Source organism: Triticum urartu, chromosome 2A (assembly GCF_056163025.1).
Source record: "Triticum urartu cultivar PI428250 chromosome 2A, HENAU_Tu73, whole genome shotgun sequence".
Lineage (NCBI taxonomy): Eukaryota > Viridiplantae > Streptophyta > Magnoliopsida > Poales > Poaceae > Triticum > Triticum urartu.
In genome coordinates this window covers 63,777,942-63,850,030 of record NC_141874.1, presented here as the reverse complement: position 1 = coordinate 63,850,030, position 72,089 = coordinate 63,777,942, and the positions used below count along the sequence as shown (strand labels likewise).

Sequence of the window (72,089 nt, the reverse complement as noted above, 5' to 3'; positions counted from 1 at the left end):
AAACAGCCACCATACCTACCTATTATGGCATTTCCATAGCCATTCCGAGATATATTGCCATGCAACTTTCCACCGTTCCGTTATTATGACACGCTTCATCATTGTCATATTGCTTGCATTATCATGTAGTTGACATCGTATTTGTGGCAATGCCACCGTTCATAATTCTTCATACATGTCACTCATGCATCATTGCATATCCCGATACACCGCCGGAGGCATTCATATAGAGTCATATCTTGTTCTAAGTATTGAGTTGTAATTAAATATAAGTGTGATGATCAACATTATTAGAGCATTGTCCCAGTGAGGAAAGGATGATGGAGACTATGATTCCCCCACAATTTTGGATGAGACTCCGGACGAAAAAAAGAGAAAGGCCATAAAAAAGGGAGAAGGCCCAAAAAAATGAGAGAAAAAGAGAGAAGGGACAATGCTACTATCCTTTTTCCACACTTGTGCTTCAAAGTAGCACCATGCTCCATGATAGAGAGTCTCCTATGATATCACTTTTATATACTAGTGGGAATTTTTCATTATAGAACTTGGCTTGTATATTCCTATGATGGGCTTCCTCAAATTGCCCTAGGTCTTCATGAGCAAGCAAGTTGGATGCACACCCACTTAGTTCTTTTGTTGAGCTTTCATACACTTATAGCTCTAGTGCATCTGTTGCATGGCAATCCCTACTCACTCACATTGATATCTATTGATGGGCATCTCCATAGCCCGTTGATACGCCTAGTTGATGTGAGACTATCTTCTCCTTTTTGTCTTCTCCACAACCACCATCCTATTCCACATATAGTGCTATATCCATGGCTCACGCTCATATATTGCGTGAAGATTGAAAAAGTTTAAGAACACCAAATGTATGAAACAATTGCTTGGCTTGTCATCGGGGTTGTGCATGATTTAAATATTTTGTGTGGTGAAGATAGAGCATAGCCAGACTATATGATTTTGTAGGGATAGCTTTCTTCGGCCATGTTATTTTGAGAAGACATGATTGCTTTGTTAGTATGCTTGAAGTATTATTGTTTTTATGTCAATATTAAACTTTTGTCTTGAATCTTATGGATCTGAATATTCTTAGCACAATAAATAGAACTACATGGATAAATGTGTTAGGTAGCATTCCACATAAAAAATTCGGTTTTTATCATTTACTTACTCGAGGACGAGCAGGAATTAAGCTTGGGGATGCTTGATACGTCTCCAACGTATCTATAATTTTTTATTGTTCCATGCTATTATATTATCAATCTTGAATGTTTTATATGCATTTATATGTTATTTTATATTATTTTTGGGACTTACCTATTAACCTAGAGCCTAGTGCCAGTTTCTGTTTTTTCCTTGTTTTAGAGTATCGCAGAAAAGGAAAATCAAACGGAGTCCAATTGACCTGAAACTTCACGGAACTTATTTTTGGAACGGAAGCAATCCAGGAGACTTGGAGTAGACGTCAGGGAAGCTTCGAGGGAGGCACGAGGCAGGGAGGCGCGCCCCCACCCTCGTGGCCCCCTCGTGGCTCCCCTGGCCGACTTCTTTTGCCTATATATATCCATATACCCTAAAAACATCGAAGAGCAGAATAGATCGGGAGTTCCGCTGGCAGAAGCCTCCGTAGCCATCGAAAACCAATCTAGACCCGTTTCGGTACCCTGCCGGAGGGGGAAATCCCTCTCCGGTGGCCAACTTCATCATCCCGGTGCTCTCCATGACGAGGAGGGAGTAGTTCTCCCTCGGGGCTGAGGGTATGTACCAGTAGCTATGTGTTTGATCTCTCTCTCTCATGTTCTTGAGGTGATACGATCTTGATGTATCGCGAGCTTTGCTATTATAGTTGGATGTTATGATGTTTCTCCCCCTCTACTCTCTTGTGATGAATTGAGTTTTCCCTTTGAAGTTGTCTTATCGGGTTGAGTCTTTAAGGATTTGAGAACACTTGATGTATGTCTTGCACGTGCTTATCTGTGGTGATAATGGGATATCATATGATCCACTTGATGTATGTTTTGGTGATCAACTTGCGAGTTCCGTGACCACGTGAACCTATGCATAGGGGTTGGCACACGTTTTCGTCTTGACTCTCCGTTAGAAACTTTGGGGCACTCTTTGAAGTTCTTTGTGTTGGTCGAATAGATGAATCTGAGATTATGTGATGCATATCGTATAATCATACCTACGGATACTTGAGGTGACATTGAAGTGTCCAGGTGACATTAGGGTTTTGGTTGATTTGTGTCTTAAGGTGTTATTCTAGTACGAACTCTATGATAGATTGAACGGAGAGAATAGCTTCATGTTATTTTACTACGGACTCTTGAATAGATCGATTAGAAAGGATAACTTTGAGGTGGTTTCGTACCATACCATAATCTCTTCGTTTGTTCTCCGCTATTAGTGACTTTGGAGTGACTCTTTGTTGCATGTTGAGAGATGAGAAACAGACACCGACGGTCATTTTAGTCTAGGTTTAGAGTCCGCCTAGTTGAAATCTATCTAAATGTAATGAATTTGCTCCGGTTTAGATGAAAAGCATCCAGTTTTATGTAAAAATCATCCAAGTGTGAATGAATATAATTCGGTTTGTTTGAGTTTGAAATGTAATCGGACATATGCGGCTAGCTTTGGATGGTCGGCTCCCGCATCTGTGTCCATGGTATGGTCTCTCTGTCCAGGGATAGATGAGGGAGGAAATTTTTGGGTCAGCATTGGAGATGCCCTTAAGTTGATGGTAGTAAGGGCATCACCAACGGCGACACGCAAATAACCTCCCGCATCCGTCCGCGGACAGGGGGCAGTTCGTGGACACGGATGCGGGAGGAGGCCATCCAACGCCGCCCATATACATTTCAAATAACTTTTTGACTAATCGGATGAAATTCATGCAAACACGATGAATTTTCATATAAACCGGACGAGACTAATGCAAACACACCGGATTTCATATAAACAAGATGAAATTCATTACATTTCGGACATACTTCAACTTAAAGCGGAACTCGTCCGACTATAGAGGTATAATACCTAAACTAAATGATTGCCAGCGCCCGATTCCCACGTCCGGCCATGAGCCCCGAGAACTGAAGCTTCACCTTCTCCAATTCCGCCTCGGCGCTCTCCAACCTCCGCCTCCGGACCCCTGGGAACTGAAGGTGTCCGCCTCCACGTCGCCGCCAAGCGACTAATCGTCCGACGATGCTCATCCCACTAAGCTTGGCTTCAACGGGAGGGGAGGAGCGGTGGCCTTCCCGGGACCCGAGCAGCGGCGACCTACCATGCACTACTCTTCCTTGCTGCTGACGGTGCCCGCGGACGTGCCGACTTCATGGTCGTGGCGGCGGGGCGCGGCCTTGGCGATTTCTTTGTCGTCGATGATCTTGCCCCACACCTCGTACGCCGCCTCGTCGAACTCCTTGTAGGCGGCCTCCAGTGCCATCTGAAGCTGGTAGTACTGCCTGCTCCGCCACGTCCGCGTCCGGCATGATCTCCCTGACGGTGTTGAGCTGCTCCTTCACCTGCAGGTGCTCCTGGAGGAGCTGATGGTTGTAGGAGGCGTCGGCCTGCGCCTCCCAAAACTTTTCCTCCCGCACCATGTCCATGTAATGAGCACGGGCCTCGTTGATTGTCATGGTGCAATACACCGGCGAGGGTGGCGCGGACGAGGATGGTGGTGTCGGCTCGTCATCGGCCGTGTCCTCCATTGGGACATCTCGTCTTACAGTAGCAATGGCGGTCACCTCCTTCTGCTCCGGCGTCAGGCTGTCCCAGAGAGCTTTGGCGCGTGAGGAAGCCATGATGGGAGTGGCGCGGAGACGAGAAAGGGATCGGAGGCAGATGACTTCGGCAATGGTCGGGGCTGCAGTTTATATAGCAATGTTGGGCGGCGGAGAGACGGACGGGTGGCCCGGAGAAGCCGCCTCCGTAACCGCGTGTCATTAATGTGGGCGGCAGGAGGACGGACGGATGGCAATCGTGTCGTTTGAACGCGGAGCAGTCACGTGCATCGGGAAGGGACGTGGAGCTTCAATGCTTAGCCTGCAAAGCCTCACGTTTAGGTGGGGCAGGGCGGCCAGAAAAGGGTGTGGCAGCGGTTTGTATATCCGCAAAGCCTCACGTTTGTCTCCAGTTTGCAGGAAAAACACATCTAGACTACCCAACGGATTGATATAGATCCGTATTGGATGATTTGAACGGTCAGGACAACACAGTCCGAAACGTATGCGGTATGCAGGTGGTTTAAAGGTAGCCCTAAGTCTGGGTCAGGCTTAGCCTGCTGTTCTACTGCGAATTAAATTTGAGATATATTCTCAAGCTCGAATGCGGTGGCAGACTTTTACCTCACGTCAGTGTGTTGCGCCGATGGGAGGATCAGAACGGACGGACTTTCGCTGTCAGACTGGGGAAAACAAACACGGTCACTTGAATGCTAAAGCTGATTTGTTTGGCGCCAAACAGTGGTGTGACTTTCCTTTTTTCTGTTTAACCTTTTGTGTACTTTCATTTGATTGAGAACTAACGTTATTTTAAAAGCCTAAAGTAGATCATATTCCCCACGTAGTATCGGCAATACGGAGCAAACGCGGAGAAAACTAGTTGACAGGCGCTTCTTCGGAAGCCTCACAACAATCGTTTGTGATGGGCTAAGAGCGTGCCACGTGCCATGCTCTAGGCATTCCCTTCGGATTATTTATTTATTTTTTCACACACGTTTTCTGCTTTTTAATCGGGTTTTTTCTGGATTTTTTTGTTTTTTGTTTTCCACTGGTCTTCCTTAGCTTTTGAACCAAAATTTTATTTATGAAAATATTTTTTTCTTTCACGAGAGACACGGTTTTGCTTTTACGAGAAGCACGGCCATGCCACCCAAAAATGGCAAAAAATGTGTTTTTTTTCTTCCATGAGAGGCACGGTATTGCTTTCGCGGGAGGCGTGGCCGTGCCTCTCGGAAACGGAAAAAATCATGTTTTTATATATTTTTTCTTCCGCGAGAGGCACGATTTTGCTTTCGTAAGAACGGAAAAAACGTGTTTTCTATTTTTTTTCTTCCGCGAGAGGCACGGTTGTGATTTCACGAGAGGCACGAAACAGAAAAAAAAACATGTTTTCTGCTCTTTTCCTTTCGCATCGGAAAGGGAAAAAACGTGCTCCCTGTTCGGTTTTCCCATCCGGTTTTTTCGTGAAAAGAAGTTCGTCAAAACTTATTAACATGTGATCTAGTTTTGACGACCTTGACGCGAGGAATTCAATGGTGAAAATGGTTCGAGATTTGAACGTACGGTTTAAGAGATAAAACATTTTGAATAAACGGATATACAAAAAAAGGAAAACTTACAAGTTGCGACAAGTGGCGCGCATGCAGTGCGCCACTTGTCGCAAACTGAGGACATGGGAGTGATCTTTAGACCAGCCACAATGGAGAGTAACATACACATATCCCTAGACTATATTAGTACCTTTATAGTGGGTAGTAACATAAGTATGATAACATGCAAAGATTCATTTATTAGGTTATAGATTCATATTGCATTGGGACATGTGATGTTATAGTAACTATCTAAGTTACTCAAACTACCTTTCTCCTCATTAATTCATTGCCACATAAGCAAATTTGCTGAGTTGGACTCGATGTTACTGCTGAAGTTACCCCACTGTAGCTAGTCTTAAAAGGAGTACCCCTTAATTAATGATTTCGGTAAACGTGCACCCTGGCAAAGATGCTACATTTGGACCGCCCAATTCTTGGTTTCCTCACAACCGGTTTAGGGAAGGTTCTCCAGGACCCATTTTCCCTTTGCTTTTTTTCGTTTTTCTAATTCTATTTTTCATTAATGTTTTTAATATTTTTTAATTTCGTATATATTTCAAAAAATTAGAAAAAAAATTAAGGAATATTCTCAAAATTATTAATAATTTTAAGTTTGAGTGTAATTTACAAATTCTTGAATATTTTTTATTTTTGGAATAATGTTGAGATCCAGGTATATTTTTCAAAATTAGGATCATTTTTAAAATCAATTAGAATATTAAATGGTAATTTAAAAAAATTGGAACAATTTTCAATTTCATGAATAGATCTGAAAAATAATTCAAATTTGCAAAAAAATCAAGTCTAATATATATTTTAGGAATTCAGAATTTTTTTCAAAATCATGAACATTTAAAAAAATTCAAAAGATCTTTTGAAATCCCCAAAAAAATGATGGTGTGAGTTTTTTATTTGATTTTTCAGGTAATTTTGTTTAATTGAGAATTGACTTTGTTCTAAGTGGTTTTGTTCTCTTTTAGAGCATCTCTATTAGACCCTGTATAACTCTGGCGAAGTGCGTTTTTTCGGCTGTTTTACGGGATGGCCCAAAAAACGGCTCAAGCAGGTCCGCTAAAAAGGGCCCGGTCTGTAAAAAAATTACGGGCGCCCCGCAAACCGCCCACGATTTCGATATATATGCCAGATCCTGGGCGATTTAGGGTTCCCATCACGCAGATACCCCATCAGCTTCCACCACGATTACTCTCCTCCGACGAGAAATCGCGTGAACTTCGACTTCAATTTGCATCGCGTTTAACCACTGGAAGTTATCGAAGATAGCATCAGCGGGTGCCAGTCGTGGTGGCCAAGGGGGGTTCAGCGGCCGCGACGGGCTCGGCGGTGACCTGCCCCGCAAGCGGCGCAATGACGGGCGGCGGAGAAGGCGCCGTGGGATGCCAAAGAGGCCGCCGCCGCCAGAGATGAAGTCACGGTCACACGCGTCCCGGAGCTCTTCAAGGAGTACCAGCTCACGCAGACCCTCTCGAGCACGCTCATGTACAACACCCTCCACGGTAACCCCCCCCCCCCCTCCCGTGACGGCAACGACTCCGACGACAGGTAGATGTAGTATGCTAGTATGCTTTTTGTTTAATTTCGGTTTGTACATACAGTATGCAGTAGATGAACTCCCCTATGCTATGTAAAAGCCTTAAGTGATCTATCTTTAAAGCGCGAACTAGAAGTTTGAATATGCAGTATCGGTAGAAGAATCTGTTCTAGCAGCTTGTCCGGCATCCTGTAAAAATCATTTCCGGGATATCGTAAATGAGTTTTGCTGGACGGCGGGTCGCGGGATCTGCTAGAGATGCTCTTATCACAAACTTGTTAGTGGAACCTCCTATGCCAAATGTCTAACCTGCACACCAAATATGGAGGAAACGCATACCCCCCCCCTCACACACACATCAACAGACACGAAAGTGTTTGGGCCGGCCCATGTGCGGGGCGGGACGCCCCTGTTCTTTTAATATATATTTTTTGTTCAATTTTTTTCCTTTTTCCTTTTTGGTTCTCTAAATAATACGGGATTTCAAAAAAGATCCCGGTTTCAAAAAAAACTTCCTATTTTAAAAATTGAGAAATTTAAAAATAATGTTTATGAAATCAAAAAATGTTATGAAAATAATAGGATGTCGCGGAATCAAAATATGTTTGTGATTTTGAAGAAAAACTTATTCAAATAATGTTCAGATTTTGAGAAAATTATTGCATATTTAAAAATATTTGAGAAATAAAAAATTAAAAACTAATTCAAAAAAATTCAGGACTAAGAGCATAATTGGTTCGACGCCAAAAATTGGCATGCCAATATTTGACAAATGCCAAATGTTAGCTAGTGATTGGTTGACTACCAACTTTTCTTGTCAATCTCACAAAAAGTTGTAAAATTTCATAACTTTTGAGTTTGCCAAATATTGGCAATGCCAAATGTTGGCATCAAACCAATTATGCTCTAATTTTATAAGAATTAGGAACAATTCAAAAATTCTTCAGTATTTTGAAAATTGTTCCGAAATTTGAAAAAATGTCATGAATCAAAAAAGTTAAAGCATTTTAATAAATGTTTTTGTTCAAAACTAAAAATAGTTGTCAATTCCAAAAATAGTTCCCAAAACACAAAAACGTTCACCCTTTGAAAAGTAAGTTCATGAATTCAAAAAAATGTTCACTGATTCAAACAATGTTTCTAATTTATAAAAAATATTCAACATTACAAAAAATGTTCGCTAGGTTGAAAAACATTCACAATTTCAAAAGGAAATATTAGCATATTTGAAAGTTGTTTGCAAATTGGAAAAGTAAGAAAAGGAAACAAATAAAAGTTAGAAATGAAAATAAAAAACGTGGGTAAAGGAAAATTTAAAAGAAAAGGTGAAAAATTAAAACCAGAAGAAAAAACTGAGTCATAGAAAAACGATTTGTAAAACCGGTTGGAAAGACCACCCCCCCCCCCCCCCCCCCCCCCCCCGACTGGGCAGGCCTATACACTTGACGGGTGGGCGGTTGGGGTAGGCGCTAGCTCGCTATATAGCGCCCAATGCGCCAAATAGGAACAACACTTGTTAATTGCCATTCTGGGTACATCCTATTCCCCGCGCAGGGCCAGGAATACGGTTGAGCAACTAACTGGAGGTGTTAGATGTGTTTTTCGGATTTTTGGCTTTTCAGTGTTCTCCTGGTTGCTTAGGTTTTGGAGAGAGAGTAAAATCATGAAACTTGTTTTTCACATGAAAAAATTGTGCTTGCACGACAACGAAAAAATTGCTTCTCGCGAAGGCACATATTTGCTTCCACGAGACATACATATTGTGTTTCTCAGAAATGAAAAATGGGTTTCATGACCTCATTTTAACAAGGTTCTAGAACCTTCCATTACCCAGTTTGAGGTGGCAATTGACCTTTCATTCCCGCTTTCCTCACAACCGGTTTGGAGAAGGTTTTAGAACCTTCGATGACCCAGTTTTTAGAGAATTCCTTATTTGGCCCATTTTAAAAGTTTGGTTCCTTTTTTGGCCCAGAATTTTGTTTTCTCCTCTTTTTGACACCCAAATTTCATTTTGTTCCCTATGTGACACTTTCGTCAGTTTTGGCTATTAACGGTGTTAAGTCTGACCTAAAAAGACTGTTTGACTCCTAATGTAGTATGCGAACATATTATTTACATGCAACACAAAGGTAATGTGAAATATTTTGTCCTATTTGAATAAGTAAAGAAAACAAACTTATTTATATGCTAATAACAATAATAATAATAATACAATGAGTGAAACAGTGACGAACCCATTTATCCTCTGCTGTAGCATATAAATTTGTACACATTAATCTAGCGTGTGACAAGTTAATAGGTCATGTCGCATAGATGTGTTCATGCCACAAGTGCTGCACACGCACAGGCCATTGCGATACAGATCGATTGGCTCTCAGGGATCGAGCTGCAATACGTGACAGGTTGTGTTGGCCCAATACAGACTACGCGAGTAGTTCGGCGACGGCAGCGCGCGAGGATGAAGCAACAGACTTCCGACCGAGACTAGCAAAGCTAGCTACGTACGCCACACATGTACGTACACCGGCCGTAGACAGAAGCGTCTCACGCATGTATAAAACATCAGACTAGTTGATCCTTGCTTGATCGATCCGGCTAGCTGCACGCACAGGAAACGCACGCAATAGCTAGCTGGTTTGATACCCACTTTGTGTCAATTTGAGATTGCTTTTACCATAAAAATAAAAGTTAGCTGGTTTGATGGCCGCACGAACGTACACATGTACACATGTATCTAACCGGACATGACACAGGTGCACTTTGTCATATTTTTTGTTTGTTCACGCCCCTGCTCTACCCTTTTCTAATGACATACTATCACCAGGGGCAAAATTGTCTTTTCACGTGTCAGTTAACATCTCCGGATGGAAAAAAGGATGAAAGTGTCACATAAGGCACAAAATAAAATTTGAGTGTCAAATAGGGAAGAAAACGGTTTTCTGGGCCAAAAAGGGAACTAAATTTTAAGAGTGGGTCAAATAAAGAATTCTCTCCCCAGTTTTCCATCATTTTTTCAGATTTTTTGTTTTTTCAACACTATTTCCTCCCTTAGGTTATGTTCTTTTAATTTAAAATTCCACATTTAAAAAAATTGTAACATGGGAATATTTTTAAAATTTGAGAACACTGTTCAAATTCTTAAATAGTTTATGATTTGCGATCATTTTCTGAAATCCAGGAATGCTATTTAAATTCTTGAAAAAAACTAAAACTGTTAAACATTTCCTAAAAAAATCTTTTATAATTTTGGGAACATCTTTTGAAATTTAAAAACATTTACATTCAAGCACATTTTTCAAATAAAAAAATATTTTTGAAATTCGGGAAAAATCGTGATCATTTCCGGAAATATGATACTCCTACATTTTTGAACATTTTTCGGAGTTAAGAAGCAAAATAAAAAGGAAAAAATAGGGTAGCGTGGGTTGCGGGCCAATTGTGAGTGAATTGCTCGGTCACTCAATGTCGCTCGCTTGTTGGGTTGCACTAGCCAGCAAGTGCATGGTTCAGTAAAAACTGACTTCTAGATTTCATAGATAAAAAATGTCATATATTCATGAAATTTTCATTGCTTTGATAAAAAAATCTCCAATTGGAGAAAAATGTTCATATTTGCATCCGGAGCATGCAAGGGAGGCTCCATAGTTTTCAAAAGCTATGGACCCTAATGACCGACCCATTCCAAATTACTAGTCTGGGGGCGCGCCAGCGCTTTCTACACTTAAGGCACTAATTATCGCGTCAAGTGCCAAGTAGTCTCTTCGCCATTTTGAGATATCCTACTGCTCGCATAGACGAATATATCTGGTGCACTCACCCTTGTGATTCTATCGGTGCACTGAATCAGTGGCGAGGCTACACTTGAGCTGAGTAGTCAATTGGCTACCCGGCTTTTTACCAAAACGACATACATCAAGTAGAAATCATACCGAAAAATCTTAAGAATGCATATATCTGACTACACAATACTCAGTTGACCACACATAATTGACTTCTAGATTTTTCGGCTTTTCAGTGTTCTCCTGGTTGCCTAGGTTTTGGAGATAAAAAAAATCATGAAACTAGTTTTTCACACGAAAAAATTGTGCTTGCACGACAAGGACAAAATTGCTTCTCGCAGAGGCACATATTTGCTTCCACGAGACATACATATTGTGTTTCTCAGAAATGGAAAATGGGTTTCATCACCTCATTTTAACAAGGTTCTGGAACCTTCCATTACCCAGTTTTGAGGTGGCTCTTGACCTTTCATTCCTGCTTTCCTCACAGCCGGTTTGGAGAAGGTTTTAGAACCTTCCATGACCCAGTTTTCCATCATTTTTTTAGATTTTTTGTTGTTTCAACATTATTTCCTTCCTTAGGTTACGTTCTTTTAATTTAAAATTTCGAAATTGTGCCCATCACATTTTAAAATATTCGAAAAAAATTCTGAAATATTGAGCACAGTGACACAATGTCAACGTATTTGTCACAATTTTTTCAAATAAAAAATCAGATAAAAATTTGTTTGAGAAAAAAGAGACAAATTTGACTTCATTGTGATAATGGGCCAAATCTAAAGGACAGCTTACATTATTAACTAGTTAGTGTAAAATTTGTCATTTGCTCTCGAATCTATGTTTCAAACTTTGATTTAAAAATTTATGATAATACAAGTTGATGCTGTGTGAATGTGCTATTTTTTTTTACAGATTTTTCCAAATATTTCAAATGTGCTACACAAGTTTGGTGCACTGGTAACACAAGGCTTGGTGCTCCCGGAATTATCCCACGTGCATAGCACATGTTGTCTAGGACAGTGAACACACAGGGGCAATGCGCAAAAGGGTAGGCCCATTTCATGGTATTTTGCTTCTTTCGTTTGGCTGTGGTTTCGTAGATCTTTGGTTTGGACGGCTCATTTTGGTCGGGTTTTTTACATCCGTTTGCCCTGAAATCAACCATCACCGAACTTAACAAAAGTACAAAAATATTTGTGAATTTTCAATTGTTTGCAATTTTGAAAACAAAGGAACTCACAAAGTATGTTCATGAATTCAAAAAATGTTCATGAAATTAAAATAATCCCAATTTCAACATAAAACTTATCAAATTTGCTAAAATTATTCATGCATTCAAATAATATAGTACATGAATACAAAATTTTCACGCATTTCAAAAATATTTTCCAGTTTGTAAATATATTCGAGAATTCAAAAATTAGTGCATTCATAAAAATTTCATGAATTAAAAAACATTACCAAATTATTTTTTTGCAAATTTCAAAAATATACATGAGTTCGAATAATTTTCATGAATTTGTAAAAGTATTGGTGAATTTAAAAAATGGCTGAGGATTAAAAAACTGCTCGCAAATTTTCAAAAATGGGAATGAGTTTAAAAAAAAATCTGGAATTTGAATACAAGAAAAAGAAAAGAAAAAACTGGATTGAAAATGAAAATAAAAACTTGAAAGAGAACACAAAAAAATTGCTCTAGGAATGTAATAAAATCTTTCGAGAAACGGAAAGGGGACTCATGCTAGCTGCGCCGGACTATTCGTCCGTAGGGTCACGCGTTAGCTTGCAATCCATCGACCTATTATATGTGGGGAATAGGATTGCCAATGCTAGTTCGCACATCCTGCGGCGGAAATGGGGAGAGCTACGCCACTGCTATATGGGCCGGCCCATTTCTTAGTTTTTCTTAGTACCGGCTTTGCGGACATCTTGGACCAACTAGTTGACGAGCGCTCCTTCGGGAGCCTCATAATGACCAGCGCCACTTGGCATGCTTTCAGCCGCCCGCCACGTGTTGCGCTCTGGATGCTCCCCCCAGATTTTATTTTTTAATTTTTTCGCACACGTTTTCGGCTTTTCAAACATTTTTTCCACTTTGTTTCGACATTTCGGTTTTCCACCGACCTTCCTTAGCTTTTGGACAAAAAAATTCGATTTTTTCGCGAAAAAAATGTGTTTTTTTCTTTCTTTCACGAGAGTCATGGTTTTGCTTCCGCAAGAGGCACGGTTTTGCTTTTGCCAGAGTCACGGCCGTGCCTCTCAGAAACGAAAAAAAATGCATTTTCTATCTTTTTTCCTTCCGCGAGAGGCATGGTTGTGCTTTCGCGAGAGTCATGGCCGTGCCTTTCGGAAACGGGAAAAACATGTTTTCTATTGTTTCCTTGCGCGAGAGGCACGGTTGTGCTTCGCGAGAGTCACGGCCGTGCCTCTCGGAAACAAAACAAAAATGTGTTTTCTATTTCTTTTCTATGGTTGTGCTTTCGCTAGAGGCACGGTCATGCCTCTCGAAAACGGAAAAAAAACCCACATTTTCTATTTTTTTCTTCTGCGGGGGGTACGGTTTTGCTTCCGCAAGAGTCACGATTGTGATTTCATGAGAGGCACGGCGTGTGCCTCTTTCAAAAAGAAAAAAAAAACATGCTCCCAATTTGGTTTTTCGTCCGGTTTTTTTTGTGAAAAAAATTCGTCAAAATCTATCAACATGGGATCTAGTTTTGAAGATCTCGACACGAGGAATCCAGCGGTGACAATGGTTCGAGATTTGGACGCACGGTTTAAGAGATAAAACATTTTGAATAAACGGATCTACGAAAAAAGGGAAAACTCCAAGGTTGTGACCTGGGAAGGTGGGAGTGATCTTTGTAATGAGTACTCATCAATTAGTGATTTCGCATCTTCTCTGCTGTCATTTTCCCCTTTTCTGCTTCTGTTTACTTTTTACTTTTTTGCTTCTTATTTCATTTTTCCATTTACTTTCTAATTTTCCTTTTTTGACTCTTTCATTTTAAAAAGCATGAATTTTATTCAAATGCATGAACACCTTTTGAAATTCGAGAACAAACTCAAAATTAATGCAGTTTTTTCATATTAAAAAAAATGAAATATGAAAGCATTATTTCAAATCATGCACATTTTTAGAATTTATAAACATTTTTTAAATTTTGGAAATATTTCCCAATCCATGACTTTTATAAAAAATCAATATTGTAGTTTTATGTTTTGAAATTTGGAACATTATTTTTATTTGAAACAGTTTTAAAGTTCATGCACATTTTTGAAAAAAAAATCATTTATGAAATCATGAATATTGTTTTGAAATTTGAAACATTTTTTATGTACTTGAATATTGATTTAAATTTAGAATATATTTTCAATTTGTAACATTTTATGAAATGCCAAATGAAAAGGAGGCTTGTGCATGCCATAAAGCCTATCAGCAACACCTATTTTGTGCTCACTAGCAAGATGCCCGTGCATTGCACGGAGCGTCAAGATGCATTTTTTTTTATAAAACACATGTTGTGATTGACCCATGCGGGAGTAATCCCATGTGTAAAAACTAATGATATCTCGAGAAAGAGAAAAGATAGGGTGAGGAGGAGTGTAAAAACCTATGCGGCCACCATGCCAGATTGTTCCAGAGGTTTCCTTTTTTAATTGCTCAACAATGAGGTTGTGGGAGATAAGGATGAACAAGGGAAGGCCTTATCTGCAAATGTGGAGAGAGGTGATCTTTTTGCAAAATTGTCATAGTTTGCTTTCTATCCGTCAGATATAGATCAAACGGTCTATCTTGCAAGATGACAGGCACACCATTATCACCAACTCGGTTTTTTTATAAGAGTAGAGATAAGACCATGTACAACGTGGCGCTAAGAATCATAATCCCAACCATTTTGGTTGAGGGTAGAAAAATTCATGGCTTCTCGCATCCTGCGATGCTAGATTTGATAGTCGGCGCTCTAGTTGAAGAGCAGCAGGTTTGACGTGAGATAATTAGCGCGCCTCAAAGCGTCCCGGTCTTGGAGATTGAGGCTCTTATACAAACTCTAGGCATTTATTTATTTATAACCTATGCAATGGAGATGGCCTAAATACTATCTCTCGTTTACTTTTGAGTGTATGGCAGGGGCTTGCCTCGCGGGGTGGGCCCTGCAGCGGGGCAATACTTTTTCTTCGGTTTTTGTGGTTTGACATGGTTTTTTTCTTCTATTTTCTTTTTGGTTTTTTGCAAAAATAATTGCACAGTGTTGAAACGTTTGAGCACGAAAATACAGTAAATAATGAGTGTGAATAGGTCTATTTATACTCTAGAAGTTTCTATTAATATGGTTCCCTAATCATAAACTAGAAATCATTGTTAAGATATTTATTTGATTGTATGTTTTAGAGATCTCCACAATGCTAATTTTTGAGAAACTCTACCATGTTATTTAAGATTACTAAAATAGACATGAGAGGTCGTGCGCGCGCACATACAGACAAGCAATCCACACTACATAGCTTACGCTATTTCTTTTTAAATGGTTTAATGCGGACTTAGATTCCAAGATACAGTTTAGATCTAGCACAATATGAGTCTACTGTGTAATGATGTACATTACAATTGTATAAAAAAGAACAACGTAACTAATAATTAGCATCATCATTGTGTTTTTGGGGGGAAACCAAAGTTACATGGTTAAATATGTTTGCTATTTGAGAAATCAATGTTATGTGATACGTTCATTTTGCATCATGTTTTCTACTGTTATTTATAATGTTTTTATCCATAATAATGCTTTTTGCAGTAATTTTAATGCCTTTTCTCTCATAATTTGCAAGGAACACACCAAGAGCGAGAATTCGGGCAGGTGGAAATCTGGACCTGAAAAAGCTACGTCAGGCCACCTATTCCGCACAACTCCAAATAAGCTAGAACTTCACGGAGATTTTTTATGGATTACTCCCTCTGTAAACTAATATAAGAGCGTTTAGATCACTAAAGTAGTGATCTAAACGCTCTTATATTAGTTTGCGGAGGGAGTATTTAACAAATACTGGAGCCAATAAATAACAGAGGGGGGCCACCAGGTGGGCACAACCCACCTGGGCGCGTCAGGCCCCCCAGGCGTGCCCTGGTGGGTTGTGGCCTCCTCAGCCCACCTCCGGTGCCCATTTTTTGATATATAAGTCATTTTGACCTAGAAAAAATAAGGAGAATACTTTCGGGATGGAGCGCCGCCGTCTTGAGGCGGAACTTGGGCAGGAGCACTTTTGCCCTCCGGCGGAGCGATTCCGCCGGGGGAACTTCCCTCCCAGATGGGGAAATCATCGTCATCATCATCACCAACAACTCTCCCATCTTGAGGAGGGCAATATCCATCAACATCTTCAACAGCACCATCTCTCAAACCCTAGTTCATCTCTTGTATTCAATCTTGTTACCGGAACTATAGATTGGTGCTTGTGGGTGACTAGTAGTGTTGATTACATCTTATAGTTGATTACTATATGGTTTATTTGGTGGAAGATTATATATTCAGATCCAATATGATATTTAATACTCCTTTGATCATGAACATATTTATCATTTGTGAGTAGGTACTTTTGTTCTTGAGGTCACAGGAGAAACCATGTTGCAAGTAATCATGTGAATTTGATGTGTGTTCGATATTTTGATAGTATATATGTTGTGATTCCTTTAGTGGTGTCATGTGAACGTCGACTACATGACACTTCACACCATATTTGGGCCTAAGGAAATGCATTGTGGAGTAGCAATTAGATGGTGGGTTGCGAGAGTGACAGAAGATTAAACCCAGTTTATGCGCTATTTCGTAAGGGACCGATTTGATCCAAAAGTTTAATGCTATGGTTAGAATTTATTATTAATACTTTTCTCATAGTTACGGATGCTTGCGGGAGGGTTAATCATAAGTAGGAGATTTGTTCAAGTAAGAACAGCACCTAAGCACCGGTCCACCCACATATCAAATCTATACCAATATAAAAAGACCCAGTGAGACAGATGCAACAAATCTTGACCATCCATTAGCGTAATCCAACAGTCATTATTGTCCCAATGGTGAGTAACTAAACATGTTTAGCGTTAAACAAATCTATCTCCTCCTGATTCCTTTCCCGCGAAAGAAAAGTATGTCCCGCACACGATAGGAAACTAACTGCCGCACGCACGCACCATCAGGGACGTCGCCTCGCTCCGCCCAAATCGCCTCCGCCCACCGGACCTTAACGCCGTCGCCTCCCATCACACCGAGCCGCAGCACCTTCCATACGCCGCCCCCGTCACATCGAGCCGCCACACCTTGAAGGACATCGCTTCGCCTCGACCGCCTCGGGCGTCGGCCGTCGTGGACGGCGCCTCCTCCTACGCCACCTGAGCGGCTGGCGGGACCCCGCCTTCTAATACACTTCCTGGCCGGCCGGCCGGGACAGCGCCTCCTTCTACATCGCCTGGATTGCCGGTGGGGACGCCGCCTACACCGACTCGCTGCCGTCGGTTCACATATCCCTGCTCGCACAGTCAGGGGACGCGTCGCCTTCAAACAGGCCGTCGTGCCCCAGGTCTTTCATCTCTATTGCTTAATTTTTTCAGCGTACTGCTACTTCACATTTGATATTTCCAGTGTACTGCCTGATTCATGTTTCATATTTTCAGAGTACTGCTGCTTCACTTTTTTCGGTGTAAAGTGAAGCCAGCCAAAAAAAGCTTGTTATTTCAATGCACACATTCAACACTTAAGCTTCGTTACCAATCTGATTCATATTATACTGATTTTGTGCACACCTCAGTCAGATGGAAAATAGTGATTCATGATCAGCAAATCGCTCCCGTTCCCAGTTTGGGGACCTTACAAAAAGAAATCCAACCGGGAATAAAAATCACCCGGATGAGAATCTGCATGATATAAAACGGCAGCCGCGGGGCAAACAAGGATGTTATGCACGAATGTCTGATGTCTGATGATAAGAAGGCAAAGCGCCGTCAGGCACGCGCTGAAAAGAAGGCTGCAACTCTTATTACCGCCAAGTGTCAGCAAGTATCTCAAGACCATCCTTCTTCACTTTTGTCTCTGCAACGTGAACTTTGAGCAATATAACCAACACACACAAAAATGGTACATTCCTAAACACAAGAACTTTACTTCATTGGTTCATGGATGCTCTACTCATGATTGTTCTGTTTCGTTTCCTGATCATGAATCACACTATTTTCCATCTGACTAAGGTGTGCACAAAATCAGTATAATAACATAGATACTAAGTACAGCTTCAAGCTCTCGGAATACTGCTCATCAACCTGCAGAGAGCAATGTTCAATGCAAAAAACAGAGTAGGCAGGGTGGTATGCCCATTTGTCCCAAGACAAGAAAGCAGAACACCTGCAGAAGCTACAACAAAAATTGATAGTCTTGATGTACCTCAATCCCCTGCTCCTTGGGTTTCCACAGGTAATATCACCTATCTGCTAGATTCATTGCCTTCAGGTTATGCCGTCACGAGTCATGACAGTCGAAACTACGTGTTGTCTTGTTTGTTTAGAACCAGTCATTTGAATGCTTCTGAATTTCTCTTGCGTTGCCAGGTCCTCACTCTAATGGCCTTTCAAACAGGCTCAGCAAGATCCTTGAGCGTGTCGAGGAGTACACAACGTTGATCATGGAGGAGCTCGGCCCCGACTAGCTCGGCTACATCGAGGTCCATCCTTTTTCACCCTTTATCTCTTTCCGTTGAATATTTTGCATTATGCATGACTACTCTACAAGCTTATTTGGGTAGTATATTTATTTGATTGACTGGATGTGATCTGGAGGTGTGCTTAGTTTTTATTTTAGCATGTTTAGAGTTGATCTGAATCGTATTTTGTGCAACATTAGCCTAATTAGTTGGATGTGGAAGGGGACGACGGCTGTGGAATTAGTGGCATCTCCTGGATGATGCGCTATGAAACAACTATGTTGTAAAGTGATATGGAACGTTTGGTAGCAGCTGGGTGCTACCTCTTGAGCACTGCGTTGGTTTTCCCTTGAAGAGGAAAGGGTGATACAGCAAAGTAGCGTAAGTATTTCCCTCGGTTTTTGAGAACCAAGGTATCAATCCAGTAGGAGATCACGCTCGAGTCCCACGCACCTACACAAACAAATAAGAACCTCGCAACCAACGCGATAAAGGGGTTGTCAATCCCTTCACGGTCACTTACGAGAGTGAGATCTGATAGATATGATAAGATAATATTTTTGGTATTTTTATGATAAAGAGAAATAAAGATGCAAAGTAAAATAAACGGCAAAGGAAATAACTAAGTGTTGGAAGATTAATATGATGGAAGATAGACCCGGTGCCATAGCTTTCACTAGTGGCTTCTCTCAAGAGCATAAGTATTACGGTGGGTAACGAATTACTGTCGAGCAATTGATAGAATTGAGCATAGTTATGAGAATATCTACGTATGATCATGTATATAGGTATCACGTCCGCGACAAGTAGTCCGAAACGATTCTGCATCTACTACTATTACTCCACACATCGACCGCTATCCAGCATGCATCTAGAGTATTAAGTTCATAAGAACAGAGTAACGTCTTAAGCAAGATGACATGATGTAGAGGGATAAATTCATGCAATATGATATGAACCCCATCTTTTTATCCTTGATGGCAACAATACAATACGTGTCGGTTCCCTTTCTATCACTGGGATCGAGCACTGCAAGATTGAACACAAAGCTAAGCACTTCTCCCATTGCAAGAAAGATCAATCTAGTAGGCCAAACCAAACTGATAATTCGAAGAGACTTGCAAAGATAAACCAATCATACATAAAAGAATTCAGAGGAGAATCAAATATTGTTCATAGATAAACTGGATCATAAACCCACAATTCATCGGATCTCGACAAACACACCGCAAAATAAGATTACATCGAATAGATCTCCAAGAAGATCGAGGAGAACTTTTTATTGAGATCCAAAGAGAGAGAAGAAGCCATCTAGCTAGTAACTGATCCGTAGGTCTGAAGTAAACTACTCACACATCACCGTAGAGGCCATGGAGTTGATGTAGAGGCCCTCCGTGATCAATGCCCCCTCCAGCGGAGCTCCGGAAAAGGCCCCGAGATGGGATCTCTCGGGTATAGAAGGTTGCGGCGGTGGAATTAGGTTTTCGTGGTGCTCCTGGACGTTTGGGGGGTATGTGGATATATATAGGAGGAAGAAGTACGTTGGTGGAGCAATGAGGGGCCCACAAGGGTGGAGGGCGCGCCCAGGGGGTAGGCGCACCCCCTGCCTCGTGACTTCCTTGGTTGTTTCTTGATGCCCACTCCAAGTCTCCTGGATCACGTTTGTTGAGAAAACCACGTTCCCGAAGGTTTCATTCCGTTTGGACTCTGTTTGATATTCTTTTTCTTCAAAACCCTAAAATAGGCAAAAAAAACAGCAATTTGGGCTGGGCCTCCGGTTAGTAGGTTAGTCCCAAAAATGATATAAAAGTGTAATATAAAGCCCATTAACATCAAAATAGATAATATAATAGCATGGAGCAATCAAAAATTATAGATACGTTGGAGACGTATCAAGCATCCCCAGGCTTAATTCCTGCTTGTCCTCGAGTAGGTAAATGATAAAAGAAGAAATTTTTGATGTGGAATGCTATCTAACATATTTCTCAATGTAATGTTTCATTCTTGTGGCATGAATGTTCAGATACGAAAGATTCAAGATAAAAGTTTAATATTGACATAGAAATAATAATACTTCAAGCATACTAACTAAGCAATCATGTCTTCTCAAAATAACATGGCCAAAGAAAGTTATCCCTACAAAATCATATAGTCTGGCTATGCTCTATCTTCACCACACAAAATATTTAAATCATGCACAACCCCGATGACAAGCCAAGCAATTGTTTCATACTTTTAATGTTCTCAAACTTTTTCAATCTTCATGCAATATATGAGCATGAGCCATGGATATATCACTATATGTGGAATAGAATGGTGGTTGTGGAGAAGACAAAAAGGAGAAGATAGTCTCACATCAACTAGGCGTGTCAACGGGCTATGGAGATGCCCATCAATAGATATCAATGTGAGTGAGTAGGGATTGTCATGCAACGGACGCACTAGAGATATAAGTATATGAAAGCTCAACAAAAGAAACTAAGTGGGTGTGTATCCAACTCGCTTGCTCATGAAGACCTAGGGCATTTCGAGGAAGCCCATCATTGGAATATACAAGCCAAGTTCTATAATGAAAAATTCCCACTAGTATATGAAAGTGATATCATAGGAGACTCTCTATCATGACGATCATGGTGCTACTTTGAAGCACAAGTGTGGAAAAAGGATAGTAACATTGTCCCTTCTCTCTTTTTCTCTCATTTTTTTATTTGGGCATTCTTTTTTTGGCCTCTTTTTTTTCTTTCTCTTTTTTTTATTTTTCGTCCGTAGTCTCATCCCGACTTGTGGGGGAATCATAGTCTCCATCATCCTTTCCTCACTTGGGACAATGCTCTAATAATGATGATCATCACACTTTAATTTCTTACAACTCAAGAATTACAACTCAATACTTAGAACAAAATATGACTCTATGTGAATGCCTCCGGCGGTGTACCGGGATGTGCAATGATGCATGAGTGACATGTATGAAGAATTATGAACGGTGGCTTTGCCACAAATACGATGTCAACTACATGATCATGCAAGCAATATGACAATGATGAAGCGTGTCATAATAACGGAACGGTGGAAAGTTGCATGGCAATATATCTCGGAATGGCTATGGAAATGCCATAATAGGTAGGTATGGTGGCTATTTTGAGGAAGGTATATGGTGGGTTTAAGGTACCGGCGAAAGTTGCGCGATACTAGAGAGGCTAGCAATGGTGGAAGGGTGTGAGTGCGTATAATCCATGGACTCAACATTAGTCATAAAGAACTCACATACTTATTGCAAAAATCTATTGATTATTGAAACAAAGTATTACGCGCATGCTCCTAGGGGGATAGATTGGTAGGAAAAGACCATCGCTCATCCCCGACCGCCACTCATAAGGAAGACAATCAATAAATAAATCATGCTCCGACTTCATCACATAACGGTTCACCATACGTGCATGCTACGGGAATCACAAACTTCAACACAAGTATTTCTCAAATTCACAACTACTCAATTAGCATGACTCTAATATCACCATCTCCATATCTCAAAACAATTATCAAGTATCAAACTTCTCATAGTATTCAATGCACTTCTTATGAACGTTTTTTATATTAAAGCAAGTTTCCATGTTGTTCTAAAGGACTCTCAAAATAATATAAGTGAATCATGAGAGATCAATTATTTCTATAAAATAAAGCCACCGCCGTGCTCTAAAAGTATAAGTGAAGCACTAGAGCAAAAACTATATAGCTCAAAATATATAAGTGAAGCACATAGAGTATTCTAATAAATTTCAAATCATGTGAGTCTCTCTCAAAAGGTGTGTACAGCAAGGATGATTGTGGTAAACTAAACATCAAAGACTCAAATCATACAAGATGCTCCAAGCAAAACACATATCATGTGGTGAATAATAATATAGCTCCAAGTAAAGTTACCGATAGACGAAGACGAAAGAGGGGATGCCTTCCGGGGCATCCCCAAGCTTAGGATTTTTGGTGTCCTTGAATTTTACCTTGGGGTGCCATGGGCATCCCCAAGCTTAGGCTCTTGCCACTCCTTGTTCCATAATCCATCAAATCTTTACCCAAAACTTGAAAACTTGACAACACAAAACTTAAATAGAAAATCTTGTGAGCTCCGTTAGCGAAAGAAAACAAAACACCACTTCAAGGTACTGTAATGAACTAATTATTTATTTATATTGGTGTTAAACTACTGTATTCCAAATTCTCTATGGTTTATAAACTCTTTTACTAGCCATAGATTCATCAAAATAAGCAAACAACACACGAAAAATAGAATCTGTCAAAAACAGAACAGTCTGTAGTAATCTGTAGCTAACACAACTTCTGGAACCCCAAAAATTCTAAAATAAATTGCTCGACTTGAGGAATTTATCTATTAATCATCTGCAAAAATAATTAACAAAATATAACTTTACAAATAAAAATGGCAGCAATTCTCGTGAGCGCTAAAGTTTCTGTTTTTTACAGCAAGATCAAAAAGACTTTCCCCAAGTCTTCCCAATGGTTCTACTTGGCACAAACACTAATTAAACAAAAAAGACACAACCAAAGCAGAGGCTAGATAAATTATTTATTACTAAATAGGAGCAAAAAGCAAGAAATAAAAATAAATTTGGGTTGTCTCCCAACAAGCACTATCGTTTAATGCCCCTAGCTAGGCATAAAAGCGAAGATAGATCTACTCCCTCCGTCACGGTTTAGAAGGCGCGCTTGGAAATTCTCTGGAACCTAGGTGGTTATCTATTGGTTGTGAGATGGGCTAAAAAATCGCATTCACACTACGCATGCATATAGAAATATTATATCGGAGTACTAATTAGCTACTAGAAATAAATGCAATGCGCCCTAAACCTTGTCTATTGTGGAAACACACGCAAATTTAACTGTGCCTTCTAAACTATGACGGAGGGAGTACTACTCCCTCCGTCACGGTTTAGAAGGCGCACTTGAAAATTCTCTGGGACCTAGATGGTTATCTATTGGTTGTGAGATGGGCTAAAAAATAACATTCACACTACACATGCATATAGAAATAGTATATCGGAGTACTAATTAGCTACTAGAAATAAATGCAATGCGCCCTAAACCTTGTCTATTGTGAAAACGCACGCAAATTTAACTGTGCCTTCTAAACTGTGACGGAGGGAGTAGGTATTGCTATCTTTGGTAGGCAATCCATAAGTGGCTCTCATAATAGATTCATATGGTAATTTAATTTTCTTTCTAGGAAAGTGTTCCATGCCTTTATTTAATGGAAATTGGAATTTAATATCCCCTTCCTTCATATCAATAATTGCACCAATCGTTCTAAGAAAAGGTCTACCAAGAATAATAGGACATGAAGGATTGCAATCTATGTCAAGAACAATGAAATCTACGAGCACATAGTTCCTATTTGCAGCAATAAGAACATCATTAATTCTGCCCATAGGTTTCTTAATAGTGGAATCCGCAAGGTGCAAGTTTAAAGAACAATAATCAAAATCACGGAAACCTAGCAAATCACACAAAGTTTTTGGAATCGTGGAAACACTAGCACCCAAATCACACAAAGCATAACACGCATGATCTTTAATTTTAATTTTTATTGTAGGTTCCCACTCATCATAAAGTTTTCTAGGGTAGAAACTTCCAACTCAAGTTTTTCTTCATAATATTGCATCAAAGCATCAATGATATGTTTAGTAAAAGCTTTATTTTGACTATAAGAATGAGGAGAATTTAGCACGGATTGCAACAAGGAAATACAATCTATCAAAGAGCAATTATCATAATTAAATTCCTTGAAATCCAAAATAGTGGGTTCATTGCTATTTAAAGTTTTAACCTCTTCAATCCCACTTTTAACAATTTTTGCATCAAGATATAAAAACTCTGAATTTTTGGAACGCCTTCTAGGTAAAGGTGGCTCATCTTCAGTCCCATCATTATCAACATTCATATTGCAAAACAAAGATTTAATAGGGGACACCTCAATAACTTTTAGATCTTCATCTTTATTATCATGAAAACTAGAAGAACACGCCTTCACAAAGCAATCTTTCTTAGCACGCATCCTAGTGGTTCTTTCTTTGCACTCATCAATGGAAATTATCATGGCTTTGAGAGACTCATTGATATCATGCTTAGGTGGAATAGATCTAAGTTTTAAAGAATCAACATCAAGAGAAATTCTATCAACATTCCTAGCCAACTCATCAATCTTAAGCAATTTTTCTTCAATCAAAGCATTGAAACTCTTTTGCGAAGTAATAAATTCTTTAATATTAGATTCAAAATCAGAGGGCATCTTATTATAATTTCCATAATAATTGTTGTAGGAATTACCATAATTATTAGAGGAATTACTAGGAAACGGCCTAGGATTAAAATTACCTCTATACACGTTATTACCAAAATTGTTCCTACCAAAAAAATTCACATCCATAGATTCATTATTATTCTCAATCAAAGTAGACAAAGGTATATCATTAGGATTAGTAGGAGCACTCTTATTAGCAAACAATTTCATAAGTTCATCCATCTTTCCACTCAAAACATTAATTTCTTCTATCGCATACACTTTTTTATTAGTAGATCTTTCGGTGTGCCATTGAGAATAATTAACCATAATATTGTCTAGGAGTTTAGTAGCTTCTCCTAAAGTGATTTCCATAAAAGTGCCTCCCGCGGCCGAATCTAAAAGATTTCTAGAAGCAAAATTCAATCCGGCATAAAATTTTTGTATAATCATCCAAAGATTCAAACCATGTGTAGGGCAATTACGTATCATTAATTTCATCCTCTCCCAAGATTGTGCAACATGTTCATGATCAAGTTGCTTAAAATTCATAATATCGTTTCTGAGAGAGATGATTTTAGCGGGAGGAAAATACTTAGAGATAAAAGCATCTTTGCACTTATTCCATGAATCAATACTATTTTAGGCAAAGACGAAAACAAAGCTTTAGCACGATCTCTAAGGGAAAAAGGAAATAGCTTCAATTTAACAACATCATTGTCCACATCTTTCTTATTTTGCATATCACACAAATCAAGAAAGCTATTTCGATGGGTAGCGGCATCTTCACTAGGAAGGCCGGCAAATTGATCTTTCATGACAATATTCAACAAAGCTGCATTAATTTCACAAGATTCAGCATCGGTAAGAGGAGCAATCGGAGTACTAAGAAAATCATTGTTGTTGGTATTGGTAAAGTCACACAATTTAGTATTATCTTGAGCCATTGTGACAAGCAAGCAATCCAACACACAAGCAAACAAAGAAACAGGCAAAAAGGCAAATAGAACAAGAGAAGGGGAATGGAAAAAGAGAGGGCAAATAGAACGGCAAGGGTGAAGTGGGGGAGAGGAAAACGAGAGGTAAATGGCAAATAATGTAATGCGAGGGATAAGAGTTTGTGATGGGTACTTGGTATGTCTTGACTTGTGCATAGACTCTGGCAACGGTGCCAGGAATGGCTCGTTGTCAGGAGTCAAATGTTGACTTGACTTGGCGCGCATCTCCCCGGCAACGGTGCCAGAAATCCTTCTTGCTACCTCTTGAGCACTGCATTGGTTTTCCCTTGAAGAGGAAAGGGTGATGCAACAAAGTAGCGTAAGTATTTCCCTCGGTTTTTGAGAACCAAGGTATCAATCCAGTAGGAGATCACGCTCGAGTCCCACGCACCTACACAAAAAAATAAGAACCTCGCAACCAACGCGATAAAGGGGTTGTCAATCCCTTCACGGTCACTTACGAGAGTGAGATCTGATAGATATGATAAGATAATATTTTTAGTATTTTTATGATAAAGAGAAATAAAGATGCAAAGTAAAATAAACGGCAAAGGAAATAACTAAGTGTTGGAAGATTAATATGATGGAAGATAGACCCGGTGCCATAGCTTTCACTAGTGGCTTCTCTCAAGAGCATAAGTATTACGGTGGGTAACGAATTACTGTCGAGCAATTGATAGAATTGAGCATAGTTATGAGAATATCTAGGTATGATCATGTATATAGGCATCATGTCCGCGACAAGTAGACCGAAACGATTCTGCATCTACTACTATTACTCCACACATCGACCGCTATCCAGCATGCATCTAGAGTATTAAGTTCATAAGAACAAAGTAACGCCTTAAGCAAGATGACATGATGTAGAGGGATAAATTCATGCAATATTATATAAACCCCATCTTTTTATCCTCGGTGGCAACAATACAATACGTGTCGGTTCCCTTTCTGTCACTGGGATCGAGCACCGCAAGATTGAACACAAAGCTAAGCACTTCTCCCATTGCAAGAAAGATCAATCTAATAGGCCAAACCAAACTGATAATTCGAAGAGACTTGCAAAGATAAACCAATCATACATAAAAGAATTCAGAGAAGAATCAAATATTGTTCATAGATAAACTGGATCATAAACCCACAATTCATCGGATCTCGACAAACACACCGCAAAAGAAGATTACATCGAATAGATCTCCAAGAAGATCGAGGAGAACTTTGTATTGATATCCAAAGAGAGAGAAGAAGCCATCTAGCTAATAACTATGGACCCGTAGGTCTGAAGTAAACTACTCACACATCACCGGAGAGGCCATGGAGTTGATGTAGAGGCCCTCCATCAATGCCCCCTTCGGCAGAGCTCCAGAAAAGGCCCCGAGATGGGATCTCTCGGGTAGAGAAGGTTGCGGCGGTGGAATTAGGTTTTCGTGGTGCTCCTGGATGTTTGGGGGGTACGTGGATATATATAGGAGGAAGAAGTACGTCGGTGGAGCAACAAGGGGCCCACGAGGTTGGAGGGCGCACCCAGGGGGTAGGCGTGCCCCTGCCTCGTGGGTTCCTTGGTTGTTTCTTGACGCTCACTCCAAGTCTCCTGGATCACGTTTGTTGAGAAAATCATGTTCCCGAAGGTTTCATTCCGTTTGGACTCCATTTGATATTCCTTTTCTTCGAAACCCTAAAATAGGCAAAAAGACAGCAATTTGGGATGGGCCTCCGGTTAGTAGGTTAGTCCCAAAAATGATATAAAAGTGTAATATAAAGCCCATTAACATCAAAATAGATAATATAATAGCATGGAGCAATCAAAAATTATAGATACGTTGGAGACGTATCACTTGGTAGTCGATCGGTTGAGCTAATTTGAATGGATTGTGTTTAGATTTTTGGATTTGTCTTTTAGCGGCTTGAGGACAAGGTATGTGCCCCCTCCCCTGGTTACTTGCATGTACCATTAACTACATCGGATTTAGTACAATTAGTAATCCATTTGTAGGAAGAGATGGACCTACCGCTGGTGGTGTTAGCCATACAATTTCTTTTCGTGCTACTTTTCTAAAGAAAATTCAGGTATATCTTCAAGCTGGATTAAGATTATACGTGCGTTGCACGTGCGCATTTACTATTATCAAAGTAGCGAACACAAATCGAACCAACATGATGAAAGTGACTAGATGAAATTCCCGTGTACACTCAAGAACACTTTGCTTATTATAAGAGACCCTTTTGGCCTGTCCTTTGCCTCAAAAGGATTGGGATACCTTGCTGCATACTTGTTACTATTATCGTTACTTGCTCGTTAAAATTATCTTGCTATCAAACTACTCGCTACTTACAATTTCAGCACTTGCAGACAATACCTTACTAAAAACCACCTGTCATTTCCTTCTGCTCCTCGTTGGGTTCGACCCTCTTACTTATCGAAAAGAGCTACAATTGATCCCCTATACTTATGGGTCATCATTATGTGGTTAACTTTTCTAACTACATAAGACCCAATTACAATGAACAAGTTAAGATCGTAGAATGATAAAAATAACTTGTATAAAAATACAAAGTTTAGCATAAATTAAATTTAATGTAATTGCTCCTAGACCCAAAGTTCACTTGGAATGATTGATGCAACATCATTGATTAGTTGAAAACAACCAACATGCAAATTGATCCCTCGTGAATCACTCGGCTAACTCCTAGGGCAATCAATATAGTAAACAATAGCAACGGTATAATTTTGTTGCCCATATTACTATATTCTATCAATAAGTATTGCTTTCATCAATCTTTCTAGATCCATAGCGTATCACTATATCTATGTACGAAATATTTATTGGAGTTTTTTTTGAACTCATAATGTACCTCAAATAACAGGCTCACATGAGCTCGGAGACAAAAGAAAATATCCATTCCTTCTATTATCCCCATTTACTTTCTTCCTTGGGTCTATACTCCATCCATAGCAATCACAAGAAGTGAAGGTCTGAAGGCTTCTTTAGATCATAGGAATTACAGGACAAAGAAAACACATGATCAAAATATTTTGTACTTTGGATATCTATAAGATCTCTCAAATACATTTTTTATGTCTGATGTTCGATGCTTCGAGAAAATGAACATATGAATTTCAGAGGAATAAATGTTGAGAAATAAGAGGGTGAAAACAGTGCACAAATATCCCTTGACATGCAGTGAAGCTTGAGCATAGCTTCAACTAGCAAGTAGCATCAGAATAAACCCAAACAATATGCATAAGTGGCACCAAGATTTAATGTGGAAAAACCTCCTCAACTTGATGAGTAAAAACCATGATTGTAGAAAACCGGTCCACGTAAGTTCACTATGATAATGATGGATACAAAATCTTCCCTACAACATATAGACATTTAGAACACATTCACCACCTAGTCGGCCGGAATTCTCAACAACAACCATAGAGGCAAGATAATAAGACAACATAATTACACAATTTTCGTCCCTTCAGCAATCCGTCAACTCTTAATTGTTGAATCAAATTGCACAAATTTTTTTAGAAAAGTAGACACACGAGTTCCGAAGATACTGATCAAATGTTAGGTCAAACATACGCTATTTGCCAACCCAATGTGTTCTCCCAAAACTAATTTTTGTAGAGGCGTAGCAATCCAAACTGACAAAATCACTCCAAAATATGATGATGCTGTTGGGGAACGTAGTATTTCAAACATTTGCCTACGATCACGCAAGATCTATCTAGGAGAAGCATAGCAACGAGCAGGGAGAGTGTGTCCACATACCCTCGTAGGCCAAAAGCGGAAGCGTTAAGTAACGCGGTTGATGTAGTCGAACGTATTCGCACCTCCGCGATCTGCACATGTTCAGCTCGGTGACGTCCCTCGAACTCTAGATCCAGTTGAGGCCGAGGGAGAGTTTCGTCAGCACGGCGGCATGGTGACGGTGATGATGAAGTTACCGACGCAGGGCTTCGCCTAAGCACTATGACAATGTGACCGAGGTGGAAATCTGTGGAGGGGGGGCACCGCACATGGCTAAGAGATCAACTTGTGTGTCTATGGGGTGCCTCCTCCCCCGTATATAAAGGAGTGGAGGAGGGGACCGTCCTGCCTCATAGGGCACGCCCCAAGGGGGGGAATCCTACTCCTACTAGGAGTAGGTTCCCCCCTTTCCTAGTCCAACTAGGAGGGGAAGGAAAGGGAAGAGGGGAAGAAGGAAAGGGGGGCCGGCCCTCTTCTCCAATTCGGATTGGGTTGGGGGGTGTGCCCCTCCTCTTGGTTGCCTCCTCCTCTCTTCCACTAAAGCCCATGAAGGCCCATTAACCCCCCTCGGGGTTCTGGTACCCCCCCCCCGGTACTCCGGAAAATGCCCGAATCTATCTGAAACCTTTCCAGTGTCCAAACCTAACCTTTCAATATATCAATCTTTATGTCTCGACCATTTCGAGACCCCTCGTCATGTCTGTGATCACATCCGCGGCTCCGACCAACCTTCGGTACATCAAATCGCATAACTCACAATACATATCGTCATCGAATGTTAAGCGTGCGGACCCTACGGGTTTGAGAACTATGTAGACATGACCGATACTCATCTCCGGTCAATAACCAATAGCGGAACCTGGATGCTCATATTGGTTCCTACAAATTCTACGAAGATTTTTATCGGTCAAACTGCATAACAACATACGTTGTTCCCTTTGTCATCGATATGTTACTTGCCCGAGATTCGATCGTCGGTATCATCATACCTAGTTCAATCTCGTTACCGGAAAGTATCTTTACTCATTATGTAATGCAACATCCCGCAACTAACTCATTAGTCACATTGCTTGCAAGGCTTATAGTGATGTGCATTACCCAGAGGGCCCAGAGATACCTCTCCGACAATCAGAGTGACAAATCCTAATCTCGATCTATGCCAACTCGACAAATACCATCGGAGACAACTGTAGAGCATCTTTATAATCATCCAGTTACGTTGTGATGTTTGATAGCACACAAAGTGTTCCTCCGGTATTCGGGAGTTACATAATCTCATAGTCATAGGAACATGTATAAGTTAGGAAGAAAGCAATAGCAATAAACTAAACGATCATAGTGCTAAGCTAACGGATGGGTCATGTCAATCACATCATTCTCTAATGATGTGATACCGTTTATCAAATGACAACTCATGTCTATGGTTAGGAAACTTAACCATCTTTGATTAATGTGCTAGTCAAGTAGAGGCATACTAGTGACACTCTGTTTGTCTATTTATTCACACATGTACTAAGTTTCCGGTTAATACAATTCTAGCATGAATAATAAACATTTATCATGATATAAGGAAATATAAATAACAACTTTATTATTGCATCTAGGGCATATTTCCTTCAGTCTCCCACTTGCACTAGAGTCAATAATCTAGATTACATTGTAATGATTCTAACACCCATGGAGTCTTGGTGCTGATCATGTTTTGCTTGTGAGAGAGGCTTAGTGAACGGGTCTGCAACATTCAGATCCATATGTATCTTGCAAATCTCTATGTCTCCCTCCTTGACTTGATCGCGGATGGAATTGAAGTGTCTCTTGATGTGCTTGGTTCTCTTGTGAAATCTGGATTCCTTCGCCAAGGCAATTGCACCAGTATTGTCACAAAAGATTTTCATTGGACCCGATGCACTAGGTATGACACCTAGATCGGATATGAACTCCTTCATCCAGACTCCTTCATTTGCTGCTTCCGAAGCAGCTATGTACTCCGCTTCGCACGTAGATCCCGCCACGACGCTCTGCTTGGAACTGCACCAACTTACAGCTCCTCCATTTAATAAAAATATGTATCTGGTCTGTGACTTATAGTCATCTGGATCAGTGTCAAAACTTGCATCGACGTAACCATTTACGACGAGCTCTTTGTCACCTCCATAAACGAGAAACATATCCTTAGTCCTTTTCAGGTATTTCAGGATGTTCTTGACTGCTGTCCAGTGATCCACTCCTGGATTACTTTGGTACCTCCCTACTAAACTAATAGCAAGGCACACATCAGGTCTGGTACACAACATTGCATACATGATAGAACCTATGGACGAAGCATACGGAATGACTTTCATTTTCTCTCTATCTTCTGCAGTGGTCGGGCATTGAGTCTGACACAACTTCACACCTTGTAACACAGGCAAGAACCCTTTCTTTGCTTGATCCATTTTGAACTTCTTTAAAACTTTATCAAGGTATGTGCTTTGTGAAAGTCCAATTAAGCGTCTTGATCTATCTCTATAGATCTTGATGCCCAATATATAAGCAGCTTCACCGAGGTCTTTCATTGAAAAATTCTTATTCAAGTATCCCTTTATGCTATTCAGAAATTCAGTATCATTTCCAATCAACAATATGTCATCTACATATAATATCAGAAATGCTACAGAGCTCCCACTCACTTTCTTGTAAATATATACAGGCTTCTCCAAAAGTCTGTATAAAACCATATGCTTTGATCACACTATCAAATCGTATATTCCAACTCTGAGATGATTGCACCAGTCCATAAATGGATCGTTGGATCTTGCACACTTTTTTAGCACCTTTTGGATCGACAAAACCTTGTGGTTGCATCATATACAACTCTTCTTTAAGATATCCATTAAGGAATGCGGTTTTGACATCCATTTGCCAAATTTCATAATCATAAAATGCGGCAATTGCTAACATGATTCGGATAGACTTAAGCATCGCTACGGGTGAGAAGGTCTCATCGTAGTCAACTCCTTGAACTTGTCGAAAACCTCTCGCAACAAGTCGATCTTTGTAGACAGTAACATTACCGTTAGCGTCAGTCTTCTTCTTGAAGATCCATTTATTATCTATGGCTTGCCGATCATTGGGCAAGTCAACCAAAGTCCACACTTTGTTCTCATACATGGACCCCATCTCAGATTTCATGGCCTCAAGCCATTTCGCGGAATCTGGGCTCATCATCGCTTCCTCATAGTTTGTAGGTTCATCATGGTCAAGTAACATGACCTCCAGAACAGGATTACCGTACCACTCTGGTGCGGATCTTACTCTGGTTGACCTACGAGGTTCGGTAGTAACTTGATCAGAAGTTTCATGATCATCATCATTAGCTTCCTCATTAATTAGTGTAGGAATCACTCGAACTGATTTCTGTGATGAACTACTTTCCAATAAGGGAGCAGGTACAATTACTTCATCAAGTTCTACTTTCCTCCCACTCACTTCTTTAGAGAGTAACTCCTTCTCTAGAAAGGATCCATTCTTAGCAACAAATATCTTGCCTTCGTATCTGTGATAGAAGGTGTACCTAACAGTCTCCTTTGGGTATCCTATGAAGACACATTTCTCCGATTTGGGTTCGAGCTTACCGGGTTGAAGCTTTTTCACATAAGCATCGCAGCCCCAAACTTTAAGAAACGATAACTTGGGTTTCTTGCCAAACCACAGTTCATATGGTTTCATCTCAACGGATTTAGATGGTGCCCTATTTAACGTGAATGCAGCCATCCCTAAAGCATAACCCCAAAACGATAGCGGTAAATCAGTAAGAGACATCATAGATCGCACCATATCTAATAAAGTACGAATACGACATTCGGACACACCATTACACTGTGGTGTTCCGGGTGGCGTGAGTTGCGAAACTATTCCACATTGTTTCAAATGAAGACCAAACTCGTAACTCAAATATTCTCCTCCACGATCAGATCATAGAAACTTTATTTTCTTGTTACGATGATTTTTCACTTCTCTCTGAAATTCTTTGAACTTTTCAAATGTTTCATACTTATGTTTCATCAAGTAGATATATCCATATCTTCTCAAATCATTTGTGAAGGTCAGAAAATAACGATACCCGCCGCGAGCATCAACACTCATCGGACCGCATACATTAGTATGTATTATTTCCAACAAGTCTGTTGCTCGCTCCATTTTTCCGGAGAATGAAGTCTTAGTCATCTTGCCCATGAGGCATGGTTTGCAAGCATCAAGTGATTCATAATCAAGTGATTCCAAAAGCCCATCAACATGGAGTTTCTTCATGCGCTTTACACCAATATGACCTAAACGACAGTGCCACAAATAAGTTGTACTATCATTATTAAACTTATATCTTTTGGCTTCAATACTATGAATATGTGTATCACTACTATCAAGATTTAGTAAAAATAGACCACTAATCAAGGGTGCATGACCATAAAAGATATTACTCATATAAATAGAACTACGATTGTTCTCTGATTTAAATGAATAACCGTCTCGCATCAAACAAGATCCAGATATAATGTTCATGCTTAACGCTGGCACCAAATAACAATTATTCAGGTCTAAAACTAATCCCGAAGGTAGATGTAGAGGTAGCGTGACGACGGCGACCACATCAACTTTGGAACCATTTCCCACGCGCATCGTCACCTCGTCCTTAGCCAATCTTCGCTTAATCCATAGCCCCTGTTTCGAGTTACAAATATTAGCAACAAAACCAATATCAAATACACAGGCACTATTGCGAGCATTAGTAAGGTACACATCAATAACATGTATATCAAATATACCTTTCACTTTGCCATCCTTATTTTCCGCCAAATACTTGGGGAAGTTCCGCTTCCAGTGACCAGTCCCTTTGCAGTAGAAGCACTCAGTCTCAGGCTTAGGTCCAGACTTGGGCTTCTTCACTTGAGCAGCAACTTGCTTGCCGTCCTTCTTGAAGTTCCCTTCTTCCCTTTGCCCTTCTTCTTGAAACTGGTGGTCTTGTTGACCATCAACACTTGATGCTCCTTCTTGATTTCTAGCTCCGCAGCTTTTAGCATCACGAAGAGCTCGGAAATAGTCTTATCCATCCCTTGCATATTATAGTTCATCACGAAACTTTTGTAGCTTGGTGGTAGTGATTGAAGAACTCTGTCAATGACACTATCAACTGGAAGATTAACTCCCAGCTGAGTCAAGTGATTGTGGTACCCAGACATTCTGAGTATGTGCTCACTGACAAAACTATTCTCCTCCATTTTACAGCTGTAGAACTTATTGGAGACTTCATATCTCTCAATCCAGGTATTTGCTTGAAATATTAACTTCAACTCCTGGAACATCTCATATGCTCCATGACGTTCAAAACATCGTTGAAGTCCCGGTTCTAAGCCGTAAATCATGGCACACTGAACTATTGAGTAGTCATCAGCTTTGCTCTGCCAGGTGTTCAGAACATCTGGAGTTGCGCCTGCAGCAGGTTTGGCACCTAGCGGTGCTTCCAGGATGTAATTCTTCTATGTAGCAATGAGGATAATCCTCAAGTTAGGGACCCAGTCTGTGTAATTGCTACCATCATCTTTCAACTTAGCTTTCTCTAGGAACGCATTAAAATTCAACGGAACAGTAGCACGGGCCATTTATCTACAATAACATAGACATGCAAAATACTATCAGGTACTAAGTTCATGATAAATTAAAGTTCAATTAATCATATTACTTAAGAACTCCCACTTAGATAGACATCCATCTAATCATCTAAGTGATCACGTGATCCATATCAACTAAACCATGTCCAATCATCACGTGAGATGGAGTAGTTTTCAATGGTGAACATCACTATGTTGATCATATCTACTATATGATTCATGCTCGACCTTTTGGTCTCAGTGTTCCGAGGTCATATCTTCATATGCTAGGCTCGTCAAGTTTAACCCGAGTATTATGCATATGCAAAACTGGCTTGCACCCGTTGTATGTGAACGTAGAGCTTATCACACCCGATCATCACGTGGTGTCTCGGCACGACGAACTGTAGCAATGATGCATACTCAGGGAGAACACTTGTACCTTGAAATTTAGTGAGAGATCATCTTATAATGCTACCGCCGAACTAAGCAAAATAAGATGCATAAAGGATAAACATCACATGCAATCAAATAAGTGATATGATATGGCCATCATCATCTTGTACCTTTGATCTCCATCTCCAAAGCACCATCATGATCACCAACATCACCGGCTTGACACCTTGATCCCCATCGAAGCATCGTTGTCGTCTCACCAATTATTGCTTCTGCGACTATCGCTACCTCTTAGTGATAAAGTAAAGCAATTACATGGCGATTGCATTTCATACAATAAAGCGACAACCATATGGCTCCAGCCAGTTGCCGATAACTGTTAAAAAGCATGATCATCTCATACAACAAATTATATATCATCACGTCTTGACCATATCACATCACAACATGCCCTGCAAAAACAAGTTAGACGTCCTCTACTTTGTTGTTGCAAGTTTTACATGGCCACTACGGGCTACTAGCAAGAACCGTTCTTACCTACGGCATAAAAACCACAACGTGGTATAGTGATTGCTTTTTGATCTTCAGAAAGAACCCTGTTCATTGAAGCCGATTCAACTAAAGTTGGAGAAACTAACACCCGCCAGCCACCTGTGTGCAAAGCACGTCGGTAGAACCAGTCTCATGAATGCGGTCATGTAATGTCGGTCCGGGCCGCTTCATCCAACAATACCACTGAATCAAGAAACAACTAGTGACGGCAAGCAATATGTATATACCCACGCCCACAACTCCTTTGTGTTCTACTCGTGCATATACCATCTACGCATAGACCTGGCTCGGATGCCACTGTTGGGGAACATAGTATTTAAATAATTTGCCCATGATCACGCAAGATCTATCTAGGAGAAGCATAGCAATGAGCGGGGAGAGTGTGTCCACGTACCCTCATAGACTGAAAGCGGAAGCGTTAAGTAACGCGGTTGATGTAGTCGAACATCTTCGCGATCCAACCGATCAAGTACCGAACGCACGGCACCTTCGCGATCTGCACATGTTTAGCTCGGTGACGTCCCTCGAACTCTAGATCCAGCTGAGGCCGAGGAAAAGTTTCGTCAGCACGGCGGCGTGGTGACGGTGATGATGAAGTTACCGACGCAGGGCTTCACCTAAGCACTACGACAATATGACCGAGGTGGAAATCTGTGGAGGGGGGCACCGCACACGGCTAAAAGATCAACTTGTGTGTCTATGGGGTGCCCCCCTCCCCCGTATATAAAGGAGTGGAGGAGGGGGCTGTCCGGCCTCATAGGGCGCGCCCCAAGGGGGGGAATCCTACTTCTACTAGGAGTAGGTTCCCCCCTTTCCTAGTCCAACTAGGAGGGGAAGGAAAGGGAAGATAGGAAGAAGGAAAGGGGACCGACCCCCATCCCCAATTCAGATTGGGCTTGGGGGGCCCGCCCCTCCTCTTGGTCGCCTCCTCCTCTCTTCCACTAAAGCCCATGAAGGCCCATTAACCCCCCCCCCCCCGGGGGGGGGGGGGGGTTCCGGTAACCCCCCGGTACTCCGAAAAATGTCTGAACCTATCTAAAACCTTTCCGGTGTCCAAACATAACCTTCCAATATGTCAATATTTATGTCTCGACCATTTCGAGACTCCTTGTCATGTCCGTGATCACATCCGGGACTCCGAACAACCTTCGGTACATAAAATCACATAACTCACAATACATATTGTCATCGAACGTTAAGCGTGCAGACCCTACGGGTTCGAGAACTATGTAGACATGACCGAGACTCATCTCCGGTCAATAACCAATAGCGGAACCTGGATGCTCATATTGGTTCCTACATATTCTACGAAGATCTTTATTGGTCAAACCACATAACACCATACATTGTTCCCTTTGTCATCGGTATGTTACTTGCCCGAGATTCGATCGTCGGTATCATCATACCTAGTTCAATCTCGTTACCGGCAAGTCTCTTTACTCGTTCTGTAATGCAACATCCTGCAACTAACTCATTAGTTACATTGCTTGCAAGGCTTATAGTGATGTGCATTACCGGGAGGGCCCAGAGATACCTCTCGGACAATCGGAGTGACAAATCCTAATCTCTATCTATGCCAACTCAACAAACATCAACAGAGACACCTGTAGAGCATCTTTATAATCACCCAGTTACATTGTGACGTTTGATAGCACACAAAGTGTTCCTCCGGTATTCGGGAGTTACATAATCTCATAGTCATAGGAACATGTATAAGTTATGAAGAAAGCAATAGCAATAAACTAAACGATCATAGTGCTAAGCTAACGGATGGGTCATGTCAATCACATCATTCTCTAATGATGTGATCCCGTTTATCAAATGACAACTCATGTCTATGGTTAGGAAACTTAACCATCTTTGATTAACGAGCTTGTCAAGTAGAGGCATACTAGTGACACTCTGTTTGTCTATGTATTCACACATGTACTAAGTTTCCGGTTAATACAATTCTAGCATGAATAATAAACATTTATCATGATATAAGGAAATATAAATAACAACTTTATTATTGCCTCCAGGGCATATTTCCTTCAGATGCACGGACCCAAGCAGTAAACTACCTATCATGTTTCAAATCCAACTTTGATATAATCATCAAGAAGGCCAAACCTAGCTTAAAGGAAGGGATGCAATCATGGTTAGACTATTTGTGAATCATTTGTAACATACTATGCCTAATGTATAGCCATTTGAACATGTTCCACCAATCTTCTATATCAAAATAGCGAGCCCCCACTAACTATTTCTCTCAACATGCGAGCATGCCACATCATCGCACAATATACATGAGAAAAGGCCCACCCCGACTACCATTACCATATGTCTCTCAATGTGCAAACATACATGAGAATTTCCATTCTATTATGCTATTTATATTTAATAAGAATTTTACAACCTTATAGTAATCGAACATAATAAATTATATGTATTTTTAGTTTTAGTTTTTTATATTATTACTTTAAATATTCATGTTTCATATAATGAATCACATTAAAAATATGTTGCAAAATATCCCTGCAACAAGTTGCGGTGTATCATCTAGTAGTAATGAAAAAGAGTTACAATAGGGTTTTTCCCTACTATTGTTGGTAAAAAAACATCTCCTGTTGTTTCAGAAAATTAGCCTCAAGTTTCTTTTTATTAGCTTCCAGTTGTACCCGTTTTTTCTCAATAACCCAGAGAGCAGATTATCGAGCTTTTTCTCTTTCATGATGTGAACCTCAATACTAACCTTCAATGCATCATTCGTTCTTTTCTCCTCCGCTAGTTGAGCCAAAGACAATCTGCCAAGGATTATATTGTCTTTCTTGCCTTCACCACCCTTAGTTTTCTTTCTGCCATCTTCAACACAAGGATTTTCTTAATGCTCCCCAGCAAATGCAACATCTTTTGAATTCGTTGTACCATCCCATCTCCATTACAAAATCCAACTTAGAAGCAACCCTGAAGATTAGTAGATCTTTTGGAAGTGATTTCAATAGAAGGAGGAATCTTCTCAACATCTTTGATCCCCCACATTAGCTTTAATTTTTTTCATGAGTAATAGTATCCATATCAATCTCAAGAACATGGTCGAGAGAAACGGTAGTTTCACACATTCCAAATAAATGCCTAAAACAGTCAAGGTCATTTCCAAATTTTACCGAAGAAGTATGTAGTTTTCTAATAGCCTGATGATCTAAAGACCACCCTTGAAACTTAATCACAGCTCGAGTACCCAAAAGGTTAAAATCATATAACTTAGAAAGCTCCACCAACTTAGCCTCATTTGGAAACCTCATAAAATAGCAGTTCTTTCCATAACTCTTAGCCCTCCACTACCAATTCCAGCTAAACATCTCAGTAAAAGTTTGCAAAAACTCAATTTCATTCAACTATCCATATCATAACCAGTGCCATTGGATTGGCATGCTCAGAAGCAAACACATCTTTGAAATTTCGTACCAACAACTCCCAAGTCCTTTAGCAGCATATCCCACATACTTGGTACATGTTTCTTTCACTTTAATCAAGTGCAATCATTAGTATATAAGGTCATTTTCCACATATAGCACATTGACCAAGAGTACACTCCCTAATAGTGTGTCTAGTATCCATAAATTTACCACATGGTTGCCTGTTGAATCCATCATTTTTGTTACTCTTTGACACAGATCCATGCACATTCTGACATTTACCAAACTTTTTGTTCATGTTATGTGGTCTTAAAAATATAGAACTATCCACATAATTACCATCAAAGTTCCCAGGTAAACCATCATACCCTCCCGCAGAGTTTTCCCCTTTCTCAACCAAACAAGCAGAGGAGATTTGTGGCTGCCCCTCTTGACCAGACGATCCAACGGCAACAAACATCAAAATGACTGTTTTGAGAAAACCGGGAAAGCAAAGCACCCATGCAATGTTGTTCTCGGATGAGATCATTGTTATCATAGGAGCCCTATGTCCACCTTGAACCTGATTGGAAGTGGCAGGGGTCACCCCTCCATGAGAAGGACCTCCAACTTCCAGACCAAAACCAACACCATTCCAAGTTCGAGCACTTCTAGCGCCCCCACCCCCACCCTCCGCACCACCACCACCAAGATCTTCCTTACCAAAAAAATTCCACCTCTTTGTCCCCATCCCAGTTCGAAGCATTTTCCAAAGGAGGGTTGGGGAAATTGTGTCTAAAGCTATCATTCTCTCGAGAAGGATCACCATAATTGGTCCTGTGATACTGAAAACCTACCTCCCCTTCTGTTAAATCTACCTCGACCTCTATTACCACCATAATTTCCGGCCTTATCAACTTCGCTACACAACGGCAAGGAGAGGAACCCTAGCTCTCTACCAATCTCGAAACCACCTCCATAAAGAAAGGGGGTCAAGTCGTCTAATAAGAATCTAAAAGGAAAGCATAGTTCCATGATACGCCTCCAGCCCAATATCCTCTGGGCCCTAGGGTCAAAAATATTGCATCCTACAAGCCCAGAAGGCCCTTCAAAAAGATTTAGGTCTATCTGACCAATCTTCTGACTTCCATTTTGCTCTGGCTCCAGGGTTCTATCTGAAACCTTTGTGGAGTCAAGAATTTTTTCCCAAAATCAACATCACCATCCACCTAGGGCCTGTTTGGTTGCCCGCATGCAGCCCAACCAGGCACGCGCGGGATGTGCGCGGCCTGTTTCGTTGGCTGGGTTGCATGCGGTTTGAGGCCCGCACGAACCTCAAAGCAGTCCGCAGCCTGGCCTGGCGGAAATAGCCGAATCGGCAGTTTCTCGCGAGCCTGGCCGGGCGCGGCCGCGCGTGCGGGGCAGTTGCACGCCTCAGGCAGCGCGGGAGACGGAGGCGACGTCTCATTACTTGCCCCCCACTCTCCTGTCACCGCCCAGGCGCACTGTTCCCACCGCTCCCTCTCTCTCCCTCACCGCCCCTCCCTCTCCTCTTCTCTGCTCCGATGGCTCCGCCACGCCCACCGCCACACCGCCCTTTGATTTCGGTCGACCAGCGCATCGCCAGCATCTAGGAGCGTTGGCTGGCCGGGCTCTAGAACTCGGGCCGCGACCTGGCATCGGCGCTGCGGGCGCCGTCCCCCATATGCTGCCGGCCTCCACGAGCGCCGGCCAATGCCGTGCCGGCCACTCCTGCTCCGCCACGGATTCCGAACCTCGTGGTCTTGGGCTCGGCGCCGGCGACGGAGCCGCCCCTTCTTGGGACACCATTGGGCTTGCGTTTTTTCTTGACCCCCGTCCAAGGGTTTTCTCCGGTCGGCGGGGCATCCTTCTTGACCTCCGGCGTGGCGTTCAGCACGGGGCCGATGCCGCAGGCCGTCGCCGGGGTCGGCTCGTCCTCTGCTCGGCCACCTCTATCATTCCTGCCGGGGTTTTCACCCCGGCCTCGGTTCACCACGGCTGCGCGTGCTCCGGTGAGTCAAATCCCCTCAAATCTTGCTCCTAGATGTCTATTTGCGGTTAATTTCTCAGGCATGTGCTAGGATTGATAGGATTCTAGCAGATCCGGTTGGATGTGATCCCAATCGGACTGATCTGTTCTTGTTTTGTACAGTGTGTGTGCTACTGCTTGTGTTCATGCTAGAATGCTAGTAGCTGTGTTACACGCTAGATTCATGTTCATGCTAGAATCTTAGAATCATGCCAGTCCGAGTCCTACTACATGCTAGATTTGTGCTACATGCTAGTAGTTGTGTTCATGCTAGAATCATGTTCATGTTGAGTGATGAATGCTAGAATCATGTTGACTGATGGCATGTTCATGTTAGGATCATGTCCGTGTTTCTAGTTGCATGTTGAAGCTAGGGTTTGTGCCATGAGTGGATATTATACGTGCATGTAGTATGACCATTCTAGGATGGTCCAAATCTGCATGGCTGCACATGGGTGCTATTGGCACTTGTTGTTGCTATTTTTAGATGTTTCCTTGTTTAGGATAGTGCAGTGATCAGTGCCAGTTGCAGCAAAGAAGATGCCATTGATTAGTGACTTGCCCAACAACAAGTGCACTTGCTGTTGGGCAAAATGGCACTTATCAATGGCACTTGCTATTGGGCAAGTCACTGATCAGTGTCATTGATCAGTGCCATTTGCACTACAGCAAGTACATTAGTGCTCTTGCCCAACACCAAGTGCCACTGATCATTGCCATTTGGCCATGAGTACATCCCACTTGCTGTTGGGCATTCTAGCATTCATCACTGATCAGTGGCACTTGTTGTTGGGCAAGTCCACTGATTAGTGCCACTAATCAGTGGCATTTGCTTGCTTGCTTTGTTTGATACTAATACTTGTCATGTTGCCTGACAAGATACTGAAGACTGACTGGGATGTGGCGGGTGGAGGAGCTTAGGTCGTGGCCGGAGTTGAGCGCACCGAGGATTTCATCCCCACGAACAGGTGGCTCAGGACGGTGGACCTGCCTGGCGGGATCGCCTTCATGAGCGTGCCTCTTTCAAGGGGACGATCTCCGAGGTAGGGCCACGAGGAGGGAGCCAGGGAGTCGATGAGATTCTACCAGCAGATCAAGGACAACGAGGACCTCGCCCATGCTCGTCGTCCCTCCCAAGTTCGTGGAGGTGATGAACACCTGGCTGGTCATCAAGCGACTCCGGCGCGTGGTCAGGCTCTCAGCCAACAAGCGGTGCATGTTCTGGGTGCGGGTCCAGAACTTCGAGGGCCACATGGTGCTTGGCCGGGGGTGGAACTACTTCTGCCGCCGCCACCGCATCGTCCCCGGCGACCTCGTCGTTGTGCGCATCTCCAGACTTGGACTGAAGGTTCAGATCTACAACCACGACTCGTCGGTGATGTGCAGGTATCGTTGCAGCAGGCACAACTGCCTTGGTGCCATCAAGCAGGCTATGTAGTTAAGTTAAGTCAGGTGTTAGTGAAGAACTTTTAGGGTGTGTGGCGAGACTTGTGCTGGGAACTTGTTCATATTTTGGCCAAGAGCAGCACCCTGGCACAGCAGGGAAGGAGGATGCCCCTGCTCTTAATCTAGACTTATGCTATCTAGTTAAGTAGTTTGCTGTGATAAGTTTGCTGTCATTACATTGCTTGTTTTGTTCGATCTTAGCTGTTGTGATGTTGCTGTTATACTGATCATGTGTGGTGGTAAGGCCACCACATTTGAATGGCGTGAGCAGAACAAAAACGTTGTTTGCAACCAAACAGCTGAAGTTTGCATCTACTCACACCCTAAACACAAATGCGGGCAACCAAATAGCAGGGGGTAAGTGCCTTTCGATGCGATGCAGGCAAACCAAACAGGTTGCATCTGCTGCATATGAGGCTGTTTTTCAGCAACCAGACTGGCTAGAGATGGACATGCAATGCAACTACTGTCTGCAACCAAACAAGCCGCTAACCACTCAAAGTCTACTTTCACTGTTCTTGCATCATGCTTTCTCTGCGGACATTCTCATCGAAATGAACAATGAACAAACAGAGCTGAGAGCTCTACCAATGCTGGTCGGCATCTTTGTTTCCTGAGCCGCAGAAGGTTCGAGCCATGAGCAAATAGCACACACGTTTCATCACCACTGCAGCATCCGAAAGGCTTCTCAATAACGCCAGCAGAGACTGAGCAGGCAATGAAGGTGCCTTCGCCCCGAAGAGAACACTGACCACCTTGACCATCAGGATTCAGGACGGCACTTCCCAACAAAACAATCTCTACGTGGGCACCTGCGATCACCGGCCGGCCCCGCGGCTGCGGACTCGACGATGCGAATGACAGACCACGATGTCTCTAGTCAGCGGAGGCGCGCGATTAACAACGCCGCGGCTGGCCGGCTCTCGGCCTCCGGCACGCCTCGGTCCTAACGGAGCCCGCGTCGTTCAACCCTCACCTATCCGTCTTCCACCTTCCCTAATTTGGTCACATTTGTTAACTCCCGTGGGGCGTGCGCTCCCAAGCCCTATAAAACCCCGGCCGGGGCCGCCGGCCAGCAGCACACACATCTCAAGCGATCGACACGAGGAACACTCGCTCGCACTCTGTCCACTGAACGTTCGTAATGTTCGGGCACAAGAAGCACAACCAGCCTCCGCCGCCGCCGCCGGCCGGTGCCGGCTACCCGACCGCGTCGCCGCCGATGATGCCGCAGCAGGAGCCGACGTTCAAGATCTTCTGCCGCGCCGACGAGGCCTACTGCCTCACCATCCGCCACGACGCCGTCGTCCTCGCCCCGACGAACCCCCGCGACGAGCACCAGGCACGTACATAGTACACTCCTGCGCTTATCAGCTCGTCGTCCGAATGAACGTAACGTACGTACGTAAATGTGACAATTTCATCTGTGCATGCATGCACGTGTGTGTGGGTGCAGCACTGGTACAAGGACATGAGGCACAGCACGCGGGTGAGCGACGCGGAGGGCCACCCGGCGTTCGCGCTGGTGAACAAGGCCACCGGGCTCGCCGTCAAGCACTCGCTCGGCCAGTCCCACCCCGTCAAGCTCATCCCCTACAACCTGGACTACCTGGACGAGTCGGTGCTGTGGACGGAGAGCAACGACGTGGGCAAGGGCTTCCGCTGCATCCGCATGGTCAACAACCTCAACCTCAGCTTCGACGCCCTCCACGGCGACAAGGACCACGGCGGCGTGCACGACGGCACCGGCGTCGTGCTCTGGGAGTTCTTGAAGGGGGAGAACCAGAGCTGGAAGATTCTTCCCTGGGGCGCTGACGGCGGGTACGGGTACGGGTACGGCGGCGGCTCGTCCGGCGGCCAGGATCCCTACGCGCCTCCGCCTGCGTACGGAGGAGGGTACCGCCCCCCGCCGGCCGGCGCGGAGGCCTACCCGCCGCCGCATGCCCACGGCGCAGAGGCGTACGCGCCGCCGGGCGCAGGGTATGGGTACGGCAACCTGCACCGCGCGCTGGCGTCTGAGTCCACCGTGCGCGTCCTGTGCGCGGCCGGCCAGGACTACAGCCTCACCGTGAGGAACGGCACCGTGTGCCTCGCGCCCACCAACCCCAGAGACGAGTTCCAGGTGACAACCAAATGGATGCATGCACATACCAGCTTCTTCCATCCGAATCAATCCATCCATTACGATCTTCACTAACTTTCATCTCTGTTAATTTTGCGTGTGTGTGACAAAACGAAATGTAGCACTGGGTGAAGGACATGAGGTACAGCACCAAGATCAAGGACGAGGAGGGCTACCCTGCGTTCGCCCTGGTGAACAAGATCACCGGCGAAGCCATCAAGCACTCCCTCGGACAGAGCCACCCTGTAAGCAAAACTAAGCCACTACAAACATATATCTCTCTCTCTCCGATCCACAGTAATTATCGTTGTTTTAGTACAACTTGTGACGTTGATACCTGTCTCTCTCTGTGCTCCTTAAATTCAAGCGAGTTGGTCCATGCAGGGGTTGGCACGTGCCTATCTACGTTTACGATTTCCATGTTCGCGTCACACGAATTGAAATTATTTTCCACACCTGCTCTCGTACGTGTTGAGACGTTTGCAACACGCTGGTGGGCCGTGGTTGACATGTGAGTGGACTGCAGGTGAAGCTTGTGGGTTACAACCCGGAGTACATGGACGAGTCGGTGCTGTGGACGGAGAGCCGCGACGTGGGCAAGGGCTTCCGCTGCGTGCGCATGGTGAACAACATCTACCTCAACTTCGACGCGCTCCACGGCGACAAGGACCACGGCGGCGTCCACGACGGCACCGAGGTCGTGCTCTGGGAGTGGTGCAAGGGCGACAACCAGCGCTGGAAGATCGTCCCCTGGTGTAAGCCACGCTACTCTCTATCTTCAGGACATTGGCACATTGCACTCACCCTTGACCGTACTGAAAATGTCCACTGATCGCCATCGCTTCCTTGCCTTTCTCATGCAGAGAGTGTACCTTACTGTCATCCGCTTCTGCACTTCTGCGCGTTCAGTAGAGAGAATAAACCCGGACTGCAGCGACGATCCCAATGTCAGTGTGCCACTTGGTCGAGACCGGGTCGCTTCTTGGTCTGAGAAAAGAATTCAGGATGTTGATGAGCTGCAGGGCGGTCTAGCAAGTTATCTTCTGAGTTTCGTCTGGATCGCTACCTTGATCCATGGGCATGTGTCTTCTCCCGTCTATGTGTGAGAGAGAGTTTAGTTCGTTTGCATTTGGCAGTTTCGAAAGAATTACAAGTAGTAGTACTCCCTCCATTCTAAAATATAGTGCGCCCGCGCTTCCCGAGATTCAACTTTGACCATAAATTTAACCAATGAGACCAACTGCGGCGGAAGAAAAAATTATATAATTGAAAACTTCTTTCGAATAAGAATTCACTGATATAATTTTTGCTCCCGCCGCAATCGGTCTTGATAGTTAAATTTACGGTCAAAATTGAAGCACGGGGATAGAGAAAACACTACATTATGGAATGGAGGGAGTATGACTGTACATTTATGTTTGTAATGAACAAATATATGCCTGCAAGAGCCACCGTCCTGCATTCTTGTTCAGCCTTTTCTTGCTGTTATCGTTGGTACCGGGCAAGCGTCAGCTGTCCAACCTACCTACGACTAAGCGAAGAAATGGAGGTTTACAATTTTTGGCGATACCTCAACGTAGGTTCTGAATTGCTGATGCCATTGACAACTCAGTGAGAGCTTCTAGATCGCCAGGTCATGCCGCCCAACGCACTACTTCAGTGCATGGTCCTAATTCTTAACGCCTAAGCATTGCTCCGTGTTATTCTGCTGCTGTCAATTCAAGGACGGCTTAGGATGGAGCGTTTGGTTCAACATAGAAAACAATGAAATTGCGGCCATTAGACGATACTGGCGTCGTGGTAAGCGGAGGAAAAATCGGGACACTTGAACAGATTGCAATGAAAACCACCCACGGAAGTAGTGACAGGCACGCACCAAAATTTACCCAAAAATGGTAAGTAATATTTTACGTAAACTTCCTTCTTAAACTACCCCCCCCCCCCCCCCCCTGCGATTTCAAGTGGCGGGCCCCCTTCTCTAATTCTGTCCAACAAAAAGATGCCAAGTAGGCTATTATGTTAATTACGTATGATTGATTACGTAGATGTAGCATTGCTCAAATTTACCATACGGGATCTCCTAATTGCATGTGTTGTCTGCTGGTAAATCCTCATAGCATTCGAGAGAAAAATATCAAAATTTGGAGAAAACGTCTGGCTTAGCCATCTTGAATCTAAAATCTCTTTAATGGTCCATGTACAAATATCTCTGTAATTATTTCCTTAACATAACTCATTTCTTTTTGTTTATTGAATTGTAAAGCATAGACTTTCACTCGCAAAGTAAATCGTAGACTTTGCTGGACCAAACTGGGCCAAATCCCACAACCTTGGCCTGTTACAAATATGGGTCTCCACAAGCCTAGTAACGGCCCAACTAGTGCCAAAGCACCATGCCTAAAGAAAGCACCGTGTGTGTGTGCGCGCGCGCGCGCGCGCCTAAAGCACCAGGTCATCGAGAGAGATTATCCTATTCTTTCCACCCGTCACGAGAGGGAGTGTGTGTGTGTTTTCCTATCGTAAACCGTGTTTATAATTTACTTACTGTCCGTGTCAAGAATTGATCTTGGCCAAAATCGATGCCTTGTCGTTATCGTGACACGGACACATAGACACGGTTTCAACTGATCCTTCGACGAGCGGATGTGCGCATATTGACAAGCCAGTTCTATCACAGCAGGCCTACCTGCTGCGCCAAGCCCCGCCAACAAATACTACTTCCTCTGTTTCAAAATAAATGACCTAACTTTGTACTAAATTAGTATAAATTAATATAAAGTTGGGTCATCTATTTTAAAACGAAGAGAGTAGAGAGTAGTACGCAGCACTTTTAAATAGGTCAAAGAAGTGGTTGGTTCACTTCACCAAGTCACGTACTACTAGTACTAGCAAAAATAGCCAAAGCCCTCGGAACAAACAAGATCGACACAACAAGATAAAGTTCACATAGTTGCTGGACTCTTCCCTACGCCCGAAATTAAGGTGTGCCCTTTCCCAACAATGGCAGGGCAGTGCACACATGGCCACGCCAGCAGTGGCCGTCCGTTCAATCCACTTCCGATTTTACTCGCACAGGGACAAAAGTTTGCCTCGAAAACTTGATAGCACACCACGGCAGGTTCACCTACCTCACCTGCACCAGCCGAACGTTGATCTCGGTGGACACTTTCGCGCTGCCAATACGCAGGAGCGCCCCAGATGCTTCGAGAAACCCACAAACTTCAGAAACGGGGCCTCGTCGGAGTCCGACCGGTTGAAAAAAAAGTGTTGCGACTACGTGTTCAGTTTGGTACGCGGGATTGCATGCACCATACTAGTTTCTGCCAGAAAATAAGATGGGCAGAACAAGATGATAGTTTTACCAACTCCGTTTTACCGGATGGCTATCTTATCCCGACCCAACCATCGCCTTCGGCATGTGAATTTCTTCCGTATTCTGCTTGAAACTTTCATGATAGAGCAAGTAGTAGCTTTGTCGACGAAAGTGGGGCACGTCGATCAAGGCTCGAGGCAGCAGTGAGATGCAAAAGAAGCACCCGGCCATGATCGTCATCAAGAGTATAAAGCGCCGACTGTGTTGCTAGTCGTCTACAAGAGCGATCGCAGGAGGCATCCGAACTTGGAATCCCACCTTGTTTTGTGGGGGAATCACGCAGCGTCGGGTGCACGCTTCCAAGCCAGGCCGTTCGTGGCCAAAATAGGATGCTTCTCTTTTGCACATCTGTTTTTCTCTATTCTGAAATACAGCATGCGCATTTTTCGTCTTGAAAATACGGCCAGCCAAGCCAAGCCAAGCGGGGAATAGTTGTGAAATAAATGGCCAAAATGACTTAGGAGACAGCAACATATTTAGTCTTTAATTACATGAATTTCTCGTTACTCAAAAAAATTACATGAATTTCTTTAATCAATTTTTTTTACATGAATTTCTTTTCCAAAAAACTTTTAATCTATTCATCTTCAAACTTGGCATTACAACGAACACCCGAAATAATAAAAATTATATCCAAATCTGTAAACGATCTAGCAACGACTACAAGCACTGAAGCGAGCGAAGGCATGTCGCCGTCATGGCCCCTCGCTCTCGTTGGAGCCGGATATTTTTCGTTGTAGTAGACAGTCAGAAATCGTCATGTTAAGGCTTAATAGGACCACCGCACCAAAACAACAACCGTCGCAGATGAATAGAAGCGTATTTCAAAAGGATGAGCATAGATGAACGAAGACCGGATCCAAGCAGAACCAACAAAGACAACCACCGGCCGAATCCCGGGGGATCTGCTGGAGACACACCTCCACTCGCCCTCTGACGATGCTACTACTAGAAAAAGGGCTATAGATGATATGGCCACTAATGGCACACAAGACATGTGGTGCGCCGTTAGTATATACTAATGGTGCACCATGTGTAGGTGCGCCATTAGTGTCCAAATACTAATGACGCACCACATCCACGGTGCGCCATTAGTAACATTTTTTTTTCATTTTTTTCAAAACTAGTAAAAGCGCACCAGTGGATAGTGCGCCATTACTAGTTAAACTAGTAAACTAGTAATGGCGCACCACATCCACGGTGCGCCACTAGTAAATTTTTTTAAATTTTTTTTTCAAAACTAGTAATGGCGCACCAGTGGACAGTGCGCCATTAGTAATGACGCACTGTCAACTGGTGCACCATTACTAAGTTTTTTTCAAAAAAAAATCAGAATTTGTTTTTTTTAAACTAGTAATGGCGCACCGTGGAAGTTTGACCACTCCCACGGTGCGCCATTACTAACTTGGCCCAAAACTTCCACCGAATGCACCCCCCCCCCCCCGTGGACCACCTTTTCAGTTTAAAAAAAATAAAAGAAATTGATGAAAGCGTCAAAAAAATAAAAGAAAATAAGCTTCCTATGTGATATGTGGTCTAGTTGTTGGGAAATTTACAAATATGAATTTTGACTTTATTTGCAAAATCTCTCTGGAATTTGTAAAATGGGCATAACTTTTGCATACGAACTCGGATTAAAAAGTTTTCTATATGAAAAATCATCTACTCGAAAAGTTACATCCAAATTTAACGGGGGGAAACCCGTTAAACATTTTCAAAATCCCTAAAAACCTAACAGAAAAAAGTTACGGGGCTTTTAAGATCCGGAGGCAAAAAAATTCAAAAAAATTCAAACTTACTAGGGGCGCACCGTATGCTAGGTGCGCCACTAGTAACAGAAAAAAAATTGGTTTCGAAAAAAAAATTTGAATTATTTTTTGAAATATGATATGTAATATGACCGGGAAGTTTGAAATATTTTTTTTAAAATTTCATCATACTCATGAACTAAGTCCTAGACATCAGCAAGGTTTAATAGGATTGATATGATAGATATATCAACAAGTGCCTGTGAAGTGAGGTGGTGCTGGGGTTGGATAGAACTACGAAGTTAAGCGTGCTCTTCTGGGAAGTTTGACCACATAATTGACCTGAGATTAAGCCATAGTGACCCGAGATTAAGAAAAAAAATTGAAAAAAATTTGAATTTTTTTTACTACTAATGGCGCACTCCTGCGTGGTGCGCCATTAGTATACCAGATACTAATGGCGCACCGTGGGCTATACTAATGGCGCACCGGTGGTGCACCATTAGTAAAAAAATCTAATGGCGTGGTGCTAGTGGCGCACCTGTAGTGCGTCATTAGTAGCGAAAACAGGTGCGCCACTAGCAGCCCTTTTTCTAGTAGTGTCTCGTGGGCATTGGTCCCGGTTCGTCTGGACACATTTGTCCCGGTTCCTGGCACGAACCGGAAGCAATGGGCCTCGCTCCTGGCCCACATACATTGGTCTCGGTTCGTGGCTCGAACCGGGACAGAAGGGGGAGCTTTAGACCCGGTTCCAGCCACGAACCGAGACAAATGAGTTGCCTATATATACCCCCATCGCCGCAGCAGAGCACTCCATAGTGCTTTGTTTTTTCTGGCCGGCGAGGAGAGGGCATTTGGGTGCTCTAGCTCACCTCCTATGCGCATAAGGTGTTCTATGAAATGCCCAAGCCACACTAGTTAAGCTTTCTCCTCTCGAAGCTCGACCTCCAAGCTCCATTTTCCCCAAGATTTGCATAGGTTTAGCGGTCCGTCACGTCCCGTCCCCGTCTTCACTGTCGTCGATCGCCCGCGCCGATCTCGTCGCCGGCACCACCGTGGTGAGCCTCTTGTTCTTATCTTCTTTCTAAAAGAAAAGAATTCTTACTTTAGATAGATACTTGTCTAATTTTCTTACTTTTATTATTGCTTGTTATTATATAGTGCGATGGTTTTGGTATCCGCCCCCATCGGCCCTCGTCCTGTCTATGATTCAGATGTGGTATATATTATCTTTTTTATAACTATTTGGTTCATTTATTATTTATGACAATTATGCCGACCAATGTGACATAGATTTTATTTATGTAGGAGGTAGTTGAACCGGAAATTCCAACCGACCCTATTGTTGAGAGGTTAAATTTAGTTGAAGAAGAAAACAATTACTTGAAGAAAAAATAAAAAATGAGGAGGAGAAGATGATATTGGAGTTGCATGTTGCGGATGTCGTCGATGATCATAATGTTGGAGGTATGCCCTAGAGGCAATCATGTATGATGATATTTCCTATGTGTTTATGAATAAAGATAGTCCTTGGACATTATCAATGATGTGTATCAGCAAGTACGTGACTTGTTTGTGGGACTATGCATTGTATGATGACTGTCCTAAAAGGTTCCTAGTTGAAAGGGCTGTGTGGATGCGCAGCCAACTAGACTAGCATATGACACGGTCGATGGCTTGGTCTCACTAGCCATGGAGCATTGGATGCTAACCGGATAATATGGACTTGGAAGGATCTGGTCGGATTCGACATAGTCGGATCCGAGTCGAGATAAGGTCCGAATCGGACAGACCCAACTATGAGACGCAGCGATATGTCATCTGTGAGTCTCTAGTACAACATATGTTCTATGTCCTAAGACCTGAGCTGACGCATGTACTCAGGATGGTGACAGACTTGCTTTGGGCCAACCAAACGCTACTCCGTAACTGGGTAGTTATAAAGGTAGGTTTCAGGTTTGCCCAGAACCATGCCGCGAGACGTGGTCGAGCAAGATGGGATTTGCCCCTCCGATCAGGAGAGATATACTCTAGGCCCCTTGTGTGATCCGACCAGGATAAGCATGGCCATGCGACAAGGATTATGAGATAATCTGGTTTGTGGTCGGCATCACTGGAACGAGAAAGAGGTCGGGCTAGCACAAGGATGACAGACTCGCCTTGAGCCCGACAACATATATCATGTGGCAAAAGGAATGGAAGTGTGATGTACAGGTCCGCCTAATCAGCTTCAACGTCTGCTTGGTGGTCGGCACGCCTTGCTAGAGGCCGTGATACGTCTCCAACGTATCTATAATTTTTGATTGCTCCATGCTATATTATCTTCTGTTTTGGACATTATTGGGCTTTATTATTCACTTTTATATTATTTTTGGGACTAACCTATTAACCGGAGGCCCAGCCCAGAATTACTATTTTTTGCCTATTCCAGAGTTTCGCCGAAAAAGAGTATCAAACGGAGTCCAAACGGAATGAAACCTTCGGGAACGTGATTTTTGGAACGAACAAGATCCAGGAGACTTGGACCCTACGTCAAGAAACCAACAGGGAAGCCACGAGGTAGGGGGCGCGCCTACCCCCCAGGCGCGCCCTCCACCCTCATGGGCCTCCTGTTGCTCCACCGACATACTCCTTCCTCCTATATATACCTACGTACCCCCAAACGATAAGAAACGGAGCCAAAACCCTAATTCCACCGCTGTAACTTTCTGTACCCACGAGATCCCATCTTGGGGCCTGTTCCGGAGCTCCGCCGGAGGGGGCATCGATCACGGAGGGCTTCTACATCAACACCATAGCCCCTCCGATGAAGTGTGAGTAGTTTACCTCAGACCTTCGGGTCCATAGTTATTAGCTAGATGGCTGCTTCTCTCTTTTTGGATCTCAATACAATGTTCTCCCCCTCTCTCGTGGAGATCTATTCGATGTAATCTTCTTTTGCGGTGTGTTTGTTGAGACCGATGAATTGTGGGTTTATGATCAAGTTTATCTATGAACAATATTTGAATCTTCTCTGAATTCTTTTATGTATGATTGATTATCTTTGCAAGTCTCTTCGAATTATCAGTTTGGTTTGGCCTACTAGATTGATCTTTCTTGCAATGGGAGAAGTGCTTAGCTTTGGGTTCAATCTTGCGGTGTCCTTTCCCAGTGATAGTAGGGGCAGCAAGGCACGTATTGTATTATTGCCATCGAGGATAACAGGATGGGGTTTTTATCATATTGCATGAATTTATCCCTCTACATCATGTCATCTTGCTTAAAGCGTTACTCTGTTCTTATGAACTTAACACTCTAGATGCATGTTGGATAGCGGTCGATGTGTGGAGTAATAGTAGTAGATGCATGCAGGAGTCGGTCTACTTGTCTCGGACGTGATGCCTATATACACGATCATACCTAGATATTCTCATAACTATGCTCAATTCTATCAATTGCTCAACAGTAATTTGTTCACCCACCGTAAAATACTTATGCTCTTGAGAGAAGCCACTAGTGAAACATATGGCCCCTGGGTCTATATTCCATCATATTAATCTTCCAACACTTATTTATTTTCATTGCCTTTTATTTTACTTTGCATCTTTATCATAAAAATACCAAAAATATTATCTTATCATATCTATCAGATCTCACTCTCGTAAGTGACCGTGTAGGGATTGACAGCCCCTTATCGCGTTGGTTGCGAGGATTTATTTGTTTTGTGTAGGTGCGAGGGACTTGCGCGTAGCCTCCTACTGGATTGATACCTTGGTTCTCAAAAACTGAGGGAAATACTTATGCTACTTTGCTGCATCACCCTTTCCTCTTCAAGGGAAAACCAACGCAGTGCTCAAGAGGTAGCAGGCCGCTACCAGCCATGTAGTACGGAGGTGATCCGAACTACGACCAAGCCGACTTGAACCTAAAGGGTCGCGAGCTTAAGGGAAGGAACCTACAAGGTCGGATCCGAGGACACTGGTCGGATGTGATCCGAGCTGTATTCGGATTGTGGCCGAGTAGACTTATGGGCTTTAGGGTCCGTGCGAGGCCCAAGTGTTCAGCCCGCGACGGACGCCTATATAAAGTGGAGGTGCTGCACACTCACGCGGTTGATCACTTCGGCGCTGTCACTAGGGTTTGCATGTGTTGCGAATAGACACCTCCACTCGTCGCCGGTTGTGTGATCGGACCTAGCAGTCCGCCGCACGACGTTCCTCCTGCACGCGCGGATACTGTTAGAGGCGGTGCACTTGCGCCGCTCCGGCAAACCTGTACGTGGGAATCGACTACCAACTGTACGAGGGAGATCGGACGAGGAGGATACGATCCACGCAGACGCGCTGCCCAACTCTTCTTCCGCTGCACGGCACTGCGCGTCTAGTGGTAACGAACTGTGATCCATCTCCTGTAGCATGTTCTTGGTTGTTCTGCGCGTAGGAAAATTTTAATTTGCAGTCGACGCACCCTACCGTAGAACCCAACACACAAGATCAAGATGGATGCAATGCGGTTGAAGATTAGAAAGATTAGAAAATATGCCATTCATACCGAGGCTTGGTATTATTATGCCGTTGGATTAATTTTTACCTTGGTTGTGATTATGATCGCATTTGTTGTTGCATTGAAAGGTTTTACATAGTTTCAATGTATGCTTTAACAAGATGCTCTGGAGAGCTATATGTTGTTCAATGAGAACTATGTATATACTTTGTTTTTAATGTGATGATGAACTTCTATTAATTTAGTCACTTATCTATCCATGTGAACCTATAATGGTTTTTGACACACATAATGTGATGATGAACTTCTATTAATTTGGTCACTTATCTATCCATGTGTCTTTGAATGGTGCATTTTGAACACACAAAAAGCCCGGCGTTGAAATAAGTTCAAAAAAAATAAAATCCCTTTGTAACAGATGAGTTTTCGTCCGAAACCCTGATACTTCGAAAGAGATTGTCCATTTTGTACATGACGTGCATCCAGTTTTTGCCGTAACCCTCTCAAATTTTTAGCACATGCTATGTGGGTGAAATGATGATACCATGCCAACTTTCAACCTTTTTAGAGTTCATTTGTAGTGCTTTTCAATTTCAGGGTCATTTAGTGCAAAAAGAATGAACTAATAGCAAAAATAATGAACATAAAATAATCAATTAAAATATTATGTTATGATCAACTAAAACAAAACTATAATATTCTTCAATAGCAAAAACAATCAACTAAAAAGTTTTTATAAAACTCTAATAGCAAAAGGAATCAACTAAAAAGCTTTTATAAACCTCTAATATTTTTTAAACTTATATAAAATTTATGCAACCAAAAGCATGAAAGAATTATCAAAACATGAAAAGCAGAAAGAATTATCATAAAGAATTTTTTGTTAGAAACTTTAGTAGCAAAAAGAATTTTCATAAAGAATATTTTTGATAGAAACTAAAATAACAAAATTTGTTTTTTAATATAATGATAAAATGCAGAAATATTAAATAGCAGGAAAAAGAATCACTCAAAATATATTTTTATAGTGAAGTTATTCACAAACTAGTGATTCACACAAATTTCAAAGAATTCAAATTTAAACTATTCAAATTTTGAAACTAATGGCACTAATAGAAAGTTTATAATTATTCTAACCTAAAAGCAAAAAGAATAAAAAAATAAAGCAAAATCAAAAGAAAATAAATAATTCAAAAAAATAAAATTACTGGAAAAGAATAAAAAAAGTGCCGCCTACTAGGCCACACGGCCTGCATACGACTAGAAACCCATCTGTACATGGGCCAGGATGCAGGCCCGCAGGCCCAATAGGCCCAACATGGTAGTGACAAGGGTAGGCAAGTATTGCCTACATATTAGAGAGGAGCTCAGCACCTGAGCCGCAACGTAGCTTATAAATAGGTGATGAGCTCTCTCAGCTAGCGAGGTGGGACTAAACTCCCACCACACCACCGTTGTACCACCCTTTGGTCCCGGTTGGTGGGACGAACCGGTACGAATACCCTCCTTTGGTCCCGGTTCGTCGCACCAACCGGGACGGATACACCCCTTTGGTGAAACAGAGACCCTTGGTCCCGGTCGATGGCACGAACCGGGACCAAAGGGGTGTATTCATCCCGGTTGGTGCCACCAACCAGGACAAAAGGTTCTACTATATAAGCCCCCACTTAGAAAATTTTGCCCAACTGCTCCCATTCTCCCCTGACGCCGCCAGGCCGCTCCTCGTTGTCGTCGCCGATGCCGCGCCCTGCCCCGACGCTGCCCGATGCCGTCCCGATGCCGCCCGCCGCCCCTCCTCTGCCCCGACGCCGCCCGACGCCGCCCAACTTTGCTGCCACCGACGCCCTCGATGCCAACTGCCCCGACACGCTGGCGCCGCTCCCCGCGCCCTGCACGCGCCCGCCCCGACACCGCCCGCCGTGCCCCACCACCCCCTGTGAGCACCTGCCTCGCGCCGCTGCCCTGCCTCGCACACCCGCGCCCCTGCCCTGCCCCGCCGGCGCCGGCGCTGCCATGCCCCTCTGCCCAGCCGACCCCTAGCTTTCCTTTTTTTGTTATATATATATGCTATTTGTTTATATGTTTTTAGATTTTCTTATATGCTGTTTTCAGATGTTTTTAGTTGTTCATAAAAGAAATTTAGATGTCCAAAATGTATTTTTATTGCATTTTTTCTATTTATATATGTATGTGGCTATAGATGGATATATGAGAAATGATGATCCATGGATGTATGCATTTTTTTCCAATGATGATCCATAGATGGATGGGTGGATGTATGTGGATACATGAGGGGGGGGGTCGATATACCTTCTCTCCGATAACATTTCCTTCTTCATATGCTGAGTTAGTTGATTTAGGTTAGTTGATTTATAGTGCATTATAGTTGAAAAAGAAGAAGAAGAAAAATAAGAAAAAGATAAGAAGAGGAAGAAGGAGAAGAAGAAAGGAGAAGAAGAGGGGAGGAGAAAAAAATAAGAAGAGAAAAAAAGAAGAAAAAAAGAGGAGAAGAAGAAAGGAATAGAGGAGAAGAAGATATTTTTTCTTCTTCTCGTCTATTCCTTTCTTCTTCTCCTCTTTTTATTCTTTTTTTCTTTGATCTTTTCCTCTATTCCTTTCTACTTCTCCTTTTTTTTCTTCTTCGATCTTTTTCCTCTTCTTACATGAGGGTGGGGGGTCGATATCCCTCCCCAATAACTTTGACATGTGGGTGGGGGGTCGCCGAGGGTTCGAGGGGCGAGGGTCGGGAACTAGGGTAGAGGTTCGAGGGTCATCGAGGGGTCGAGAGGTTGCCTAGTGTCAAAGTATTGAAGAAATCCATGGCTTCATCATTAGCCGGAAGTAACCTGGGCATGATGATACGAAGTTGAGCAAAGTTGTTTTGGAATGGAGTTCATGATAGAATAATTCGCCTTTTTGTACGAATTTCAGCAAAGGCCTTCCAAATAGCGATATTCGGAAGGCTCTTGCTGAACTTTGTATGAAAAAGCGAATTATCCTATATGGGACTCCGTTCCAGAACAACTTTGCAGAACTTCGTACCATCATGCGCCTGTTACTTTTGCCTAATGATTAAGACATGGTTTTGTTGAATCCTTTGACACTAGACAAAGGTGACATGAGGGGGTCAAGGGTCGGGGGTCGTCCAGGGGTCGAGGGTCCAGATTTATCAAGAATGCCCCCATTATAGATGTGCACAAGTTGATCCAAACCCTAGAAGCGTTGTCGAGGCCACCCCAAACACTAGAGAAGCGTCGAGGCCACTAATATGATTCCTTGTTGTGATTAGGTAGCTAGGTCTACGTTTGACACTAATATATCCACCTGCTATCATGTTTGTATAATAATTGCCATGTTGTAATATTTCCAGAAACAATGGAGCACGGACGAGACGAGGCAGCAGAACAGGTGTTGGGGGGCATAATCTTAGCCGGAGGTGATGTCATGTTGTATCTTAACGACAATGATGGTTTGGAAGGACAGGGTGAAGAAGTAGGCTACAGTGATCGAACAATGGAGGAGGAAATACATTATTATGATGGCTCCGGTGACCGAATGCCGGTGCAAGAAGGAGACCGTGATGACGGCTCCGTTGAACGAACAGAGTCCGGCCAGGTATATATTAAGCCTATGCTAACTAGCTAATCGATGCATTCATCGTTTTGGTATGTACACATATTAACTCTCGTCTTTCTTCTTTTTTCTAGCCCTCCGGATTGAGCACAACTTCGGTAAAGAAACGAGGCCCGAAGAAAAAGTTGCGCCCAGATGAAAGGTTCACGATCATAGCAATCGCGCGCGATGGCCAACCGATTGAACCCATCCGGATAAAGGAAGCATTTGCTGCTCAGTGCGGGGTTCTAGTTAGGGACCAGATCCCGATCAGCATCCAACAATGGTTGAAGCCTAAGAAGGAAGACCCTGAGGTCTCTTATGTCAACGATATGCAGAAAGATGATCTTTGGACCGCGCTGAAGGCAAATTTCACCCTACCGTCAGAGGAGGATCCGGAGAAGCCAGTTAAAGAGCAATTGATCAAGTCTCATGCTCTTAAGAAGATGGTAGAGCTATTCAGGAGGTGGAAGAATGAGCTGAAAACAACGTTTATCGACAAAGAAGAGACACCAGAATTCACTGGCCGGTATGAGAAGATCAGAGATCACTGGGACGAATTTGTGGCCCACAAGACATCGGAGAAGAGTAAGCAGATGTCAGCGAGAAAGAAGATGAATGCTGCGAAGAAGGAGCAGCACCATCGCACGGGGTCAGGTGGCTACCTCAAAGCCCGGCCGTTGTGGGCCAAGGCTGAGAATGACCTGCTTGATAAAGGGGTAGAACCAAAGACATTGCACCGGCCAGACCGTTGCCGGACTTGGTTCTTCGGGGTTGGCGAAAGCTTGGACCCTATAACAGGGACGTGCATTTGGACGAAAGAGAAAATGCGAATACCCATCACGAAGCTTAAGTTCTATATCACCGTAGCGTAGGACGAGATGTTTGTTCCAGACAGAGAGAATGACGAGCTCACAATGGCCCTCGGGAATCCTGAGCACCCTAGACGGACACGAGGCACGCCAGGCTCCGTTCCATTGAAGGTTGGGTTTCCGGACGCAGGCGGTTACAAATGCCAGGAGAGAAGGAAGAAAGTGGAGCATACCCAATGGCAGGCGCTGCACGCAAGGGTACAAGCAATAGAGGAACGAGAAGAAGTTCGCAGCAAGCGACCTGCCGAAGCTACCCCCGTAGCTACCCAGCCATCTCAGCGGTGAAGCAACGTGGCTTCCACCGAGCTGCTTCAGCTGGAGCCTGTCTTCATGGCTCCTTCTAGCTACCCCGTGGATGCTATCAGGGAGTCTCAAAATTGCCACCTTATGACGCAATGGCAGAACTTCAAAGTCAAGGCGGCTGTCGGCTCTATTTGACCTCCCGAACCCGATGCAACTTTTCACTGCCGTCCAATTCTAGAAGGATATGCTAGGGTGACGGTGGATGAAATAACGGAGGGATTTGAGGACCTCGAGTGAGGGAGTCCTGGATTAGGGGGTCTCCGGACAGCCGGACTATATCCTTTGGCCGGACTGTTGGACTATGAAGATACAAGATTGAAGACTTCGTCCCGTGTCCGGATGGGACTCTCCTTGGCATGGAAGGCAAGCTTGGCAATACAGATATGTAGATCTCCTTCCTTGTAACCGACTCTGTGTAACCCTAGCCCCCTCCGGTGTCTATATAAACCGGAGGGTTTAGTCCGTAGGACGAGGACAATCATACCATAGGCTAGCTTCTAGGGTTTAGCCTCTACGATCTTGTGGTAGATCAACTCTTGTAATACTCGTATCATCAAGATCAATCAAGAAGGACGTAGGGTATTACCTCCATCGAGAGGGCCCGAACCTGGGTAAACATCGTGTCCCCCGCCTCCTGTTACCATCTGCCTTAGATGCACAGTTCGGGACCCCCTACCCGAGATCCGCTGGTTTTGACACCGACATTGGTGCTTTTATTGAGAGTTCCACTGTGCCATCACCGTAAGGCTTGATGGCTCCTTCGATCATCGGTAACGATGTGGTCCAGGGTGAGGTTTACCTCCCCGGGCGGATCTTCGTATTCGGCGGCTTCGCACCGCGGGCCAACTCGCTTGGCCATATGGAGCAGATCGAGAGCTACGCCCCTGGCCACCAGGTCAGGTTCGGAAACTTGAATTACATTGCCGATATCCGCGGAGACTTGATCTTCGACGGATTCGAGCCCATGTCAGGTGCGCCGCACGATCACGACGAGCATGATTTAGCTCTGTCGTCGGACAGTGTTCGGGAGATCACACCTGCAACTACTCCGGCCCTCAAGCCGGAGCAAATTGCACCATCCGAGGACAGGTGGATAGACCCCGCCATGGAGGCCGCACTCTCAGTGGCGATAGAGCCGGATACTGACTTCACCCCTTACGAGAGCCGTGTTGCCGAACCATTGGATTCGTCCCCGGCCACGGGCTCCGAACCGCCTGCATCCATGCCCATCGAATCTGATTGGGCACCGATCATGGAGTTTACCTCCGTGGATATCTTTCAGCACTCGCCTTTCAGCGATGTGCTAAATTCATTAAGGTCCCTCTCTTTGTTAGGAGAACCTTGGCCGAACTATGTCTGGCTAGGATGGGATGCGGACGACGAAGAAATTCGCTTCCCACCCACCACCCACTTAGTAGTCTCTGTCGACGATTTAACCAACATGCTCAATTTCGACGCCGAAGACATCGATGGCATGGACGATGATGCAGGAGAGGAACAGGAACCAGTGCCCACAGGGCGTTGGACAGCCACTTCATCACATGACATATACATGGTGGATACACCCAAAGAAGGCAACGACGACAAGACAACGGAGGATGACCCCTCCAAGAAGCAAATAAAGCGTCGGCGTAGGCGCCGCCCCAAATCCTGCCTTGGCAAAAACAGCGATAACAGCGCAAGAGAAAATAACACCCCCGTCAACTCCAGAGGAAACGACGACCACATTGACCCAGCAGCAGAGCACGATGAAACTGCAAACGGTGAACATAGTACGGCTCCGATATCCAAACACGGTGATGCCGAGGATAAAGCTCATCAACCTCCCTCCGGGGAGGAAAATAGTCTGGACGAAGATGCACACATCATCCCGGAAAGGCACTTGGAACAAGAGAACCTCTGCAGAAGGCTTATTGCCATAGCGAGGAGTCTGAAGAAGCAGAAGCAAAGGCTTAAGGCCGCACAAAATACGCTCAACAGCAGGTGGAACAAAGTGCTCGACAACAAAGAAAAGTATGGTGGAAGTTACCACACAAAGAGCTACCCAAAGCACAAGCTATTACCTGAATTCGATGATGAGGCCGTAGAGCCCACACAGCCGAAAAATAAAATGGCCAACCGGCCGGATCAACCACCTTGTGGCCGCGATAGAGCAGCTAACAAGGCCGCACATAACTCAACACATGATCTACGTGAGGACTTATGCCAAAAATCCAGTATGACCAGATCCATCTATGGATCTAGGAAGCGCGCTCCGACACAAAATCAGAACCGAATACTACAACCGTCTGAACACCATGATACATCCAAATACAGGGGTGCCGCACACCCCCTATGTTTCACCGATGAGGTGTCGGACCACGAATTTCCAGAAGGATTCAAACCAGTGAACATAGAGGCGTACGACGGGACCACAGACCCTGGGGTCTGGATTGAGGACTTTATCCTCCATATCCATATGGCTCGCAGAGACGACCTCCACACCATCAAGTACTTGCCCCTCAAGCTTAAAGGACCAACTCGGCACTGGCTGAAAAGCCTCCCCGAAAACTCAATTGGAAGTTGGGAGGAGCTCGAGGATGCTTTTCGGGCTAATTTTCAAGGGACCTATGTCCGGCCTCCGGATGCAAACGATTTAAGTCATATAACTCAACAGCCTGGAGAGTCAGCCCAAAAGCTTTGGAACATGTTTCTCACTAAGAAGAACCAAATCGTCGACTGCCCGGACGCCGAAGCCTTAGCAGCTTTCAAGCACAGCGTCCGAGACGAAGGGCTCGCCAGACACCTCGGCCAAGAAAAACCGAGAACAATGGCAGCCCTGACAAGCCTCATGACCCGCTTTTGCGCGGGCAAAGATAGTTGATTAGCCCGCAGTAGCACCAGCGACCCAAGCACATCCGAAGTCAGGGATGGCAATGGAAAACCACGACGCAGTAAAAACAAGCGTCGAAATAAAGAAGATAGCCCAGATAATACAACAGTAAATGCCGGATTCAGGGGCTCTCGACCAGGTCAACGGAAAAAGCCTTTCAAAGGCAGCAGAGATGGACCGTCCAGCCTAAACAAGATTCTAGACAAACTATGTCAGATTCATGGCACCCTCGATAAACCTGCAAATCACACCCACAGAGAATGCTGGGTCTTCAAGAAGGCTGGTAATGTAAACGCCGAACATAAGGGGAGGGAGACACCAAGTGAAGATGAGGACGAACCTCGCCAGCAAAGCACTGGAGGACAGAAAAAAATTCCCACCAGAGGTTAAAACAGTAAACATGATCCACGTGACGAAGAGGAGAAGCAAGCATGCACTCCGAGACATACGCGCCGTAGAGCCCGTCACCCCTAAGTTCAACCCCTGGTTGGCCTGCTCGATCACTTTTGATCGCAGGGATCACCCGACAAGCATCCGACATGAAGGATTGGCTGCCTTGGTGTTAGACCCAATAATAAACAGATACCATCTCACACGAGTCCTTATGGACGGCGGCAGTGGTCTAAATCTAATATATCAGGACACAGTCTGCAAAATGGGGATAGACCCGACAGTAATACCAGGCCCAGAGGCCCGCTCCATGGGCTCTCCAATACTATAGGTTGTATTCAGTTCACCCGACAACTACCGAAGTGATAAGTTAGACTTCGACATTGCTCCGTTCCGAAGCGACTATCAAGCACTGCTCGGAAGAACAGCTTTCGCTCGTTTTAATGCGGTACCACATTACGCTTCTCTTAAGCTTAAGATGCATGGTCCACGTGGCACTATCACAGTCAGTGGAAATATTGAGCGTTCTCTACGCACGGAAGAACATGCGGCGGCTTTAACAGCCGAGCACTAGACGGCCTCACCAACCAGAATAAATGACAGGTCGTCAAGACCGCGGACACAGTTAGACGAGTCCGACGCATCACTAGATATACCTGAGATCGGTTTGATGGTTAAACCCTCATAGACGGCACCAGGGGATCACCGCGTGTAATCAGGACTAGTTCGGCTCAACCTGACTTATCTTGAATTTTAATGGTTTATCGAGAATAACCAATTTTTTGGCACGACAACTTTCACCTAAGTTCTTCTCTTTTATAGATGACAATCGTGCTGCACCCGTCCAAGACACGGCACAACGGAGACACATGCGCAGACGTGCAGCAGGGACCCGCTCAAAGGTTTCTTTTCAGATTAAGACCCTACGTAAACCTTTTTTACTGTCTCTTGTTGTTCACATCCTCCAGATACTTACTACAACCGAGAAGGATGCTGACGTTATTGGCATTTCGCCATGTCAGAATATTGCACGTACCTGGACACTCGGGGTTTATTATTAAGGGCATTGTTCAGGCCGGCATATGTTATAAAGACCGAATACCTTAGGGAGTGTTCGGCGTCGCGAGTTTGGCCTTATATGCATCAGCTCCGAATCATGTCTTTGGTCAAATGTTGGGTTTGCCCGGCTCTCGTGTTTTGCTACCTTACGTTCCGCTCTATCGTCTAAGGCGGTACCGGAAGAACCACTGCGATTGTGCCCTGGTTCATCCGGATGAGCACCTCAGTAGAGAAAGCCAAAAACTGACTGTCATGATAAAGTGCGAGACTGGTCAACCACTCGATGACTGAGTGGAATCTTTCGGGATTCCTCCGCATTAACGAAGGGCCGTTTCCCGGTCATGTACGTACGCGCACCGTATTCGGACGAGCGCGGAGGTACCAGGGGCTATATAGTAGTCCCGCCGTCAAACTCCTATGGCTAAGTGAAAGTGTTAAAGCAGTATAGTCTGATTGCCTCGTTCGCTGCGCTACCACCTCCTTAATGGACCAAGACGTTGGATCAAGTGTGAATACGCATTTTTTGCGAACAGCCCCGCATTATATGTGTAGGGGCTGAAGCCGACGACTGTAAACTTTCAGGTTATATACATATATACATAAACGGCCGCACAGGAGGCATCATAATACTTTCAGGCAAAAGTATAAACATAGCCTACATAATTCGATAAAACATTGTTTTTACAATGGGAATACATGTCACTAGAACATAATATTCTTGGAGCACTGAGCCTCTATTGAACGAGCGCCTTCAAGGACTTCTTCAAAGTAGTGCTCGGCAGATACTCAGCCTACGGCCGAACTCTGGGTTGAAATAGCGGTGGCCTCCATCTCTGCCCAGTATGTCTTGACACGGGCAAGTGCCATACGCGCACCCTCTATGCACGCCGACCTCTTCATAGCGTCGATATGCGGCATAGCACCAAGGAACTGTTGCACTATTCGGCATTGGCCCTTCCGGCCACAGATGATCCACAACAGACCTCATGGCAAGCCCGGACAACCTATGGAGCTCGGCCCATTCGGCCATTCGCTCATTCAGCAATAGCGGACGCACTGGAACATGGAACTATGACCAGAACATCTTTTCCACTTCACGATCTTTTTGATCCTTGAAGTACTCGGCCGCATCAGCAACACTTGCTGCCAAATCCACGTACGCGTCTGCAGAACTCCATAGTTGATCAAGAGGGGCATACTTTGGATCTCCGAACTTCGTCCGCAACAAAAAGGGCTTCCCAGCCGCGATATCTCCAGCTTGACGCAGCTCCTCCTTTGCCGCCCTGATTTTAGAGCGGGCTTCCTTGGCTGCCACCATGGCCTTCTCCAGGTCCGTCGCCTTCGCTCGGCTTTCTTTTTCAAGAAGCTGGTAATGATCGGCGACATCTTTTAACTCAATAGCCATCTTGCCTATTTTTTCCTTGCTTTGGCAATGCGCAGCCTGTTCGGCTCTCAGCTCTTCGACTGCCTTTAGAGCGGCCGCACCACTATTCCTGGCTTGTTCCTTGGCTCGGGCAAGTTCCGCCCGAAGGGTCTCCACGGCGGCATCTCCATCTGCAGTCATAACATATTAAAGATACTAGCATCATGCTCCTCATACTATGTGTTGATCACCAAAGAAATCACATACCCTGTGCCTCGTCGAGTTGCTTGTTGACAAGCACGATGTCGGCATCTGCCGCATCAAGTTGCCGCTTTAGCTCGGCAACCTCACCAGTCCGGCTAGCCACCGGACCTTCCGCCACCTGCATATGAAGGTGGCCTGATTATTCCCGGGACTATGATCTTCTGTTTGCCGCCGCTCTCGACAACAACCAGAGTCTCAGGGGCTACTATCTGCATAGGGCACACCTAACGTGTGTGGTACCGTCAAAAACATACACTATTTCACGTACCTCAAAGCCTTTCAGCAGACTCATAAAAGCTTCATGCAACCCGCTTTCGGCGGATGAAATCCTCTCAATCACCGTGCCCATTAGCGTATGATGCGCTTCTGAGATGGCTGCTTGCTCCAGAAGATCCTTCAGTGTGTCCGATCACACACCGGACGGTTCCGGACTCTTTTTGTTGCTCTCTTTAGGAGCCGAATACTGAGGACTTTGAGTGGCCGAAGGATTACCCTTTGGCCTTGGAGGATCAGCAGAAACCCTCCGCGACGACACTTCGGGGTCGCCCGCCTCATGAAGCGGGGTGGCATGGGGAGGTGTTTCGCTCTCCATCATCTCCGGAAGAAGATCCCCCGAAGAAAAACTCTGTCGAGAAGGGCTACGATCCGAACTACAGAACATATGCTTCGGTTATTGTCTTCAGAAGTAATGTAGGATATTTTTACTATTAAGTACCTTTTGTTTACTTACAGCTCGGTAGAGTGCTAATCCCCTTGCGGGCACTCTGCGGCAAGAGTACCCGCCGAGGCAGGACCCCCTGGCGAAGATCTCTTCCCCCGTTTGGAAACCTTTGTTTCTGGGTCTTCAGAGGTGGTCTTCTTCCTTCCTTGGGGAGAGGGAATTTCAGATTCTTCTCCCTGGTTATCCTCCTTCGCGGAGGCGCTAATTCCCCTGGTTTGGATGAATAATGAGTGAGGCCTGATTTCAGCATCTTTATTCCCCCTTTATCTTCCCCTGAGGGCGCCTGATAAGGCGCCGGCTCGAGCATTCTGGCCAGTACTGGATTTGCTGAGCCTTCGGGAAGGGGGGCCGAACACCTGATCATCTTCGCCTTTCTTACCCAGTCCTGGTCAAAGAGCGACTTTTCAGAATGATGTTATGATAAATAAAAATACAGTGTGTTCGGCCACGGAATTACTTACTTGGGTATCTGGGCGATTGCAGCTCAGACCCACATCCTCGGTGGTGTCTGGACACCTTATTTGTGGCCTGAAGAACAATTTGTACATCTCTTCAAGCGTCATGCCGAGGAAGTGCTGAATAGTTCGCGATCCTTCCGGGTTGAATTCCCACATACGGAGGGGTCGACGTTTGCAAGGCGGGACTCGACGAACTAGCATGACTTGCATTACCGTGACCAGGCTGACATCTCTCTCGAGGAGATCCCGGATGCGACTGCAATATCGGCACATCATTTACTGGCCCCTAGTCCAGCCCCTTGTTGATCCATGATGTCAGTTGAGGTGGGGGCCCGAGCGAAAGGCAGGGGTGGCTACCCACTTGGTACTCTGAGGAGCTGTGATATAAAACCACTCCCGCTGCCATAAACTGGACACCTCTGGGAAGGAACCCTCCGGCCATGGAACATCAACGCTTTTGCATATTACGGCACCTCCGCACTCTGCGTGTCGCCCCTCGATCATCTTCGGCTTCACATTGAAGGTCTTGAGCCATAGGTCGAAGTGTGGGGTAATGTGGAGGAAGGCCTCACACACGACGATGAACGACGAGATGTGAAGGAGGGAATCCGCGGCCAGGTCATGGAAATCCAGCCCATAATAGAACATGAGCCCCCTAACAAAGGGATCCAGAGCGAGGCCTAGCCCTCGGAGGAAGTGAGATATGAATACAACGCTCTCGCCGGGTCCGGGAGTGGGAATGACCTGCCCTCGAGCAGGCAGCCTGTGCGAGATTTCGCTGGTCAAATGCCTGGCCCTCTTAGCTTCTTGATGTCTTCCTCTGTGACAGAGGAAGGCATCCACCGACCTTGAAGGTTGGATCCGAACATGGTTGAAGGCCCGAAGCACCTGACCTGAGCCTTGGGTGCTGGAACTCGAGGCGGGGGAAGGATTCGATTGAGTACGAGAGGGAAAAAAGGACAAGCCTTGGCATATTTATAAAGAGGGTGAATATCAAGCGTCCTCCTCGTGGCCGTTTGGGACTTGCCTAAAATCGAGGAGTCATACCAACGGGCACGATTGGGTTACCCACACCCGTATTGATGAGAATCCCGTAATAAGGGGACACGATCTCTTCTTCGACAAGACATGTCAAGAAAAATGCCTCGCGATATGTGCAGTGCTGGTTGAGAAAAACGGTTCGAATAATGACTGGGCCATGGCATGATGTCATGTTGCTAAACGTGTCAGTAGATTAGATTTGTGGAAATATTATTCTCTCTACGGTGGTATGTGGAACTTGTTTTGCAGAGCCGGACACTATCCTTGTGTTCAAAGTCTTCCATGGAGTATTCGAAGGAAGAACCCGCCTTGCAATGCCGAAGACAAATCTGCGCGCCGGACTCATCGTCATTGAAGCATGGTTCAGGGGCTACTGAGGGAGTCCTGGATTAGGGGGTCTCCGGACAGCCGGACTATATCCTTTGGCCGGACTGTTGGACTATGAAGATACAAGATTGAAGACTTCATCCCGTGTCCGGATGGGACTCTCCTTGGCATGGAAGGCAAGCTTGGCAATACGGATATGTAGATCTCCTTCCTTGTAACCGACTTTGTGTAACCCTAGCCCCCTCCGGTGTCTATATAAACTAGAGGGTTTAGTCCATAGGACGAGGACAATCATACCATAGGCTAGCTTCTAGGGTTTAGCCTCTACGATCTCGTGGTATATCAACTCTTGTATTACTCATATCATCAAGATCAATCAAGCAGGACGTAGGGTATTACCTCCATCGAGAGGGCCCGAACCTGGGTAAACATCGTGTCCCCCGGTTCCTGTTACCATCCGCCTTGGACGCACAGTTAGGGACCCCCTACCCGAGATCCGCCGGTTTTGACACCGACATCGAGCTTGACCAACCTATCGGCGAAGGGGAGACTTGGCTGTGTTCAGCTCTGAAGACTCCATGCCTATAGCGGAAGGAGCTCATCAACCTTCCAAACTGGACGCCTCCGCCGCCTCCTCCTCCTCTGGCGAGTCAGGGCACTCCGCCGCCTCCTCCGCCTCCTCCTCCTCCTCCTCCGGTGAGTCAGGGCACTCCGCCTCCTCCTCCTCCTCCTCCGGCGAGTCAGGGCACTCCGCCTCCTCCTCCTCCTCCGGCGAGTCAGGACACTGCGCCTCCTCCTCCGCCCCCCCTCCTCTGGTGAGTCAGGGCACTCCGCCTCCTCCTCCTCCTCCGGTGAGTGATCAGGGCACTCTGCCTCCTTCTCCGGCGTGTGGCAGCACTCCGCCTCCTTCTCCGCCCGCGCCGGCGCGCCCGAGCAGCCAGCCTCCTCCTTCTCCGCCTCATCAGCAAGGGCGGAAGAGACCCGCTGCCGCTCCGGCTGCTCCGGCGCGTCGTACTCGTTCTCCTCCGCCTCATAAGCAAGCAAAGAAGACAGTCGCAGCCGCTCCGTCTGCTCGGCCGGCATCTAGCAGTACAGCCAGAGGCGGGAGGAAATTAAGATCCGGTCCATCTCTAAAGCCTCTAGAGAAGTTACCATACGAGAGGTCCGTGGAGGAAAACAAGAAGATCGTGGAAGCCGAAGTGAGGGACTTCTTTGAAGCGGTGAAAGCAAAGAAACATCCACCATGGGAGGAGAAGGTAGATCCGATGAGAGCAAAGTGCACACTCAATGCCCTGAAGAAACCACCATCGTCTTCGCCGAAAACCAACTATGAGGGCATTATTAGAAAGTCATTTATCGAAGTGGAGTGGTCGGGAAGTACTATCAGTGATCGAAGGTTAGCAGAATGACGAGCTGGAAAAAATTGCCCAGCTCGGCGAACAAGCGAACCAATTGTGCCCCCCGCTCAAGGTGTCTAGCGATATCGTCGCTAATGATCCGAGGATGGTTCCCGGTTATACCAATCTTGGAGATTACCTGCCCGACGATATCGTTGCAAATTTTGATATAATGGAGGTGGATGAACACAAATACCAGTACAGGAAGCCTCTCGTCAGAGATGAAACTATTCTGACAATGATGATGCGAAGATTCCATGATTGGTACATGAAAACCTGCAGAGAGTCTAGGGGGAAGGATACTTTGACGCTGAGAGTTAAAGAGGAGCATGACCTCGTTGGAATTGAACTGTTGACTGTTCCATTTGAGGAGTTCTTCCAGTGGTTCAATCAAAAGGCCCTCGATAAATTAACGGTCACTTGCTACTGTCTGTAAGTACTACTTCTGCCATTAAGTCTCTATATATAGCTCAGCTCTTTTATTGCATGTATATATGATTATCCTCACTATATTATGCAGATTGAAGATCGTCGAATGCAGAAAAGTAGAAATCTATGACATTGGGTTCATTAACACAAATCACATAGATGAATTTACGGTTAAATTTCAAGCCAAAGATACCGAGGCCAACTTGCTCAAATCTTTGCTTCAAAATCAAAACAAAGATAAAATACTCTTTCCTTACAACTTCAAGTGAGTGTTACTGTCTTGTGCATATTCGGTTTCCCTTATTACTCGAGGTTATAGTAATGTAATTGATGAGTTATGCATGCGTGCACAGCTTCCACTATATTCTCTTGGAGATTAAGCTTGAGCAGGGACTAGTAACCATCTTAGACTCGAGACAAAAATCTCCCGAGACCTATGTAGACATGACTAAAATTCTCGAGAAGTAAGTTCAATCGATCATTATCGCACCATATCGGCAACTTTTTGTTCATTTCCTGATATCAAGTAATTATTTTCTTTGTCTCGCAGGGTTTGGAAAGTATTCACCGCACAAGCTCCGGGACTGCCGGGGGAGCTGCGATGGACATACCTGAAAGTAAGTAGTACTAGCTAGCTAGTTCCACACACATTACAAAAAAGAAACATCCGTGACATTTTGGGCCGAACGATTTTTTTTTCTGTCATACATATGACACTTCTATGACGATAATTGTGACAAAACCCGGTATAATCATAGATGTGGTGGGCTCCTACTTCTATGACAAAAAATCATGACAGAAAATGTGCTTTTCGTCCTGGGCGGGCCGGAGACACGGCTGCATGACATTCTTTGGGCCGTCCATGACGGAAAAAACCGTGGTAGAAGCGAGGGGGAGGAAAATTTCGAGGAGTTCCCGGTTACGGTGGGAGGTCGGGGGCCGAGCGATGCGCGTTTCTCTCATACATGTACGCGCGTGTGTGCGAGGCGTTGTCTCTAACTGAACCCGAGCGAGGCATTGGGCTCTAACTGAACCCGAGTGATTGCATTGCAGGCTACGCGTTACTGAACCCGAGCGATCGATCGATGGCTGTTAATTGAACCCGATCGAGTGATTCCTTCGCTACTACTGCTAACTGAAGCCGATCGATGGGATGAACAGTGAGCGTTGCGGGGGGGGGGGGGGTTGGATGAACAGTGAGCGGTGGCGTTGCCTCTGGATGAACATGACCCCGTGGTGTGGTGGAGGGCTGGATGAACAGTAGACGGTGGAGGGGTGCCCGTGGATGGGTGGATGAACAGGACCCCGTGGTGTGGAGGGCTGGATGAACAGCAGACGGTGGAGGGGTGCCCGTGGAGGGGTGGTTGAACAGGACCACGTGGTGTGGAGGGCTGGATGAACAGTAGACGGTGGAGGGGTGCCCGTGGAGGGGTGGATGAACAGGACCCCGTGGTGTGGAGGGCTGGATGAACAGTAGACTGTGGAGGGGTGCCCGTGGAGGGGTGGTTGAACAGGACCCCGTGGTGTGGAGGGCTGGATGAACAGTAGACGGTGGAGGGGTGCCCGTGGAGGGGTGGTTGAACAGGACCCCGTGGTGTGGAGGGCTGGATGAACAGTAGACGGTGGAGGGGTGGTTGAACAGTAGCCGGTGAAGTAGCGCCCGGTGGAGGCTGGATGAACAGGAGCCCGTTGAGGCTGGATGAACAGGAGCCCGTGGAGGCTGGATGAATAGGAGCCCGTGGAGGCTGGAGGAGGTCGACGGTGGAGATGAACAGTATCCCGTGGAGTCCCGTTTTGCGGTACGCCACACCCATCCCGATGAACAGGACCCCCGTTTCGACCATAGCGCTCCAACACAAGTCCGTTTCCTCTGTTTTGCGGTACGCCACACCCCTCCCGATCAATAGGACCCTCGTTTCGCCCGTAGGAGGTCCGTTTCCTCCGTTTTGCGGTACGCCACACCCCTCCCGATCAACAGGACCCCCGTTTCGAGCGTAGGAGGTCTGTTTCCTCCGTTTTGCGGTACGCCACACCCCACCCGATGAATAGGATCCCGTTTCGAACGTGGCCGGTCGAACACAAGGCCGTTTCCTCCGTTCTGCGGTACGCTAGGCCTTGTTTCCATTGCCTGTTTCATCCAAGCCCTCCCGATGAACACGACGCATTCCGTTGCCTCCCCATGAACATGACGCATTCCGTTGCCTCCCCATGAACACGACGACGTTGTTTCTCCGTTCCGACCCAGCCATGTACATGAGCCCTTACTGTACGTATGCGCGAGTAGGCGTTTGAGACCCCGCCCGTACACATACGTGGCCGTATTTTCTTTCTTGCACCCTGACCGATGTACGTACGTGTACATGCTATGTGCGCGCCTCTACTACGACATGTGCGCGCCTCTACTACGACATGTGCGTGCCTCTACATCAACCAATATATATGTACATACACGT

The 72,089-nt window shown here is 44.4% G+C and overlaps 1 protein-coding gene across 1 annotated transcript; it reads left to right on the top strand.

The window, feature by feature from the left end:
* The first annotated feature begins 43,875 nt into the window (after positions 1–43,875).
* On the top strand, positions 43,876–46,396 carry LOC125540969 (ricin B-like lectin R40G2). The gene is made up of 5 exons (XM_087543097.1): positions 43,876–44,145; positions 44,260–44,925; positions 45,048–45,170; positions 45,452–45,680; positions 45,789–46,396. Coding segments are annotated over exons 1-5 (1,218 nt in total). The 5' UTR covers positions 43,876–43,947; the 3' UTR covers positions 45,791–46,396.
* Positions 46,397–72,089: the final 25,693 nt, after the last annotated feature.

What these genes read in the sequence shown, in the direction of transcription:
- LOC125540969 (XM_087543097.1), top strand. Translation starts at nt 43,948, where the DNA reads ATGTTCGGGCACAAGAAGCACAACCAGCCTCCGCCGCCGCCGCCGGCC. An exon ending in ACCCCAGAGACGAGTTCCAG is followed by an intron (nt 44,926 to 45,047) that starts GTGACAACCAAA and finishes AACGAAATGTAG; the next exon opens with CACTGGGTGAAGGACATGAG. An exon ending in CCCTCGGACAGAGCCACCCT is followed by an intron (nt 45,171 to 45,451) that starts GTAAGCAAAACT and finishes AGTGGACTGCAG; the next exon opens with GTGAAGCTTGTGGGTTACAA.